General features: G+C 38.6%; 1 protein-coding gene and 2 non-coding genes across 3 annotated transcripts; all 3 read right to left on the bottom strand.

The window, feature by feature from the left end:
• Positions 1–20,638: 20,638 nt before the first annotated feature.
• LOC107641934 (DNA replication licensing factor MCM5-like) lies at positions 20,639–47,723 on the bottom strand. The gene is made up of 8 exons (XM_088487114.1): positions 47,692–47,723; positions 47,509–47,611; positions 47,262–47,368; positions 22,441–22,570; positions 22,259–22,360; positions 21,681–22,059; positions 21,157–21,437; positions 20,639–20,759 (listed from the first exon to the last, which is right to left on the bottom strand). Exons 1-6 carry the CDS (start codon positions 47,721–47,723, stop codon positions 21,964–21,966), a joined length of 570 nt encoding a protein of 189 aa, XP_088343240.1. The 3' UTR covers positions 20,639–20,759; positions 21,157–21,437; positions 21,681–21,963.
• Positions 25,092–25,199, bottom strand: LOC148564961 (small nucleolar RNA R71). The gene has a single exon (XR_015884595.1). It is a non-coding gene; the product is annotated as a small nucleolar RNA R71 (small nucleolar RNA).
• Positions 37,190–37,296, bottom strand: LOC148564962 (small nucleolar RNA R71). The gene has a single exon (XR_015885513.1). It is a non-coding gene; the product is annotated as a small nucleolar RNA R71 (small nucleolar RNA).
• Positions 47,724–72,089: the final 24,366 nt, after the last annotated feature.

Consider the following 72,089-nt stretch of genomic DNA (forward strand, 5'->3'; position numbering starts at 1 on the left):
GTTGGGCAGTCATTAACAAGCACTGAAAACAAAGGTACTAGGAAGAAAGTACCAAAAGGCTGGAGGGACAAGAAAGTCCCACTGAAGGCCTCTCACCTGGCATGAGAGTTGTCTTCTCCAAGAAGCCAGTCATACCGCATACAGTGAGTCGTGTCTTGTCTCTAGAGCATGGGGAGCTCATTCATGAGAAGACAGAAAGAAAGTTCATTGTAAAGGGTGAAATTCTGAGCCCATATCAATCTCCGTAAGGAGCTAACCGTCAAGCTAGTGACGTTAAAGGAGCACTTGTTGGGAGGCAACCTAACCCTAATTAATTATTTTTATTTTTTTTAATTCCTTAATTTTGTTTTTCTTTAACTTATTTATTTAGGTTCATGATCATGTGCAGCAGTCAGAACAGAGACAAAAAGGTTCAGCAATGAAAACAAAACACTCTAGATGGAGTGTCTTGCTAGCATTGAACGCCAGCCAGGAAGCACTGGTTGGGTGTTCAACGCCCATAATGGCAGAATTGTTGGCGTTGAACGCTAGCTATGGGCATAGTGCTAGGCGTTCAACGTCCATGCAGAGGGCAGGAATCTGAATTCCCTAGCTTCTCAGGTCCAGTGGGTCCCATAGCATCTTCACCTACCCCACTTATTTTCACACTTCCCCATACACTCTTTCCTATAAACCCTAGCCCAATCACATCCATATCACTTTCCCAAAACCATCATAACTCCCAGCAACCTCCACCCACTTCAACATCAAATTTTCCTCCCATTTACCCCACCCATGACCGAACCCAACCCTAGCCCACTCCTATAAATACCCCTCTTACTAACCCTTCATACACACACCTCTCATACACATCAAAGCCCTTGGCCAAATTGCTCTCTCCCTCCATCTTCTTCTATTTTCTTCTTCTTCTTCTCCATTCTTCTTTTTTCTTTATTTTTGCTTGAAGACAAGCAAAGCTTTTAATTTTGGTGTTGGAAAAGCATTGCTTTTTGCTTTCCATTCCCACTTATAGAACCCAAGGTTGGAGAACCCTCTAGAAAGAGGAAAGGAAAGGTAGTAGCCGCCACCTCCAAATCTTGGAAGATGGAAAGATTCATCACCAAAGCCTACCAAGACAACTTCTATGAAGTAGTGGCAGAGAAAAAGGTGATCTCTGAGGTCCCTTTTAAGCTCAAGAAGAATGAGTATCCGGAAATCCAAAGAGAGGTCCAGAGAAGAGATTGGGAAGTGCTAACCAATCCCATCCAAAAGGATGGAATCTTAATGGTGCAAGAGTTCTATGCTAATGCATGGGTCACGAAAAACCATGACATTAGTGTGAACCTAAATCTCAAGAATTGGAGCACCATGGTCCGAAGAAGAATCTTAGATTTTAGCTCAGAAAGTGTGAGGTTGGCGTTCAACTTGCCCTTGATGCAAGGAGACCCACATCTTTACACTAGAAGAGTCAACTTTGATCAGAGACTGGATCAAGTGCTCTCAGAAATCTGTGTGGAAGGAGCACAGTGGAAAAGGGATTCCCAAGGCAAGCCCATTCAACTAAGAAGGCTTGACCTCAAGCCCATGGCTAGAGGATGGTTGGAATTCCTCCAATGCTCTATCATTCCTACTAGCAACTGGTCAGAAGTAACTATTGAAAGAGCCATTATGATCCACTTCATTATGATTGGAAGTGAGGTGGAAGTACATGAGGTGATCCCTCAAGAAATGTACAAGATAGCTGAGAAGCCTTCCACCAAAGCAAGGTTGACATTCCCACACCTCATCTGTCATCTATGCAATTCAGCTGGATTTATCATAGAGGGAGATATCTCCATTGAGGAGGACAATCCTATCACTAAGAAGAGGATGGAGCAAACTAGAGAGCATGCGCAAGAGCCTGTACAGCCGCCTCAACATGAGATCCCTGAGATACCTCAAGGGATGCATTTCCCTCCTCAAAGCTATTGGGACCAATTGCATAATTCTCTTGGAAAATTAAACAATAATATGGAGCAATTGAGGTTGAAGCATCAAAAGCATTCCACCATCCTCAATAAAATAAGGGAAGACCAAAGGGCTATGAGGAAAGAACAACAAATACAAAGGAGTGACATTGAAGAGATTAAGTACTACATTGGGTCCTCGAGGAGGAGTACTAGCCGCCACCATTAAAGGTGGCTTCGTTTCCTTAATCTCCTTTTTCTTATGTTATTTTTCTATTTTTTGTTATGTTGTATTATTTGTTCTCTTGTTCTTATTGCATGATCATTTCCATCTATGTCTTTAAGCTATAAAATGTTTCATATATCTCCTACCATTACTTAAAAAAAAAATTTATTTGAAAAGAATTTAGAGATACATGAATTTCAAGTTATATAATAAGAATAGTTCAATTATTTTGATGTGGTGGCATTGCTTTAGTTTTCTGAAGGTATGAATAAACAGTGCATATTTGAAATTGAAATTAAGAATGTTGGTTCTTGAAAGAATGATGAAAAAGGAAAAGTATTATTGGTAATCTAAAAAATCCAAAAATTGATTCTTGAAGCAAGAAAAAGCAGCAAAAAGAAAAAGAAAAAACATGTTGCAAAAGAAAAAAATAATATATATATATGCGAAAAAAATAAAAAGCAGAAAAAGCCAATAGCTCTTTAAACCAAAAGGCAAGAGCAAAAAGCTAACAACCCTTTAAACCAAAAGGCAAGGGTAAAAGGATCCAAGGCTTTGAGCATCAATGGTTAGGAGGGCCTATATGGAATAAAATCTTGGCCTAAGCAGCTCAACTAAGCTGTCCTTAACCATATGCTTGTGGTGTAAGGGTTTCAAGTGAAAAACTTGAGACTGAGCAGTTAAAGTCGTGGTCCAAAGCAAAAAGAGTGTGCTTAAGAACTCTGGACACCTCTATCTGGGGATTCTAGCAAAGCTGAATCACAATCCGAAAGGGTTCACCCAGTAAAAGTGTCTGTGGCATTTATGTATCCGGTGGTAATACTGGAAAACAAAGTGCTTAGTGTTACGGCCAAGACTCTAAAAGCTGTGATCAAGAGTAAAAAAAAACTGAACAAGGAGAGACAATAATATCATCTGGATTTTAAGTTCCTAAAGAGACCAACACTTCTGAGTTTCAATAGATAGTGAGATGCCAAAACTATTCAGAAGCAAAAAGCTACTAAGTCCCTCTTATCTAATTGAAACTGAGTTTCATTGGAAACTCTGAGATTTATTATATCTTACTCTTCTTTTTATCCTACTTTGTTTTTAGTTTCTTGAGGACAAGCAACAGTTTAAGTTTGGTGTTCTGATGAGCGGATATTTTATACGCTTTTTGCCATCATTTTCATATAGTTTTTAGTATGTTTTGTCTAAGTTTTATTAAGTTTTTATAGGTTTTAGTGAAAAAATCATATTTTTGGATTCTACTTTGAGTTTGTGTGTTTTTATGCAATTTCAGGTAATTTCTGGCTGAAATTGAGCAGCTGGAGCAAAAGTCTGATTCAGAGACAGAGAAAGCACTACAGATGCTGTCCAGATCTGACCTCATTGCATTCGAAAGAGATTTTCTGGAGCTACAGAAGTCTAAATGGAGCATTCTCAACGACTATGAAAAGCTAACATCTAGAGATTTCCATTAATATATAATAGTTTATACTTTGCTTCAGAATTGAAGGCCCAAAACTGGCATCCAATACCAGCCTCCTGCCGTATTACGGCGTCCAATGCCCAAAGGAGAAGAGACCAGCGTCCAACGCCCATAAAGGAACCCCTAGCCAGCGTTCAACACCCTAGAGGCCTCCTAGCACATGGATCTCATCAAAGGTCAGTCCAAAAACTCACCAAGTGGGCCCCAGAAGTGGATTTTGGCACTAAAAGACTGTTTTACCCTTCTTATGTAATCCTTAGTCATTAGTCTAGTATTTATTTGAGAATTTTTACCTTATTTGGAGAAGATAGACAATTTACACATTTTTCATATTGTATTCTCTATCAGTATGAGTTTCTAAACCTCTTAGGTTGAGGGGAGGAGCCTTGCTGAGTTTTATGGATTAATAAAAGTATTACTGTTTCTTTTCAATCCGTGTTTGATTCTCAATTCTAAGATGTATCTTCGTTCTTCATCATTATGAATGCGTTGAACTGGAACAAGGTTATCTCATTCTACATGGGTACAGAGTGCAACTTTCATCGAACAATGATGAACCACTAGCTTGATTATACATCTCTTAGACAGCTAATCCACGACTTTGTTGGAGACTTCTCGAGACATCAGTTCAGCGAGGTATGGGGAGATTAGGGTCTTTGTGGTAGAGGCTAGAACCCAAAGGCACAGCATTTTCTGATTCGGAAGATTCGACCTTGTCTGTGGTGTTTTGAGTAGGATCTTTAATGAGAATAGACTGCAGGAGCTTCACCCTCAATCAGAATGGATCCACACTAACCCTGGGGTTCAGAGGTGGAGGAGAATTGGCGACCTCTCAACCGGTGTTGATCACATACAGCCATCCATAGAAAAATCATTCACAGTTGAACAAGACAGTAAAACCAGTGTTATCCTAAAGAGCAAAGCATCTCCAAGCCTTAACCATCTTCTTATCACTGGTTATAATCAAACATTGTAATTCCATCTTATTCCAATTTTATGTGCTTCAAACAACATATCTACCTCTTCTATCTGCCTGACTAAGATCTACAAGATAACTGAAAGAGCAAAACCGTCAGCTTAAAATTTTCACAAAATAGTTCCATTGCAAGTATAGTTCCAAGCCAATGAATAATGCTCAAATCAAAGTTTAGTTTTTCAAAATACAAAACATATAAACCGAGAGTAATGAAACCTCGGGTCGTTCTCCCTAGGGATGCAAATCGATTGTGTCATGCTTTCGGTTGTGAGGAAAAAGGGGTTTTCAATCAAAGAACTAAAGATTAAACGAACTAAGAAATAAAAGAAATAAAAATGGTCAAAATTGGGATTAATGCAATTAAAACGGAAAAAAGATCAAAACTAGTGAAAATGCAAAGATATGTATAAAAAGAGCCTTGACTTGGGAATGAGGATCCAAGGAATCCTATCATCGCCATAACCACAACTATGTTAATTATAATGAGTCAATCTCGCTTAGTTAACTCCTAACATCGAGGAGGAAGTTTAGCAAGCATAATTGACCTTGATCCATAAGTCCTAGCTAACTTACCAAATTAATTTGTAAAAAGCTAGCTTCAATGGAAACAAGAGTCAACTAACTACCCAAAAATTATCACTAAATGTCAAACATTATGACTCTAGTATCTTAGGAACTCAAATCCCAAGTCAAGGTGTGAAAATCTATTCAAAATTACCGAGTGGCATTTTCACAAACACTTGGTGGGCACAAAAACAAAACATGGGAAATTGCAAAGGAAAATAGAAAACTGTAACCAACTATTCACAATTCCAACTATAAACAAGTAATCAAGCATATATAAAGCATAAAACATGAATATCATCAATCAAAACTTCAAGAAACTCAAAATTACAAATATAAACAAAGTGACTAGAACCAAAAGGAAATGAAAGTAAAGATGAAGTAATTAAAGAGGAAATTAAGAGTACTTACAATTAAAGAAGCAAAATCTAATATCAAACTTGCTATAAAATGCTTCAATCAAAACCCTAGGAGAGCATTTGCTATCTATACTACTCCTACTCCTAAGGATGATTTCTAACTAAGAAAAACTAAAACTAAAACCTAATGTAAGCTTGTAATAATGCCTCCTTCATATGTGTTGATATCCCTTCATATAGCACACCCATTCAGCATCAAACCTTCCCAAATTGGGTTAAAAGCCCCGAAAAATCGTGGATCACGTGTTTTATTAGTGAAACCACGTTCAGGGACCTGTGCGTCCGCACACATATGTGTGCGTACGCACACTTTGCTGAATGTTCACCTGTGCATATGCACAGAGGGTTGTGCGCACGCACACATACTAATTCCTTCTTGTGCGTATGCACGCTTGCTTGTGTGCACGCCCACTTGACTGTATGTGCTTTTCCTTGTTTTCTTCATGTGTTCTCCCTTGTACATGATTTCTTCCACTTTTGGTTATCCATTCTTGTCTCTATGACCTGAAATCACTCAACAAACATGTCACGGCATCAAATGGAATAAAAGTGGAATTAAAATCACTAATTTAAGCACAAAAATGCATCTTTTCACATTTAGGATCAATTTAGGGAGAAAACACAAAAGTATGCTATTTAAGTGAATAAGTGTGAGTTTATGTGATGAAATCTACTCAATTCAAGTCAAAATATCTCATCAAATATGGACTCATCAATAACCATAGCTTGCTTCAAACCACAATCCTCGTGGGATCGACCCTGACTCACTCAGGTATTACTTGGACGACCAAGTGCACTTGCTGGTTTAGTTGTAAGAAGTGTAGGAATTCGTGCCACCACTGCCCCTGCGGCTGTGCAGAACACACACCCTATGCAAACTAGAAGCAAGAGTAGTATCACCAAACCATGAGTGTTCACTGCCACCCTATCCCTAGATACAGCTTTGGCCACCAATCTCCCGAAGTTCATTGTCTAGGCCCTTACCATCCCTCACTGGAGAGAGGCCATGTGATAAACCACTATTTTATGGTTTATCTTGTTCTCAATTGAGTGGTTTTTATCAAGCCTTTGCACGCTTATTCATACAATTTGCATGATCTTACAACTCCTTCCTAATTTTGTTCTATGATTGAAAACCTGCTTCCCAAACCTTTAAATTGTATATTTTTAATCCCTCTTTATACCATTCGATCCATGATCTGTGTGTTAACTATTTTCAGGCTTTATACGACAAGAATGGCTTAGAGGATAGAGAGCAACCTTGCAAAAATGGAAGGAGCACAATAAATAAAGGAGATAACCAGCGAGGAGCGACGCGTGCGCGTACCTGACGCGTACGCGTGAGACGCAAAGTTGACCAGCGACGCGTACGCCTGACTGACGCGTACACGTGACATACGCTACCTGCAGAAAATGCTAGAGGCAATTTTGGGCCGAGTTTGGACCCAGTTTTCGGCCCAGAAACACAGACTAGAGCCAGGGGACAAGCAGAGACTCTAGACACATTCTCATTCGCATAGTTTTTAGTTTTAGATTGGAATCTTAGAGAGAAATCACTATTCCTCTAGGTTTCCTTTACATTCATTGATTTCTAGTTTTGATGCTTTTGCTTTGGATATTGAGAAGAGTCACTACCTCCGTTGAAGTCGCTATTATTCTAGTATGCTTTCTTATTCCTTTACTCTTTTAATTCCTATTTTATTTAATTTATCATGTCTTCTTCTTATATTTCTGTGAAAGTTATATTCGTGTCAATGGAGTAGACTCCCCATTTGACTTGGGGGTTGATTAAAAGGAGACCCTTGAGTTGGAATGCTCAAGTGATTAGTTAAATTGGAAGTTGTTGGCTAATTTTCTATTTACTAACGCTAATCCTTCCATAAGGAGAGGATTAGGACTTGCGAATAAGAGTTAGCTCAATCACTTGACTTTCTTTTATTTAGTAAGGGTTAACTAAGTGAAAACAATAACCTCTTGATACTACACTTGAGAGAATTCCAACAAGGATAGAACTTCTAATTAATCATTCCCCCGGTCAAGGCTTTTTATTTTAAATATATAAATCTCTTTTAATTTACATTGCTTTAATTCACGATCATTTAATTTTCTGTTCTTCAACTCTTAAAATTTCTCGGAAGACCCCTGACTAATAAAATAGCACCATTTTGTCAACTCGTTGGGAGACGACCTGGGATTTCTACTCCCAGTATTTTCATTCTAAGTTCGTGACAACTCTTTCTAAATTGATAAGCGGATTTTTGTTGGTTAAGAACTGTACTTGCAACGCTATTCTTACTATAAATTCTTAATCGGCTAATTTCCACCTCCATCACCATGCATAAGGAATACTTAGCCCTGGTGAAAAATCACACATGGAGGTTAGTTGATCCACCTCCAAACTCAGCACCAATAGGTTGCAAATGGGTGTTTTGAGTCAAGAAAAACCCTGACGACACAATTCAGAAGTACAAGGCAAGGCTTGTGGCAAATGATTTTCACCAGAAATAGGGGGTTGACTATGACCAGATCTTCAGTCCAGTAGTTAGACCTACAACCGTTCGGGTCATGCTCAGCATAACACTTGCAAAAGGCTGGAAAGTCCACCAGTTTGACTTCAACAATGCATTCCTCAATGGTGACTTGATGAGATATTTTGGTGAAAAATAAATTTCTCCCAAAACACACAAATCTAACCGGCAAGTGCACCGGGTCGTATCAAGTAATAAAAACTCACGGGAGTGAGGTCGATCACACAGGGATTGAAGGATTGAGCAATTTTAGCTTAGTGGTTGATTTAGTCAAGCGAATCAAGTGTTGGTTGGGTGATTTGTGATTTGCAGAATGTAAATTGCATGAAATCAAAGAGAGCGGGAAAGTAAATTGCTGAAACTTAAAGAACAAGAAATTAAATAGCAGAAACTTAAAGTGCAAGAAATGTAAATTGCAGAATCTTAAAGCGCAAGAAATGTAAATGGCTTGAAAAGTAAAGGGGATTGGGATGAGGATTTGCAGAATTTAAACAAGGAAAAACTAAATTGCATCAAATAGAAGAGAAAAAGGGGAATTGGGATTGAACCGGAAACAAAGCAGTAAAGTAAATGAACATAAGAGGCAGTAAACAGAGAATTGAAATGAGAATTTAGATCTCAGGACCCAGAGACTAGAAAACCAAGTCTAGATCTCAATGCCTTCCTAGATCCAACAAGAACAATAGCAAGGAAATTGTAAATTGCAAAGAAAAGAGATGAAGAACAATAAACCGGAAATGAAATTCAGTAAATAAAGCAGAGAGATCCAAGATTGAGATTGAAACAGAATTTCTTCAATTCTCAAATCCAAGATCCAAGACAAAGGTAAAATGAAATTGAAAGCAATGAAAGCAAGAAATTAAAGTTCACTCAAGTTCAAAAGCTCTCCGAAAACTATATTGAAAATTCTAAAAGGAAAGCTCTAAAGGAAAACTCTCCAGAAAAGCTCCTCCAATAAATTGAATTCTATCCTATTTATACACTTTCCAAAATGATCTTCAAGCCTTGAGTTGGGCCTTTGTCCTTGGTGGAATTGGGTTGAAAGAGGCCTTGGTTGATTGCTCTTTGAAGATTGAAGAAGAACCGAAGTGAACCAATTGAACCGGAAATGGAGTTAGCCAACGTTGGTCTTCAACGTTAGGGTCAAAGTTAGGGGTCTAACTTTGACCCTAACTTTTCATATCAGCAAACCACATCCTTCTGGTATGGACGTTGGCGCCAACGTTAGGGGTCTAACTTTGACCCTAACGTTGGCCTTGCTTGGTGTGATTGGCGCCAACGTTAGCCTCCACGTTAGGGGGCTAACGTTGGCGCAAACGTTGCCTACTCCCCCATTGTGATTTAAGTGCCAACGTTAGCCTCCAAGTTAGGGGGCTAACGTTGGCGCAAACGTTGGTAGCCCAGGGAGAAACTCTCAAGTTCCAACGTTAGCCTCCAAGTTAGGGGGCTAACGTTGGAGCTAATGTTGGCTACTTCCAAAGAGTGATTCACATGCCCAACGTTAGCCTCCAAGTTAGGGGGCTAACGTTGGGGCTAACTTCATGCAACCCGGTTCAATTTTCAATTATTCCATTGTCCTCTCTTCACTCCTTGCCATTCCTCTTTGCTTCCACCTTTCTCCAAGCCTTCTTCACCTATCATTGATCAACCAAACTAATCAAAGTTTTGCTCAAAATCATGAGGTATTCAATCTTCCACAATATGCAACAATTATAGCTTAAAACCTCATGAAATGGCATGAATTCACATATGGTTGGTTCAATCAAGGGAAACATGAAATTCTACTCAATTAGCTTGCTTGTAGCTCAAGAAAGTGCATAATTCTAATGAAAACTAAAGAAAAAGACTGGCTAAAGTGGGCTAGGATGACTTGTCATCACAACACCAAACTTAAAGCTTGCTTGTCCCCAAGCAAGAAATGAATTTATGCTCCAAGGTTCTTTTAATTAAGATGGATTGAGGAACATTTGTAAAGTGCAGTGAGTGAAGTGATCAAGTATCAGTGGGGTGAACTCTAAATCATATGCCCATGCAAGGGCTTCAGTGCTCACTAGTCCTTACATATTGGGAGTCGTAAGTCTTAGGATTTTCATCCAAATGGTATCATGGAGATCTCTATATATGTAATCACCTTGAAGCAGCTTATAGTTTCTGTGCTTTGGCTTCGACTCTAAGTATCATGTCTCAAGGCGGCTCTTTAGATAAGCTTTCAATCAATACTCCTAAACCAGTTGGTTTTAAGGTATTAGGTGTTGAAGCACCCCTGAGGATTTACTTGCTCAAGCCTCTTTCCTTGACACACTTCAACCACAAGCATTTTACCAGGCTAACAACTCTTTGAGTCATTGTTTCTTCTTTCTTTTCTGCCTAGTAATTGATGCTCAGAGCCTTGGGCCATGTTCTTTTTGTTTTTGTATTTTCTTTTCTTTTTTTTTTCTTTTTTTTTTTTTTGTTTTGTTTGCTGCTTCTTGGATCAATAGATTCTTGAGAATCTCCACAATACTTCTTTGAACTTCTTGTCCCGCCTATGAGCTCCCATGCAAGTTTTCACAAGCATGCAACCTCAGTACAAAATCATATAACCAGAACCACCACTTCTCCTAATCTTTTGCTTGCCTCAAAATTGTTTAATTCCTCAATCCTTCTTTTCAAAGAACTTTCATGTGATGCATTCTTGAAAATTGAGTGCAAACAAGTTTTGAAGATAATAATGTTGTGAATGATCAAGCATCTTGCTTATTGAATTATAAAGAAAGACTATGCTATGCAGGCAGGGGTAAATAGAAAAGAAACTATACTATGCAAACAGGCAGGGTAGATCAGGATACAATCCACTTTCAATCACAGCAATATTTGATGTAAAACAATCACTTAACAATACAACCTGTTGGAGTTCACTTGCTTTCTTTCTTCTCATCATCATCATTGCTGTCCTTTAGATTCATCTTTTGTTTCTTTGGTTGATGATGCTCAGTCCTTCCAACAGCTTGTATGGACCTCTGCAATGATATTGAAAGTTGCTTGTTTCCCAAGCACTTGAAAAATGGTTAGCTTGCATGATTTATTCGTGGCCTTTGTACTTACTCTGGTGTGGGAACACCAAACTTAGCACCTTGCCAATGCATCGGATTAACCATGTGTGAAACTCTTTTTCTTTTTCAACATTGATAAAACTGAAAACTAGGAAACAGCAGAATAGTTAACTAGTTCATCCATCATGCTTGAAGCCAGCATTATGCAGAAAATGAGAATGTGTTTTATGATAGGATTTTGGTGGAACACCAAACTTAGAATCCTTCATTCTCCCTTAGATTGTTTTGGTGTGCAACACCAAACTTAGCTTCTTGCAATAAAGATAACACTGATTAACCATTTTATTAAAATAGTTGTGAACAGAAAACTCCCTCAGGTTGGGTTGCCTCCCAACAAGCGCTCTTTTATTGTCACTAGCTTGACATCCTTCATCCTCTGATCATGGAGGTCGAAGTTTCTGTTGCATCAGGTTTCCTCCTCTCACCATAGGCTTCTCTTTGTTTTCCATAACTGCTTTCCCTTTCAACCCAGCAGCTTTTTCGTTGTTCTTCGAGTTATCTTCAGTGGCTCTTAGGGATACATTTCCCTCTCTCTCTCCCAGTTTAGCAGGGTTTTGAACCATTTGTTCCATGTACCCTTCAATTCTTTTGAGATATGCCTCTTGGTTTTTCCTTATGTCTTCCTGCTCTATTAATGTCATTTCTTGAATTTTCATAAACCTTTCCATCATCATTTCTAGAACATAGAGTTTTTGGAAGTTTAGGATTGGTTGTGACTGTGTTAATTGTGGTGATTGATGTAAGTCATTTTGGGCAGGTGGTGGGGTAGGATAGAGTTGGAGGTGTGTATATTGGGGTGGTGTGTAGTGATTTTTGTTGGTATGGTGGTGTTTTTGCAGGTTTGGGAAGTTGGGGTTATTATAGTTGAGGTCCCTTTGTTCCTGATGCTGAAATTCCCTCATTCTTAAATAAGAATGTGGTTTCCATGGTGGAAATTGTGTATTCACTGTGGCTGAATGTAGAGAATCAATTTGTCTGGCTATTGATTCCAATTGCTGCTGTGTTTGCTGGTGTAGCTGCTTGTTTTGATTCATGATTGCTCTCACTCCTTCAAGATTCATTACTCCCTTTTCTGAAATTGCATTCCGTGGCGTCTCAAATGAGTGTTGGTTATTGGCTCTTTCGTCACTGAACTCTGCAGTTCCTTGGATGGTTGCTGTTGCCTTGAGTAGGCCATCTGAGAAGTAATCTACTGCTTTTCTTGTTTCGGAGGTTAATCCTTCATAGAATGCTCGAAAATCCACCTTGTCATTTGATTTCTTGTATCTCTCCCATGCTTTGAACAGTGGTTCTTCCTCTCTTTGTATGAATGGATGTACTCCTTCTTTCATCTTGATGTGTTGTTGGGGTGAGGAAAATTTGGCTAGAAACTTGGCAACCAATTCATCCCAACTAGTTATACTTCCTTGAGGAAAGGTTTCAAGCCATTGTGCCGCTTCATCCTTCAGTGAGAAGGGAAATAACAAGAGCTTAATAGTATCATGGTCTACACCATTGATATTGACAGCCCCACAAGTTTTCAGAAAAATGGATAGGTGCTGTTTAGAGTCCTCCAAGGGATTTCCACCATAGGAACAATTGTTCTCTATTAGTGTAATGAGTTGTGGCTTCATGTTGTGATGTTCTTCTTTCTCAGAAACTCCTCCTTCCCTGGGACATATAAATCAATCAACAAAAAACACAGTGATTCTCTTGAAAATTAGATGTAGCCGGTTGGGACAAAAATTCAAACAGTTAGTGGGTTAGTCAAAAATTAAAGAAAAAGTGCTTGATCTAGATTACCACCTCACTTAATCATTGTCAATCTAATCAATCCCCGGCAACGGCGCCAAAAACTTGATGAGATATTTTGGTGAAAAATAAATTTCTCCCAAAACACACAAATCTAACCGGCAAGTGCACCGGGTCGTATCAAGTAATAAAAACTCACGGGAGTGAGGTCGATCCCACATGGATTGAAGGATTGAGCAATTTTAGCTTAGTGGTTGATTTAGTCAAGCGAATCAAGTGTTGGTTGGGTGATTTGTGATTTGCAGAATGTAAATTGCATGAAATCAAAGAGAGCGGGAAAGTAAATTGCTGAAACTTAAAGAACAAGAAATTAAATAGCAGAAACTTAAAGTGCAAGAAATGTAAATTGCAGAATCTTAAAGCGCAAGAAATGTAAATGGCTTGAAAAGTAAAGGGGATTGGGATGAGGATTTGCAGAATTTAAACAAGGAAAAACTAAATTGCATCAAATAGAAGAGAAAAAGGGGAATTGGGATTGAACCGGAAACAAAGCAGTAAAGTAAATGAACATAAGAGGCAGTAAACAGAGAATTGAAATGAGAATTTAGATCTCAGGACCCAGAGACTAGAAAACCAAGTCTAGATCTCAATGCCTTCCTAGATCCAACAAGAACAATAGCAAGGAAATTGTAAATTGCAAAGAAAAGAGATGAAGAACAATAAACCGGAAATGAAATTCAGTAAATAAAGCAGAGAGATCCAAGATTGAGATTGAAACAGAATTTCTTCAATTCTCAAATCCAAGATCCAAGACAAAGGTAAAATGAAATTGAAAGCAATGAAAGCAAGAAATTAAAGTTCACTCAAGTTCAAAAGCTCTCCGAAAACTATATTGAAAATTCTAAAAGGAAAACTCTAAAGGAAAACTCTCCAGAAAAGCTCCTCCAATAAATTGAATTCTATCCTATTTATACACTTTCCAAAATGATCTTCAAGCCTTGAGTTGGGCCTTTGTCCTTGGTGGAATTGGGTTGAAAGAGGCCTTGGTTGATTGCTCTTTGAAGATTGAAGAAGAACCGAAGTGAACCAATTGAACCGGAAATGGAGTTAGCCAACGTTGGTCTTCAACGTTAGGGTCAAAGTTAGGGGTCTAACTTTGACCCTAACTTTTCATATCAGCAAACCACATCCTTCTGGTATGGACGTTGGCGCCAACGTTAGGGGTCTAACTTTGACCCTAACGTTGGCCTTGCTTGGTGTGATTGGCGCCAACGTTAGCCTCCACGTTAGGGGGCTAACGTTGGCGCAAACGTTGCCTACTCCCCCATTGTGATTTAAGTGCCAACGTTAGCCTCCAAGTTAGGGGGCTAACGTTGGCGCAAACGTTGGTAGCCCAGGGAGAAACTCTCAAGTTCCAACGTTAGCCTCCAAGTTAGGGGGCTAACGTTGGAGCTAACGTTGGCTACTTCCAAAGAGTGATTCACATGCCCAACGTTAGCCTCCAAGTTAGGGGGCTAACGTTGGGGCTAACTTCATGCAACCCGGTTCAATTTTCAATTATTCCATTGTCCTCTCTTCACTCCTTGCCATTCCTCTTTGCTTCAACCTTTCTCCAAGCCTTCTTCACCTATCATTGATCAACCAAACTAATCAAAGTTTTGCTCAAAATCATGAGGTATTCAATCTTCCACAATATGCAACAATTATAGCTTAAAACCTCATGAAATGGCATGAATTCACATATGGTTGGTTCAATCAAGGAAAACATGAAATTCTACTCAATTAGCTTGCTTGTAGCTCAAGAAAGTGCATAATTCTAATGAAAACTAAAGAAAAAGACTGGCTAAAGTGGGCTAGGATGACTTGTCATCAGTGACCTCTATGAAGATGTACATATGCAACAACCAGAAGGCTTCACTTTCCAAAACCCTAATCAAGTATGCAAGCTACAAAGATTACTTTACGGCCTCAAACAGGCTCCATGAGCCTGGTTCACAAAACTCAGCTCTGTTCTAAACAAGGTTGGCTTTTCAAGCACCAAATCACACTACAAGATTTTTACTTATTTGTGGCATTTTTTTTCTTATTTGTGAAGGTTTAAAACTCCCACCAAATAGTTTGTGGGGGTTTCTAAGATCCCAAAAATTGAGGTGCCACGAGGTCTTTTGTGGGGATTTTTAAAAACTTCCACAATCTATTCAGTGGGGAGGGGGTTTGTGTGTATTTAGTGGGAGTTTTATAATGAACTCTTGTGGCAGTTTAAAACCCCCATGAATTGATTTTTTAATTTAACACAAATTAACTATTTTGTGAGATTTTCGAACCTCCACAAATTCTGTAATTATTTATTTTTAATTTCAAATCATTCATTAATCTCATCTCATTTACATATTCTAAAATTAAAAGTTTATTTTTTAATATCAAAATTTAAAATTAAATCTTTTATAACACAATTCCTCAATATAAGACATAATAAATAAAAAGCTTAATATATTATCTTTAGTAAAATGTTGTACAAATTTTCATTCAAACATATCTCTTGCCAAGTTAGTAGCTACATTATCTTCAATAGCATTGCTATCTAATAAATTCGTAGCTAATTGGATGTACTCATTATTGGCACTACAAGAAAACATGTCTATTGCCACGCTTTTTAAGCTACCACCACGCTTTTGAAAGGGTGACCTATCAAAGGGTGGCGGTTGCTCTATCGCCACGCTTTTTGCAGCCTATTGCCACGCTTTTTGTTTGCCACGCTTTTTTACAAACCGCCACTTGTAAAAACGTGGCTGTAGGTGGAAAATACAGCCACGCTTTTTAAAGCGTGGCAATAGGTAGAGATATGGCCACGCTTTTGAAGCGTGGCGATAGGGAGAGATACGGCCACGCTTTTGAAGCGTGGCGATAGGGAGATATACGGCCACGCTTTAAAAGCGTGGCGAAAGGCTTGTTAAATTAAAAAAAAATTTCTTTTTCTTACTTGATCTTAATTACTACACAATATAAATTTTCAATCCTTTTTTATTACCAAACCTATAAATATAGTATGCAATTTTTGTTGCAAGACAATTTTTATTAGTGACATAATTTTTGCTTTAATTATTTTATACATTAATAAACTAATATTCAAATACAAAATAAATTTCGAGTTCAAATTCCAAAACTAAAAACGGTAGAAAAATACAGAAATAATACAACTTAAACACTAAGTCCTTTGTTGTTCTTTCTTCCTCTAGCCCTCTCAAACTTCCTTCCCTTAGATCGTACATAAGGCTTGGTATGGCTGTGAGGAACACTAGGACCAGGATCAAAATGTTTCACAGCTTCCCTGAAATAGCAAAATCAACAAGGGAACAAAAAACATGTTTAAGTTACAAAAGATAAAGTAAGACATAAGACAAGAAGAAGCAAAAGTGTAATACTCCAGAATCCCCAATTTTCGGCTGAATTAGGACATAGCAAAGCCGAACTTACAATCTGACTGGGCAGAACAAGTCCTTTTACATCAACACATCATTTCTGATTATAGTAATCCATTGACTCCTCAGCAATTGGAAAGAACTGCAGCACATTTAACTTACCAAATATAAATAAAACTGAGCAGAAAGATGGAGTAAATGTAAAGCAGGTTCATTAAATTTAGAAGAAAATGATTAGATACTACTCACCTTCAAGAATAATAGAAGACTAGAAATCATCAACCTTGTTCATTCCAGCCTTACAGTGGACAACCACAACATTCTCAATATCTAACTTCAACCACGAGTATGCACTATGACAGAAAGAGATAACCAGTTGAAGTGGTGGGCAATTATGATCATCAAATAGAAAGCTAGCCACCTGAAGAGGGAATTTGATATTGCAGATGAAAGCAGCAGTTGGTTTGTAAAACAAATCTAAGTGCTGAAAAAACCTAAAACCCAAGTGAAACAGAAAGCTGACACATGTAGTCTAGGTGTTGGAAATTAATCAAGACATCTGCATGAACACTCTATTTCCTCAAAACATTTATGATCACATTAAAAGAGATAATGTTGTTAAGTAGAGTAATATTATATGGTCTAGTAATCAATAATTATTCCACGATTTCCCAGGCTGAGAAACCACGTTAACAATATGGGCTATGATATGTAACACCTAAAAAAATAATAATTAAAATTCTAACAACATGCATGGATTGGCTTCTCTAAAATGATACTCACACCTTCAATCTAAAGGTGCTTCAAAGGGGATAAGCAACAGTTTTCCCAACAGTTCCAGGTGCAGCACCACATGCCAGGCGAGTTGTCACACTCAACTCAGAATCTTGCACTAGACCAAATGGATTGGATTTAACTAACCAATCTTTCAAAGACTCATAAACAGCAAAGTTTAGACCTACAATGGAACCTGGAAAACAGGAAAAACAATTAAAAATAAGAAAGCATTAATTCTAATAATAGCACTACAGCCACTACAGCAGGAGAGGAGGGGGGTGGAGAACTTTAGGGAGTTAATTATATCAGTTGCATGAATTGCCCAAGCACAATATTAAGATTTGTCATATTTGCCATTATGATCATGACTGTAATCATCAACTTTGTAAAGAAGTAATCATCAACAAAAAGCATACTATAAATATTAAGAGCAGTAGAGCACAAAGAACACGAAGAAAACCAATGTTATATCTTCTCTCTATGTGATTTGCAAACCAAGCAATTGGTAAACAGAAAAATGAAGGTAAAGATGTACCTGTACAGTTATCCTGCCTCGAACCATATCCATTGGATAAGTTGCGGACATGGCAATTATTCCAGCACATGCTCCAGCTCCAAGATGTAAAACAGGAGTCAGCTGAGATCCTCTGCCAAAATCCTAAGAAAAACAGTTAGACAAACAGGGTTTTATAACTGAACCCACCCCCAGCCCCTTTCCTTTCTTTGATTGAGAAAAGTGCTACTTATTAATTTTTATCGTTAAGTTTTTATAGGTACATCTGTAAAAATATCAGTTAATGAGAAAGCAGTAACTGGAGACCAAAACCTGCAATCCCTCTTGCCCAACACCAAAAAACCAGATGGGGAAAGAAAACAATAAATACGGACATACCATTTCCAGTTTTTTGCTGATACAGCTGCAGTATAGATCTGAGAGAAAACAATAGTCAGTGAAACAGGACAGGGACACTTAAAAATATGTCAGATGCAATGAACAAAAAACTGAAACTTGTTAAATGAAACTGCTCCCTATATTCTGTAGTTCAAATCAGCACCGAGAGCGGCATCAGTAATTCCAGCAACAGTGACCATGGTTACAGCAAAATAGAGAATTTAAACTCAATGGAATCGAAAACAGAAATGAATTCGATGGAATTGGAAACAAAGACAGCTTACGATAAAAGAACGAAACAGCAGCAATAGGAGAGGCAGCCCCCTTCTCTCCAGTCCGTGATTTCGGCGACCAGAGGCACGGCGGTTGTTCCCCAGTGACAATCAACGGCGGCGGCTGAAGCTTCTTCGACGGTGACTAAAACCAACACGCAGGGACAATAAGGTTTTTGGAATCTTAAACGAAGGTAAACCAAACTCAAAAACCCTTACCGATGGTGAATCTCAGTGGCGGCAGCGGAGCTTCTCAGCGGCAGAGGCGCGGCGGTGGCTGAGCACGGGTCTCCCCTTTCTCTCCTCGGCTCCCGAGCTCTCTCTCTCTCTCTCTTTCACTCTTCATGAACGGCAACGGCGCGGGCTGGAGGTGACAGCGCGAACGGCGGCAACGGGACTGGAAGCTTCTGCGACGCAACGACGGCGAGCCCAGTGACGGTGTCATCCCTTCCTTTTCTCCCCGTCGCTCCCCTTCTCCTCCTCTTGTGCGTGACGACAACACGGCTGCGATGGCAAGGACGACACTGAGCGCGGCGCGGTAGCGAGCGGGACACGATCCTGAGCAGCGCGGCGACGGCTCCTCTCCGGCGCTCTCTTCCTCCCTGATTTTCCCCTTCCCCGTTTCCCTTTTTCTTGCCTTCGTTTCTTTCTTTCTTTCTGTCTTTCTCTTTTTTTTCTGAAGGATGGAACTGAGTTTGGGTTAGGGAGTGGGGGTGGTTAGGTTAGATGAGTGGCGGTGGTTAGGTTAGATTAGGAGGGGGTTATAGTTTAATTTGATTAAAATTAGGGTTTTATTTGGGAATTTAAAGTTAAGATAAAATTTATATAAGTAATATAATAATTCTATAAAATTAAGAGTAATAAGATAATTGAAAATTTGTTTTAATCCAACACTAATATTTATTAAAAATAATATTTAATTATCAATTTACATATTATTCTCAAATAAATAATTCTAATTCGATAACTATAGATAATATAATTAATTTTCTTTATTCATGAAAATTAAAGTATTAATTTCTAAAATCACAATTATTTAAATCAAATCATATAAATTCTTATTATTTTACGATTTCTAAACTTTATAATTTAAATATGTAAATTACCCAATAGTTGTAAAATTAGATAAAATTTCTAATTTAATTATCAAAAATTGATTTAATTAGCTTTAATAAAATAATTTCTGAAATTAAAATCTTTAATACATAAATAAATTGAAATTAGTTCACAAAAAATTTTTATGAAAGAGCTCTACGGCCACGCTTTTGAAGCGTGGCAGAAAAGAACCTTTTGGCCACGCTTTTAAAGCGTGCCAAAAGAGTACTAGGATATGGCCACGCTTTGTAAGCGTGGCCGTAATGAAACCCTATCGCCACGCTTTCAAAACGTCCTTGTTTCTCTCTATGGCCACGCTTTTGAAGAGTGGCCGTTTCTATAATCAATTGCCACCCTTACAAAAGCGTGGCCGTTGATACTTTTCGCCACGCTTTTGAAGCGTGGCAATAAAAAAAGTGGCCAAATCTCTAATCTATTGCCACCCTCATAAAAGCGTGGCCATTGACCACTTTTGGCCACGCTTTTGAAGCGTGGCAAGAAAAAAGCGTGGCCATAGGCCTTTTTTCTTGTAGTGTGGGATCAAATAATTGTTCATGTTCTCGTTCTTGATACGGCTCATTTTCATACAAAACTGTAGATAATCTCTAACTGAGTTAGGAAGGAATTTACAAACTATTCAGTGCAAATTTTGGAGGCAAAAAATACAGTTGTACAAAGTTTTTAAATCACCAATGTCAAAATTTTCAAGAGAAACCTGAAGAAATGACACCTTCAACTGTGGATAGCGAGTCCAAAACTATGCATGGCGGATAATCATTCACTGCCTTGTATGGATGTAGACAACAATCGATGCTTGAAGTTCGCGACCCACCTTGAAGTGAGCATTAAAAAATCTTCTTTCCTGTTGTTAAAATCCCAATATAAATAAATGATTAAAAATTACCCTCAATAATAATAAATAACAAAAAACTAAGCAGCAATTTCTTTACAATATTCTTATTATTACCTCTCTATAATCATATGAATTTAATAAGTTCTTCAATTTTTGTTCTTCCGAATCAAATAAAACAATGTGGCTCAGCAGACATATTTTTGCATATTCGGATAAAAATGAAACAGAATCCATCAGAAAATGGTCAGGCTCATTAAGAACTCCTCTCTCTTTGCTGCAGAACACAATAAAATTAAAAAGAATTGTTATCTTATTTCAGTCCCAATGAAGATTACAACAAGCCACTCCAGGATTGTGAATTCCAAACCTTGGTGTGCAGTCCAGGAATTGCATTGGCAGGTCGCGATGCAGTACGGAGTAGTACGGGGTGGCATGGCAAGGAGTTAGGAATAGGATGTTTTTCACTTTCCCATGACTAGCTTCTCTGGCAAGGTGGTTTATAACATCCTCAGGTCCCTTCTGTTTTGAAAGTAAAGAATATATAATTTATTTTTCATAGATGTTCACAAAAGATCATTAAGATAAACCCCTCAATTGTAAGAATGAAGAATAGTGACAATACTTGATGAACCAAACTCATATACAGAGACATTGGAATATTGGTAGCAAGCAAAAATATGACAGCAAGTACCATCTTCAGAGAACAATTGGTACGCTTCTTTAAATATTCTTTTGCTTTATAACCGGGCAAACTAGGATCTTCTATCATAGCCAAAAAATAACCAGATAAGATCACAGCTATGGGAAGAACGCGCAACACAAACCTGTACTTCATAGTAATTATTATCATAAACTAATTAAAACCAGCAGACCACGTATAGACTTATATATGCATGAATAATTTTGATTGAAGCACCTGAACTCCTTGTGGCCTAGTACACCGTATAAACCCAGAACCCAAGCAAGAAGACAAGCGTATCTCCACTGTTTTGAATAAATGATACCATCTATGCAAAATGGTAAGAAAGAGAAGATCATCACTGGAAATCCCTGAGTGAAGTACCAGTGCCACTTGTGAGTTCCATAATAGTCTCCACCCAAAGAAACAAATTGAATTTTAGAAAATTAACTGGTACTAGAATCCATGTTCCATACATGATACGATCTAATAAGCAGGTAAGTCTGAGCACCAGCATCCTGATAGAAAATAATAAAAAATAATTTGCCCTAAATCAAACATCTGTGATTGATATTTGAAAGCTAAAATGTTAGATTAATGTGACTGCAGCCAATGCAACAAAATAAGTTCCCTGGAATATATTACATATATTACTGGAATAAGATCATGTCACAACTCACAACTGAACTCTTATTATGTATGAAAAATTAAAATTTGGAGTAAGCAAGCGTAATTTATAGCAAAAACAAAAGGAAGATTACCAGATTGAATTTAGCAGAATCAAGAAATAAAGAAGCTTTGGAAGGATCAGAAGAGTGGAGAAAATAGGATGCTAAGATGTTGGCCAAGGTACAATCTTTGTCATGAGCTACAGCTTCTAGAATCACATGTCAAAAACCAATCTGCCATAGCTTAGTACCTTCACAACATTCAAAAACCAAATTCCAGGCAAACACCATGCATCAAAATTGAAATTTTATCAAACACATATCAACAACAAAGAACCTGATGGAAGCTATAGAAAAAACACATATCAAACACATATCAACAATGAAGAACTTTCCATGCAATTGCTTGGTCATAGGACACTGGCCTGTTCATGTTGGAGGCACATATTCCTCCTAGAAGATATGCAAAACCCTGAAAAAACAAACAAAAAGAAAAATGAAATTTTGAACTCTGTATATTGCATAAGATATCAACTCAAATCAAAACTAGAATGGCAAAGAGAATCAGAAAGATGCAAATCATCAAATTTGAAGTTTTGAATTACATGGTGACCTCAAAATTTGATTTGTAAGTTATGAGACTATCTCTTAACAATTAAGTGGTTACGTACAATGGATTCGTTCATTCCCATTCTGCTGAGGTCATCAATAAGCCTTCTTTCAGATATGTGGTTTCCAATCCCAATTCTTCTCTTTATCTGAGTTTCTGCTTGCTGCTCATTTTTGCAGACATAACCTGTCAGGATATGAAGCTAGATTAAGGGAAAGAAAAAGGATTAAACACAAGCCAAACCTTTATTTCATTTTCCATTTCTGGTGTGAGACTAATTTGTTGGTGTATTCCAGACCGAGCAATATCCATTATAGACACGGTGAAAAGCCTTATTGCTTCTTTCACATGCTCCTCAATAGCAGCATGAGTTCTGATGTAGGAGAAATTGAGTTAGAATGTCTAAGATGCAGGAACTATATCAAAAGAATAAACTGAAGGAGAAATACAAAGAAGAATTAGATTTAGCTAATAAATTTAGTTTCTTATACGGCATAACATATTGAGGGGATTAGTGGAATCATGTAATTTGGATTATCTTTCAACTCAAATACAAGAATTTAATTAAAAATTTCATAAGATTATAAAAACTAATATAGTAATTAAACATTTTATTTATTGTAAGAACATAAAAGAAAAGAGAGCTAGTAGAGAGTGCAGTGGGCCCAAATGATGTAACAGTGATAAACCACTATTTTATGGTTTATGTTGTGCTCAATTGAGTGGTTTCATCAAGTCTTTGCACACTTATTCATACGAATTGCATGGTTTTACAATTCCTTCCTAGTTTTATTTTATGGTTGAAAACTTGCTTCCTAAACCTTTAATTTGTGTATTTTAATTCCCCTTATACCATTCGATGTCGTGATCTGTGTGTTCAGTGTTCTCAGGCTTTATAGGGCAGGAATGGCTTAGAGGATGGAGAGGAAGCTTGCAGAAATGGAAGGAGCACAAGAAATAAAGGAGACAACCAGCGAGCATTGACGCGCATGCATGGCTCACGCGTGCGCGTGATCTGGAGATTTTTACAGTGACGCGTGTGCGTACCTGACGCGTGCGCATGGATTGGAGTTCTGCAAGACTACGCGTGCGCGTGCCCAACGCATTATGACCAACGACGTGTGCGCGTGCTTGACGCGTACGCGTGACATGCGCGATCTGCAGAAATCACAGAAAATGCTGGGGGTAATTTTGGGCCTAGTTTGGACCCAGTTTTCGGCCCAGAAACACAGACTAGAGTCAGGGAACGAGCAGAGACTCAACAGAGATTTTCATTAGCGTAGTTTTAGTTTTAGATTGGAGATCTTAGAGAAAAATTACTCTTCCTCTAGGTTTTCTTTTACATTCACATATTTTTAGTTTTATGCTTTTGTTGTGGATATTGAGAAGAGTCATTACCTTCGTTGAAGTTATTATTCTAGTTTGTTTTCTTATTCCCTTACTCTTCCATATCCTTAATCTTTGCTCAGAGTTACAATTGGATTATTTTTAGAATTTATTAATGCAAAGGATTACTTTTACTTTTAATTAATTCCTAGTTATTGTTTATCATGTCTTCCTTTTATTCCCTTTTTAATTCTGTACAAGTTATATTCATGTCAATGGAGTAGACTCCCAACTTGACTTAAGGGTTGATTAAATGGAGACCCTTGAGTTAGAATGCTCAAGTGATTAGTTAAATTGGAAGTTGTTAGCTAATTCTCTATTTACTATTGCTAGACCTTCCCAAAGGAGAGGACTAGGATTTGCGAATAAGAGTTAGCTCAATCACTTGACTTTTCTTTATTTAGTAAGGGTTAACTAAGTGAAAATAACAACCTCTTTATACTACACTTGAGAGAATTCCAACAAGGATAGAACTTCTAATTAATCATTCCCCCAGTCAAAGCTTTTTATTCTGAATATATAAATCTCTTTTAATTTTCATTGCGTTAATTTACAATTATTTATTTCCTGTTATTCAACTCTAAAAAAATTCTCAGAAAACTCCTGATTAATAAGATAGCACCCTTTTGTCAACTCGTTGGGAGACAACCTGGGATTCATACTCCCAGTATTTTTATTCTAATTTTGTGACACCCTTTCTAAATTGATAAGCGAATTTTAGCTGGTTAAGAACTGTACTTACAACGCTATTCTTATATTATAAATTCTTAATTGGCCAATTTCCGCCCGTATCAATTTTTGGCGCCGTTGCCGGGGAGTTGCAATTGTGTGCAAAATTATTAGTTAGTGTACATATTTTTAATTTTTGCGCATTTTATTTTATTTTATTACCATGAGCTGTATGTTTCTTTCATTGAATGACGCGTTCGTTGCCTGATCCGAGCTTAGCCGCATTTGATCCTAAAATTGAAAGGACTCTTTCAAGTATTAGGCGAGCTCGGCGTAGGTTAGCCTCTGAGGGTGGTGAAGTGGTTGTTATCAATTCACTAGTCTCATTTGAAGGCGAATCTAAAGTGCCATCTGAAGAAGAAACAAGCTCATTTTCTACTAATTCAGTTGATTTACGTGCAGGTAATATGGTGGAGCCCAAGAGGATTACTCTTCAGGAAGCTGTAGCCCCATACTTTACTCTGCAACCGTATCAAGTGCGTCACCCAAATCTGGCTGCAGATTTTGAACTGAAGACTGCAGTAATCAACTTGCTGCCCAAGTTTCATGGCTTACCTGCTCAAGAGCCTATCAAGCACCTAAGGGATTTTTAGACAACCTGTTCTACTGTTAGGCGACATGGTGCAGATGAAACTTCTATTCTGCTAACCGCCTTCCCATTTTCTCTTGAGGGAAAGGCGAGGGAGTGGTACTACACCCAGTCTGAAGTGACCGTTACTAATTGGGATACGCTCAGGAGAGAATTCTTGAAAAAATACTTTCCAGCTGAGGTTACAGATAGACTAAGGAAAGAGATCTCTTGCATTATTCAAGGCAAATCAGAGACTCTTTATGAGTATTGGGAGCACTTCAAGAATCTTCTGGACACATGCCCCCATCACATGATTGACAAGTTGGTCTTGATCAGCTACTTCACTCAAGGCATGAAGGTTCGGGATAAGACCACATTGGATGGTGCAAGTAATGGTTCCTTGAAAAAGTACAAGACCGCAGATGAAACGTGGCAACTGATCAGCATCCTAGCTGAGTCCACTCAGAATCACAGGCACAGGAACAACCACCCCAAGGCTATTGCAAAGGTCTCCTCTAGCAGTGAAACTACTGCTTTCACACAAGTTGTATGTGAGATGACCAACCTACTGAAGCAGATACAGCTGAATCAACAACAACCTCAACCTCCCTCACCCCAACAAAGTCAACAGTTGGTTTCTCAAAGAGTATGCAGAATATGTGCTGATTACGCTCATTACACTGATGAGTGTCCGCAGCTCCAACAAGAAGACAACACCGTGGCAGCTACTCATAATTTCTATGACCGCTCGAATCAGGATACAATCAACAAGACGGAAATTACAACCAAGGTGGAAACCACAATCAAGGTTGGCAAGACAACTCCAACCAGGGGTGGAGAGATAATTCCAACCATGGATAGAGGGACAACTACAATAGAGGAGGTAGAGACAATAATGGAAATCAGAGGTGCAACAACAACAGACAGCAGAATCAAAACCATCCTTACAGAGCACCTCACCAAAGGCAGTCCCAAGCGCCTCAGAACAACCAACAGCAGGTCCCTCAAATCACTTACCCATCTTCCTCCCCCAATGATGAGTTGCTTCACTCTCTTGCACAAAGACAAACGACCATGGAAAACACACTTACTGGTCTGACTTCTGCTATACAAGCTCTCGTCTCTCAGATGGGATCGTCGAGTACCTCCAACACTCAACCTTCAAGCTCTAGTACAATTCCTTCTCAACCTATACCCAACCCCAAGGATGGCATCAATGCCATCACTTTGAGGTCCAGAACCACAATACAAGAGAGGAATCATGAAGAGCCAAGCTCAAAGGAAAACATACAAGTTGAAGGCATTGTGGAGGCAGAGGATGCTGAAGAAGAGGATGTGGTACAAGACTTGGTTGAAGAAGAAGCAGCTCAGCCAAGGAATGGTGCACCAAGGGACGCAGAAGCTGCAAGTGGCGCCATTCCTATCCCATTTCCACACCTTGCTAGGAAGTCCAGAAAGCAGATGGAACTAGACCCTAAAATGGTAGAAATATTCAAAAAGGTTGAGGTAACCATTCTACTTTTTGATGCCATTCAGCAGGTACCTAAATATGCTAAATTTCTAAAGGACTTATGCATGCATAAAGATAAATTACAGAATTTAGAAACTATTCCTCTAGGTAGTTCCATTTCTGCATTGGTAGGTGATATACCTGAAAAATGTAGTGACACAGGTCCATGCATGGTTACTATTACTATAGATGGTGTGAAATTTCCTGACTGTATGTGTGATTTAGGAGCGTGTGTTAGTATAATGCCATTGTCTGTATATGATGATTTGAGGCTCCCTCCCTTAAAAAGGTTGGCAGCTAGTTTTGTTTTAGCAGATAAAAGCATTATCTCTGTGGTTGGAATTGCTGAGGATGTGCTAGTGAGCATTAAGGGGCTCACATTTGCTATTGACTTCTATATTTTGGAAATGCCCCCTAATGACTCAGGAAGACCATCATCCATCTTGCTTGGAAGGTCATTCCTGAAGACTTCAAAATTCAAGCTGGATGCCTTCTCAGGGACTTATTCTTTTGAGATAGATGGCAGAGCAGGGAGCTTCGTTCTGGATGAAGCAATGAAGCATCCCCCTGAAGATCATTCCATCTTCCAGTGCGACATCATTGATGAGACAGTAGCTGCAGTTCACCAGGAGGAAGTAGAAGAAAGGCACATGGAGCAAGATGCAAGTGTGGGGACACCCCCGGGACAAGATGAAGACACGTTACAACCATCACTGGATCCAGATGATCAAGTGCCTAGCCATGAACCGAAATTAGAATTAAAGCCCCTTCAACCCCACCTCAAGTACGCTTACCCTGAGGATAATCAGAAGCTCCCAGTTATCATTGCAAGGGAACTCACTTTCCAGCAGGAGGAGCAACTGCTCAGTGTGCTAAGAAGATACAAGAAAGCAATTGGGTGGAGCTTGGCGGATATAGTAGGCATCAGCCCTCAAGTCTATGAGCACAGAATATTTTTAGAAGAGGGAGTGATGAGAGGACTTTTGCGTGGTCTAGAAATTCACAGATAAATCCTCGTTGCAAGTATAGTTTCTAAACCAACAAGAGTCCTTTCATACAAAAGTTTTGGTTGTCACAAGTAACAAACCCCTAAATAAATTGATAACCGAAGTATTTAAACCTCGGGTCATCTCTCAAGGAATTGTAGGGAGGTGTTCTTATTATTGGTTATGAGTCTTGTAAATTGGGGGTTTTGGAGTTTGGGCAATGGACATAGATATAATTAAAGCAATAAAAATAAATAAGAGATTTTATGTAATTAAATTAAAAACCTTGACCCGGAAAAGATTAATCGGAAGTTTTATCCTCGTTGGATTTCTCAAGATTAACAGTACTAGGTTGTTGTTTCTACTTGGTTATCCTTTACTAAATAAAGAAAAATTAAATTGGGAGCCAACTTCTGTTCACAAGTCCTAATCCTCTCCCTTGGGAAGGATTAGCGTAGTAACTAGAGTGCTAGCCAACAACTTCCAATTACCAATTAATTCTTGAGTATTCCAACTCAAGGGTCTCCAAATATTAATCAACTCCAAAATCAAGTTCGGAGTCTACTCAGTTAATATGAATGCCATTTTCATAAATTATAAAATAAGTAAAAAGGGAACATGGTAATTAAAATTCAATTAGAAACAATTAAACAAATAATAGATTCAAATGGAAAAATATTATGGAATAAATGCAGAATATAAGAATCTTAAAAGAACATTGAACCTGGAAATTAAGAAGAAGAAATCCTAATTCTAAAACATAAGAGAGAGGAGAGAGCTTCTCTCTCTTAAAACTACATCTAAACCTAAAATTATGAATTATCAGAACGTCCTGAGTCTCTGCATGTTCCCTGACTTAAATCTGTATTTCTGGGCCGAAAACTGGGTCAAAACGTGGCCCGAAGTCGCCCCCAGCATTTTCTGAATTTTCTGTAGATCGCGCATGCCACGCGTACGCGTCGTCCACGCGTTCGCGTCACTGGCCGAATTCCCTTTCCACGCGTGCGCGTCAGGCGCACGCTCACGTCGTTGTGCTGATCTGCTTCCACGCGTACGCGTCAAGCACGCGTACGCGTCGCTGTGATTTTCTTTATTTTGCGAGCACACGTGAGCCATGCGTGCGCATCACTTTTCGCTGGTTGTCTCCTTTATTTCTTGTGCTCCTTCCATTTTTGCTAGCTTCCTCTCTATTCTCTAAGCCATTCCTGCCCTATGAGGCCTGAAACATTTAACACACGGATCACAGCATCGAATGGTATAAAGAAAAAATTAAAATACACAATTTAAAGCTTTAGGAAGCAAGTTTTCAATCATAGAATAAATCCAGGAAGGAATTGTAAAACCATGCAAGTCATATGAATAAGTGGGTGAAAAGTTGATAAAAACCACTGAAATTAGCACAAGATAAACCATAAAATAGTGGTTTATCAGGGAGCAAGACCTGTCCGTCAACCCCAAAGAAGACTGAATCCCACCATCTTAGAAGTTATCAAGAAAGAAGTGACCAGGCTACTTGAAGCAGATATCATTTACCCCATCTCAGATAGTGAATGGGTCAGTCCAGTACAAGTGGTGCCCAAGAAGTCTGGAGTCACAACAGTAAAGAATGAGCAAGAAGAGCTCCTGACAACTAGAGTACAGAATTCATGGAGAGTTTGCATTGATTACAGGCGTCTCAACCAAGCTACTCGCAAGGATCATTATCCCTTGCCATTTATTGACCAGATGCTTGATCGCCTGTCAGGTAAATCACATTACTGCTTTTTAGATGGTTATACAGGCTATTTTCAAATTCATATAGCTCCTGAAGATAAGGAGAAGACTACTTTTACATGTCCCTTTGGAACGTATGCATACAAAAGGATGCCTTTTGGCTTATGTAATGCACCGGCTACTTTCCAAAGATGCATGATGAGTATCTTCTCAGATCTTATTGAGAACTGTATGGAAGTTTTCATGGATGATTTTAGCATTGATGGTGATTCATTTAGCCTTTGCTTGGATAGTTTAGCTAGAGTATTAGACAGGTGTGTTAGTTTAAACCTTGTTTTAAATTTTGAAAAATGTTACTTTATGGTAAAACAAGGTATTGTACTAGAAAATATTGTTTCTAATACTAGTATTTCTGTAGATCCAGCAAAGGTAGATGTCATTTCTAGTTTGCCTTACCCCTCCTCCGTGAGGGAAGTCCGTTCATTCCTTGGCCATGCAAGTTTCTACAGGAGATTTATCAAGGACTTCAGTAAGGTAGCATTGCCTTTATCCAGACTGTTACAGAAAGACGTTGAGTTCGAATTGAGTAAGGACTGCATGAATGCATTTGATAAGCTGAAGATCGCCTTAACTCAAGCTCCTATTGTGAGAGGACCGGACTGGAGCCAGCCATTTGAGATTATGTGTGATGCTTCCAACCATGTAATAGGAGCGGCGCTGGCTCAGTGTGAAGGTAAGGATCCTTTCGTAATTGCTTATGCTTCTAAGACCTTATACGCTGCTCAGTCTAATTACACCACCACTGAAAAAGAGCTTCTAGCTATTGTTTTTGCTCTGGATAAATTTCGAGCCTATTTACTTGGTAATAAGTGATAGCATGAAAACTTGTCTCTCAACAATTTTCCTTCGGCAAGTATTCCGAATTGTCGTCAAGTAAAAACTCACAATAGAGTGAGGTCGAATCCCACAGGGATTGATTGGTCAAGCAACTTTAATTAGAGGAATGTTCTAGTTGAGCGAAGCAGAATTTGGTTTGAGAGTTGCAGGAAATTAAATGGTGGGAAAGTAAATAGCAGAAAATGTAAATGCTGGAAGTAAAGAGCTAAAAGTAAATGACGAAAAGTAAATTGCAGAATTGTAAATGGGAATGGGGAAGATGCTCATGAAAGTAAATTGCAGAAATTAAAGAGAATAGGTAAGATCAGAAATGGGGATTCATTGGGCTTAGGAGATGTTACATTCTCCGCATCAAGTTCATTTTCATCTCTTCCTCAATCAATGCATTCATTGATCTCTTTGGCAATCTTAAGTGATCGAATTCCAATTCCTTGGTAATTCAATCTCTCAAATCTTGATCAATAGCTAATTCCTTGGTCAATTGCTCATGAGAAGAGATGAAGTATGGTCACTGATTATACCACATGCATTCCCAAATCAAGTGTTGGTAGGATTATAATCACCATACCCAACCAAACCCAATTTGGTCCAACATGAGAAAGCATTTCTAGCATGATCTCTTCATTCCTCTTCCAAAGTTCAGAAGAGATCCAAGTATGAATAGCTTCTTTTCCAAGATAACTACCCAATTGGATGAAGATTGAAAGCTTTCTAGTAAAATCAAGAGAAAAGATAGAAGAAGAGTAATGAAAATTAGTATTGATCCATCAAATTAAAACAGAGCTCCCTAACCCAATGAAAGGGGTTTAGTTGTTCATAGCTCTTGAAATGGAAAACAGAGGTGGAGAATACATCATGAAAACTAGAACTAGAAGTGCAGAGTAAATTATACAGAGAGTAGTTCTCAATTTCCAATCCCCCAAAAAGCTATTTCCTGATTCAAAACTACCCCTATATATACTACTCTTCTGATCTTCTAGTTGATTCCTCAAGTCTTGGATATGGGCCTTTGGATCTTGAGTTTGAAGCAGTTATCTTCTGCAGTGGGCTTAGCTTTACTTGCAGAGAGAAAGTGTGAAGTAGGAAGGGTCTTTAGCTCAGGACGTTAGTGGTGTTAATGTTAAGTGAGAGTGTGGGTTCGAGAACGTTAGTGACAATCACCTTTTTCACTAACGTTCCTCACCCAGGGATGATCCACGTTAACTTCAACGTTAGTGGCACCAACGTGACCACTAACGTTGCCTCTTGGTCCTTCGCACACGTTATTGGGACTCATCTTTTCCAATAACGTTGAGAGTCCTCCCTCCCTACGTTAGAGTTCACGTTAACTTAGTTAACGTGGCACTTAACGTAGGCTTGCCGATTCTTCAAGAACGTTAGTGACACTTACCTTTGTCACTAACGTTCCAAGGTGTCCCTACTTCCCATGTTAGAGTCCACGTTAACTAAGTTAACGTGGCTTCTAACGTGGTAATGATAGCCATCTCCAGCGTTAGTGACAAAGGTGAGGGTCACTAACGTTGGCTTATCATCTTCTTTATCCTCATTAGCTTCCACGTTAACTAAGTTAACGTGGGAGCTAACGTTGCTCATAGTGACTTGTGGTGGTACATCCCAACGTTAGTAACAAAGGTAAGTGTCACTAACGTTGGCGATCACTTGCTTTCTCCATGTTAGCTTCCACATTAACTAAGTTAACGTGGCAACTAACGTGGCTCATTGTAGCTTAGCCAACGTTAGTGACAAAGGTGAGTGTCACTAACGTTGGCTTCTCTTTTGCTTCCCAACGTTAGAGTCCACGTTAACTGAGTTAACGTAGCTCTTAACGTGGCTACTTATGAGCTTGGTCCAACGTTAGTGACAAAGGTGAGTGTCACTAACGTTGGCCTTATTTCTTTCTTCCACATTAGAGTTCACGCTAACTTAGTTAACGTGACTCTTAACGTGGGCTATGATGGCTTTCGAGGACGTTATTGGCGATTACTTTTCTCATTAATGTTGCAAGCTAGCTCCCATTCCACGTTGGTGGTCACGTTAGTTAGACTAACGTGGCTGCTAACGTGGCTCTTTCTTGCTTCCTTTGTCCTGAAATCAAGCAATAAAGTGCATCAAAGTTCTAATCCACATCATGAGACATGCATCATCCAATTTGTCATCTAATTCATGCAAAATTCTCATGAAATCATGTAAAGTGCTCAATGTATGCTTAAATCAAGATGTAAGTGAAATTCTACCCAAAACTTGCTTATTTCCTAAGAAAATGCATGAAACTACCCTAAAACAGTAAAGAAAAGGTCAGTGAAACTGGCCAAAATGCCCTGGCATCACAACACCAAACTTAAAGCTTGCTTGTCCCTAAGCAAGTACTGGAACAAGAGAATGATGAATAAAATGCCAAGAGAAATGAGTCATTATTGTGGAAGTCATGTCCTTGTTTTTATGGTGGTTTCATGCATAGCAACTTAGGTTCATTCCTTCACTGGCTTTCAGACCTTTATCATGTCCTGAAATACTCACTTAATTGTACCCTATGAGACTCTTATTCATTGATCCTTTTATTGTTTTCTGGGCTTATTTGTGTTCTTAGGCTAAGTGCTCTGTGAGGGGGCGACTCTTTAAGATAAGCTTTCAGCCAGCACTCCCGAACCAGTTGGTTCAAGGTGCTAGGTGTTAAGACACCCCTAAGGACTTACTCCCTCAAGTCTCTTTCCCCCATACATACACACCACAGGCACATGGTTTGTTTATTTTCTTTCTTGAGACCTTGGTGTCCAGCACCTCTTTGGGTTACTAAATATTCTGTAGCAAGGTTGCTCTTGATAGTGGACTTTTAGCTGATAATCTCGGGTTAGTTAACCCAAGTTACCAAGTGATGAAGCACTCCTACGAACTTATTCATCCAAGCAGATCCTTGGTACAGGAGCACCACAGACACATCTCTCAAGTTTTAAACCCTTGGTGCCTAGCCTTATTCTTTATTAACTTTTCTTTCTTTTTCAACTCTTATTGTTCTTTTCGCCTTTTTCTTATTAGGATCTTGTTATTTAGCTAGTCTCATGGGGTGTGTTTCAAGCATATGATTCAGGACAGATAGTTGTCTTCCCACCCTTGTTGGTGAACTAACTTAGCTAACTTATGACCACATCACACACTAAGGAACTTACTCCACAATATGAACTCCACTCTGGCCTTTGATAACACACATTCTCTTTTTATTTGATTCAAAAGGAGACAAGCAACACAATAAGCAGGATGGAATTGAAGCAGGTATCGTGGACAGTACACATATGACAAAAGCAATAAAGCAACCATTAAACTCTAATCATCTAAACTAATGAGCAACTATAAATCAAGTTCCTTCTGACTTCCAATTTTTAGCATTTTAAGTACATGGAATTAAGTAACAATACAACCTTCTGGTGATGGTTTCTTGCTGTCCCCTTGTTGTCCTCATCCATAGTTTTTGCTCCTTCACTTCCTTGGATGATGGTGCACCATTTCCTCAGAAGGTTCCTGCAAAGTCATTGGAAGTTGCTTGTTTCCAAAGCACTTGAGACATAGTTAGCTTGCATGTATGCTTGGGAATTTTCTGAACTTAATTTAGTGTGTGAACACCAAACTTAGTTCTTTGCCTAGTACAACAAATTGCATACTTGCAGAGATCTTCATATGTTGTTATTAACAAAACAACCATTAACTTCAGACTAAACTACTGCCAAGTGGTCCCCCTGAGTGGTTGGAGCTAGCAATTTGTCATTGGAGTGTAGTGTGATTATAACTAATATCTTTGGTGGAACACCAAACTTAAAACTACACTTTCACTCTTAGGTTTTGTCTTGGTGTGGAACACCAAACTTAGCTCCTCGCAACACAGGGGAAACAACTTGTGATTTTTATTGAAATGATAATGAAAAAGAAACTACCTCAGGTTGGGTTGCCTCCCAACAAAGCGCTCTTTTAGCGTCGCTAGCTCGACGATTCCTTCATTACTTGAGATGATACTTCACTTTGGGGTTTTCCCCCATGTTGCCCATATAGTGTCTGAGCCTTTGTCCGTTCACAGTGAAAGTCCTCTCCGATCTTTCATCCATGATTTCTATGAGCCCATATGGTGAGACCTTTGTAACCAAAAAGGGTCCTGACCACCTTGATTTGAGTTTTCCTGGGAACAGTCTCAATTTGGAGTTGTAGAGGAGTACTTGCTGCCCCTTTTCGAAACTCCTGGGTGCAAGGTGCAGGTCATGTCTTCTTTTCGCCTTTTCTTTATAGATCTTGGCATTTTCATAGGCTTGCGATCTAAATTCCTCCATTTCTTGCAGCTGCAAGATCCTCTTTGCACCAGCAGCAATGCTGTCAAAATTTAGTATCTTGAGAGCCCAGAGAGCTTTGTGTTCCAGCTCCAGTGGTAAATGACAAGCTTTCCCATACACTAGTTGATATGGGGACATTCCAAGTGGAGTTTTGAATGCTGTTTTGTATGCCCAAAGAGCATCATCCAGCTTCTTCGACCAATCCTTTCTTGATATACCCACAGTCTTTTCCAGAATCCTTTTTAGCTCTCTGTTGGATTTTTCAGTTTGCCCACTTGTTTGGGGATAGTAAGGAGTGGCCACCTTATGTTTTACCCCGTATCGTAGGAGAAAAGCTTCTAGTTGTCTGTTACAAAAATGGTGAGTGCCCGTGGGACTCTAAATCGGCTAAAGATATTCTTCCTAAGGAAGTTCATGACCACCTTGTTATCATTCATTGGAGTTGCAATAGCCTCTACCCACTTGGAAACGTAATCCACTACTACCAAGATGTACTTGTTTGAATATGAGGTTAGGAATGGTCCCATGAAATTGATTCCCCACACATGAAACAGTTCCAGTTCCAAGATGAAATTTTGTGGCATCTCATTTCTTTTGGACAAGTTCCCAGATCTTTGGCACTCATTGCAGCTCTTTACTAGTTCTTTAGCATCCTTGAAAAGGGTGGGCCAAAAGAATCCGCTTTGTAACACCTTTGCTGCAGTTCTGTCCCCTCCAAAATGGCCTCCATTGCATGAGCCATGGCAATTCCACAGGACTTCCCATCCCTCTTCTTCTGAAACACATCTTCTCAGGATTCCATTTGAACATTTCTTGAAGAGATATGGCTCATCCCAGACAAAATATTTTGCATCATTTATGAGCTTCCTTTTTTGATGTTTATTGATCTCTGGAGGTAAGGCCCCAGTTGCCTTGAAGTTGGCAATGTCTGCGAACCATGGTGCTTTGTGAACTGTCATCAACTGCTCATCAGGGAAGAGCTCATTTACACTATTATCATGTGTTCTACCTTCATCATGAGGGATTCTGGATAGGTGATCCGCTACTTTGTTTTCTACTCCCTTCTTGTCTCTGATTTCAATATTGAATTCCTGTAACAATAAAATCCAGCTTATTAGTCTTGGTTTTGATTCTTGCTTGGCAAACAAATATTTAAGTGCTGTGTGATCTGTGAAAACAATCACTTTAGCACCAATGAGATATGATCTAAACTTGTCAAATGCAAAAACTATTGCTAGCAATCCTTTTCAGTAGTGGTATAATTTCTTTGAGTTACATTGAGGACTTTGCTAACATAGTATATCACATGGACTAAGTTATCTCTCCTCTGCCCTAACACGGCCCCAACTGCAAAGTCAGATGCATCACACATCAATTCAAAGGGTAAGTTCCAATCAGGTGGGGAAATGATAGGGGCAGAGGACAATCTTTTTTTCAAATTCTCGAATGTTTGCATGCATGTTTCATCGAAGATAAATGGTGTATCAGATACAAGGAGATTGCTCAAGGGCTTGGCTATCTTTGAAAAATCTTTAATAAATCTTCTGTAAAAGCCAGCATTCCCTAAAAAGCTTCTAATTGCCTTGACATCACTAGGTGGAGGAAGTTTTTCAATAAGTTCCACTTTAGCTCTATCCACCTCAATGCCTTGGTTAGAAACCTTAGCCCAATGAATCCCCATTTCTGATCTTACCCATTCTCTTTAATTTCTGTAATTTACTTTCATGAGCATCTTCCCCATTCCCATTTACAATTCTGCAATTTACTTTCCGTCACTTACTTTCAGCTCTTTACTTCCAGCATTTACATTTTCTGCTATTTACTTTCCCGCCATTTAATTTCCTGCAACTCTCAAACCAAATTCTGCTTCGCTCAACTAGAACATTCCTCTAATTAAAGTTGCTTGACCAATCAATCCCTGTGGGATTCGACCTCACTCTATTGTGAGTTTTTACTTGACGACAATTTGGTATACTTGCCGAAGGAAAATTGTTGAGAGACAAGTTTCCGTGCTATCAAGTTTATGGCACCGTTGCCGGGGATTGATTTTGTATCAACAATGACTAAATTGGAGGATAACTAGATTGAGCATTTTTCTTTTGTTTGATTTAAATTTCTATTTGAGTTGATTACTTTTAGTTTTAGTTATTTTCCTCCCTTCCCCCTACTCCTTTTTCTTAGTTATTTACCATTCAGTTCACTAACCCACTAACTGTTTGATATATTGCATCACTCACACTAACAGCAATTTTAACAAGAGTACTTTCTGCATCTATTTCCTTGCTTGTGCCTTGTTGGTTGTATGACAGGGAGAAGAAGCGGGGCTTCAACTTCCTTTGATTCTGAACCTGAGAGGACCTTCCTTAGATTAAGGAGGGAAGCAAGAGGAAAGAGAGTAGTTGGTGCTGAGGAAGAAGAGGAGTACTTTGAACCAGACATGGATGAAAACATGGAGAACCATCATGAAGAAGAGGCTCACAACCATGGCAGAGAAGGTCCAGCGCATCAGGCTGGACAAGAGAGAAGAGTTCTGGGTTCTTACATCAACCCAAACTCAGGAAACTGTGGAAGCAGCATCCAAAGGCCAACCATACATGCCAACAACTTTGAACTAAAGCCACAGCTCATCACCCTTGTTCAGAACAATTGTTCATTCGGAGGAAGTGTCCAAGAAGACCCAAATCAACATCTAACCACCTTCCTGAGGATATGTGATGCTGTGAAGTCTAATAGTGTTCATCCTGACACTTATAGACTACTTCTGTTCCATTTCTCATTTAAGGACAAGGCATCTAAATGGCTAGAATCCTTCCCAAAGGAGAGTTTAGCAACCTGGAAAGATGTGGTGAACAAATTCTTGGCAAGATTCTATCCTCCTCAACGGATCAACAGGATGAGAGCTGAGGTGCAAACATTCAGGCAGCAGGATGGTGAGACTCTATATGAAGCATGGGAGAGGTTTAAGGACTTGACAAGAAGGTGTCCACCAGATATGTTCAATGAATGGGTGCAACTACACATTTTCTATGAAGGCCTCTCTTATGAATCAAAGAAGGCAGTAGACCATTCATCCGGGGGATCTCTGAACAAGAAGAAGACCATTGAAGAAGCCATAGATGTCATTGAGACTGTAGCGGAGAATGACTACTTCTATGCTTCTGAAAGAGGCAACACTAGAGGAGTGATGGAGCTAAACAATGTGGATGCACTGCTGGCCCAAAACAAGCTTATTACCAAGCAGTTGGCTGACCTCACCAAGAAGATGGAGAGGAACCAAGTGGCAGCAATCACCACCTCATCAGCAACCCAAGAGGGAGTGAATGCTGAGGCAGAGGAGGAGAAATAACAAGCCAACTACATTGGAAACTCACCCAGGCAGACCCATGATCCTTACTCCAAAATGTACAACCCTGGTTGGAGGAATCACCCAAACTTTGGGTGGGGAAATCAACAAGATCAAAGCCAAGATCAGAGACGTTACAACCCCAACAACCATGCAGCTCACCAACATTCCACACAGAGATCATATCAGAACCACCCTAACAACACCTCTCCACATCCATACCAAAACCAAAATGACCCAACTCACCCATCCACTCTCAACTCACCATCATCTGAAGAAAGACTCTCCAAAATTGAGACTCTGCTTGAAGGCATATGCAAAGAGATTCAAGATAGTAAGGCATTCCGAGAAGAAGTGCAGTCCAATATGCAGAATCAAGATGCTGCCATCAAGAAACTTGAGACACAAATTGATTACCTATTCAAGAGAATTTCTAGCCACAACCCTCGCAGCGATACAAACTCAAACCAAAGGGAGGAGTGTCAGGCTATAACCCTCAGAAGTGGAAAAGAATTGAAGGAGACTCCCATGCAACCCCAAGAGAAAGATTCAGTTGGAAAGAAGGAGGAACAAGATGAAGTTCAAATCCCACCTCCAACTCACGTCAAAAGGAAGGCGAGCTGAAGCCATATGTTTCGAAAGTACCATATCCTCAACAACTGAAGAAGAAGGGGGATGACATCCAGTTCTCCAAATTTTTAGAAATCTTCAAGAAATTACAGATTAACATACCCTTTGCTGAAGCAATAGAGCAAATGCCGCTCTATGCCAAGTTCTTGAAGGAATTGATGACTAAGAAGAGAAGTTGGAAGAGCAACGAGACTGTGATACTAATTGAAGAATGTAGTGCTATCATTCAGCATAAACTACCCCAGAAATTGAAGGATCTTGGGAGCTTCCAGATCCCTTGTATTATAGGGGAGATCACAGTGGAGAAAGCTCTATGTGACTTAGGAGCCAGCATAAATCTGATGTTAGTAGCTATGATGAGGAAAATGAAGATCGAGGAGGCTAAGCCAACAAAAATGGCCCTACAACTGGCAGACCGATCGTTCAAGTTCCCTCATGGTGTAGTGGAAGATTTGCTGGTGAAAGTGGGGGATTTCATCTTCCCAGCAGACTTTGTGGTGTTGGACATGCAAGAGGAAGCCAAGGCCTCCATCATCCTGGGAAGACCGTTCTTAGCTACTACTGGAGCTATCATTGATGTCCAAAAAGGTGATCTCACCTTGAGATTAGACAATGAAAAGATGACATTCAATGTGTTCAAGGCAATGAGTTATCCACCAGAACAATGGGGAGAATGTATGAGGTTGGACTCACTGGAAGATGCAATGCAGGAGAGTTTTGAAGAAGAAGAACCCGAAGGGTTAATAGAGGAAGGATCAAAGTCTAGTGAAGAGGTTGCAACAGTAGAGATTCATATACGAGGTGCACCAAAGGAAGAGAATGAAAAGTTAGAAGCACCCAAACTTGAACTTAAAGCACTGCCACCCACTCTCAAATATGCATACTTAGGAGAGAATGAAAGCTACCCAGTGATCATAAACTCATCCCTCAGCCAAGATCAAGAGGATGAATTACTCGAAGTGTTACGAAAGCATAAGGATGCCATTGGATGGACCCTCGCTGACTTGAAAGGAATCAATTCGGCCATATGCATGCATAAGATACTGTTGGAAGATGATTCCAAACCATCCATTCAATCCCAAAGGAGGCTGAACCCAATCATGAAGGAAGTGGTGCAGAAAGAAGTTATGAAGTTATGGCAGGGAGGGGTAATCTATCCGATCTCAGACAGCCCCTGGGTCAGCCCCGTGCATGTCGTGCCCAAAAAGGGAGAGATCACTGTAGTCCACAATGAGAAGAACAAACTAATTCCTACAAGGACTGTCACAGGATGGCGGATGTGCATAGACTACCGGAAACTCAATGAGGCTACACGAAAAAATCATTTCTCCCTCCCATTCATGGATCAGATGTTGGAAAGACTCGCAGGACACACATATTATTGTTTTCTCGACGGTTATTCAGGATATAACCAAATAGTGGTTGATCCCAAAGACCAAGAGAAAACCTCATTCACTTGCCCATATGGAGTGTTTGCCTACAGGCGCATGCCATTTGGGCTATGTAATGCACCGACAACTTTCCAACGATGCATGCTTTCTATCTTCTCAGATATGATAGAGAAATTCATTGAAGTTTTTATGGATGATTTCTCAGTATTTGGAGATTCCTTTCCTAGCTGCCTGAATCACTTAGCCTTGGTATTGAAAAGGTGCCAAGAGACCAATTTGGTCTTGAACTGGGAGAAATGTCACTTTATGGTAACAGGAGGAATAGTCCTTGGCCAATTGCTCCTGAGAAGAGATGAAGTATGGTCACTGATTATACCACATGCATTCCCAAATCAAGTGTTGGTAGGATTATAGTCATCATACCCAACCAAACCCAATTTGGTCCAACAGGAGAAAGCATTTCTAGCATGATCTCTTCATTCCTCTTCCAAAGTTCAGAAGAGATCCAAGTATGAATAGCTTCTTTTCCAAGATAACTACCCAATTGGATGAAGATTGAAAGCTTTCTAGTAAAATCAAGAGAAAAGATAGAAGAAGAGTAATGAAAATTAGTATTGATCCATCAAATTACAACAGAGCTCCCTAACCCAATGAAAGGGGTTTAGTTGTTCATAGCTCTTGAAATGGAAAATAGAGGTGGAGAATACATCATGAAAACTAGAATTAGAAGTGCAGAGTAAATTATACAGAGAGTAGTTCTCAATTTCTAATCCCCCAAAAAGCTGTTTCCTGATTCAAAACTACCCCTATATATACTACTCTTCTGATCTTCTAGTTGATTCCTCAAGTCTTGGAAATGGGCCTTTGGATCTTGAGTTTGAAGCAGTTATCTTCTGCAGTGGTCTTAGCTTTACTTGCAGAGAGAAAGTGTGAAGTAGGAAGGGTCTTTAGCTCAAGAAGTTAGTGGCGTTAACGTTAAGTGAGAGTGTGGGTTCGAGAACGTTAGTGACAATCACCTTTTTCACTAACGTTCCTCACCCAGGGATGATCCACGTTAACTTCAACGTTAGTGGCAGCAACGTGACCACTAACGTTGCCTCTTGGTCCTTCGCACACGTTATTGGGACTCACCCTTTCCAATAACGTTGAGAGTCCTCCCTCCCTACATTAGAGTTCACGTTAACTTAGTTAACGTGGCTCTTAACGTAGGCTTGCCAATTCTTCGAGAACGTTAGTGACACTTACCTTTGACACTAACGTTCCAAGGTGCCCCTACTTCCCACGTTAGAGTCCACGTTAGCTAAGTTAACGTGGCTTCTAACGTGGTAATGATAGCCATCTCCAACGTTAGTGACAAAGGTGAGTGTCACTAACGTTGGCTTATCATCTCCTTTATCCACATTAGCTTCCACGTTAACTAAGTTAACGTGGGAGCTAACGTTGCTCATAGTGACTTGTGGTGGTACATCCCAACATTAGTGACAAAGGTAAGTGTCACTAACGTTGGTGATCACTTGCTTTCTCCATGTTAGCTTCCACGTTAACTAAGTTAACGTGGCAACTAACGTGGCTCATTGTAGCTTGGCCAATGTTAGTGACAAAGGTGAGTGTCACTAACGTTGTTTTCTCTTTTGCTTCCCAACGTTAGAGTCAACGTTAACTGAGTTAACGTGGCTCTTAACGTGGCCACTTATGAACTTGGTCCAACGTTAGTGACAAAAGTGAGTGTCACTAACGTTGGCCTTATTTCTTTCTTCCACGTTAGAGTTCACGTTAACTTAGTTAACGTGACTCTTAACGTGGGCTATGATGGCTTTCGAGGACGTTATTGGCGATTACTTTTCTCATTAACGTTGCAAGCTAGCTCCCATTCCATGTTGGTGGTCACGTTAGTTAGACTAACGTGGCTGCTAACGTGGCTCTTTCTTGCTTCCTTTGTCCTGAAATCAAGCAATAAAGTGCATCAAAGTTCTAATCCACATCATGAGACATGCATCATCCAATTTGTCATGTAATTCATACAAAATTCTCATTAAATCATGTAAAGTGCTCAATGTATGCTTAAATCAAGATGTAAGTGAAATTCTACCCAAAACTTGCTTATTTCCTAAGAAAATGCATGAAACTACCCTAAAACAGTAAAGAAAAGGTCATTGAAACTGGCCAAAATGCCCTATCAATGATGCTTTTCCATTTGATAGCTTGCACGCAGTATCTGAAGTAGTTCCTTGGTATGCACCTGTAGCAAATTATCTAGTTAGCCATACTTTCCCTCCTAATTTTACTAAGCATCAAAGGGACAAGCTGAAAAGCGAGTCTAAATATTATATATGGGATGACCCATATTTATGGAGGTGTGGTGCTGACCAGGTAATTAGAAGGTGTGTACCCCAATCAGAATTTCAGTCCATTTTAGAGGCCTGCCACTCTTCTGAGAGTGGAGGACATTTGGCCTTCAAAAAATAGCTAAAAAAATTTTAGACTGTGAATTTTGGTGGCCTACTCTTTTTAAAGATGCTACTACCTTCTATAAATCTTGTCCTCCATGCCAAAGGTTTGGTAATATATCCAAGAGGGATGAAATGCCCCAACAGATTATACTTTTCTGTGAAATTTTTTATGTTTGGGGCATTGACTTCATGGGTCCATTTCCAAACTCTAGTGGTTACCTTTATATACTGTTAGCTGTAGATTATGTTTCTAAATGGATGGAAGAAATTCCTACCCACACTGATGATGCTAACACTGTTATCTCCTTTGTTAGAAACCATATTATCTGTTGCTTTGGATCACCACGAGCAATCGTGAGTGATCAAGGCACTCACTTTTGTAACAGGAGACTAGCAGGACTACTGAAGAAGCATGGGATCGTTCACAAAGTGGCAACAGCTTACCATCCCCAGACCAATGGGCAAGCAGAAGTGTCTAACAGAAAAATAAAACCCATTCTGGAAAAGATAGTAAAGCCTCATAGGAAAGACTGGAGCACCAGACTTACTGATGCACTCTGGGCGTATCGGACAGCGTATAAGACACCCATTGGGATGAGTCCCTTTCGCTTAGTGTACAGAAAGGCTTGCCACCTTCCAGTAGAGGTGGAACGCAAGGCTTTCTGGGCTGTGCAGGAATGCAACATGGGATTTGAGAAAGCTGGTGCTAAAAGGAAGCTGCAACTGGCAGAACTGGAGACCCTTCGACTCGAAGCATATGACAACTCCAGATTATACAAAGAGAAGGAGAAGGTTGTGCATGACAAGCATATCAAAAGAAGAAAGTTCAGACCTGGAGATCTGGTTCTCTTTTACAACTCCAGGCTGAGACTTATGCCAGGAAAGCTGAGGTCAATATGGGAAGGTCCCTATAGAGTGGAGAAAGAAGAGCCATATGGAGTCTTCCACCTGAGTCATCCTTCAAGTTCCAATTTCAACAAGTTGGATGGACATCGCTTAAAGCTTTATCATGGTGAGAAGATAAAGGAACACAAAGAGCTAGAGGTCTTCCTATTGGAAGATCCACCAACAGAAGCAGAATGAGCCTGAAGACCATCCAACTTAAGGACGTTAAAGCAAAGTGCTGGGTGGGAGACAACCCACCATGGTATGATCGTTCTTTTCTCTCTTTTTAATTTCATTTAGTGACTCTTCTCATAATTTCTGCATATAGTCTGCATTTGCATCTGCATATTGTAAAAAAAAGGGAGAAAGTGGCAGAAAGTTGCGTAGGAGCAATGCAGAAAGTGTGCCAATCGCACAAACATCACCACGCGCACGCGTCCCCCATGCGTGCACATCATTTGATCATTTGGAACCTCACGCGTACGCGTCAGAGACGCGCACGCGTGACCTAGGAAAATCGACGTAAAAAGTGTCAGGACGAAAGTTGTGATGGCCTGGTGCGGGAACTGTGCCCAAGGCACTAAGTCACTCACGCATACGCGTCCGTGACGCGTGCGCGTCATTTTCAAATTCTGCACACTCACCCATACGCGTCAATGGCGCGCACGCGTCGTATACCATTTTGGCACACACACCAAGACAAACAGAGAATTGTGCGCGCGCAATGCTACCTTCGCGCAAGTAGCACAAACACGGTCCCGCGTATGCGTGACCGACGCCTACGCGTCGCCTACCCATTTGCGCGACCCACGCGTACGCGTGGAGTACGCGTGCGCATCACTCGCGTAACACCACCAGATCCCTGCGCCACCACTTTTCTTATCTTTTCTTTTCCAATCCTAATTTCTTTCTTCTTTCTTCTTTCTTCTTTCTTTCTCTTCTTTCTTCTTTATTCTACATCCTTTTTCTCCTTCTTCTTTTTTTACTCTTTTCTTCTTCTTTCCCCCTTCCATCACATTTTGTTCACTTCACCTCCTCCATTACATCTCTTTGTCACCTTCTTCTCAAGGTTCTTTCTTTCTATTTTCTTTTTTCTCTTCGTATTATTTATTTATTTTTGTATTATTTTACTTGGCGTTAGAAATCTAATTGGGTGATTGTTTTCTCCCATCATTTCTTGTCGATTATTAAGGAATTGTTTGACAATTATCACTAATTATTTTTGGGTTGGTTGCATGTTCAAATTTAATACTTTCAATAACATATTTGCCATTCATACTAAGTGTTTGTGAAAAAGCCCGTATGGCATTATGCATTTTTAATTATTCTATCCTTCTACTCTAATGCCTATTTTTTACAAAACCCTTTCAATATTTTATTAATTGAATATAATTGTCAATACAAATATGACTGTTAGTTTGTTACAAGTGATAATACATTTTAGCTATTGATGCTTAATCTATGCTACTCATGCATTTGTCGGCATGCTAATAAACATCTTGCATCTACTTGCCATACCATGCACTAGCTATATTTCTATTGATGAACTGATCACATGTAGTCGCGACCATTTGTTAACGACATCCATCTTTACCTTGGCATTGATTGTCACTTGTACTGTCCTCCTCCTTGCTTTAACCCTCGGCTTTACACGTTCCTTTCCTTTTCCCTTTTCAGGATGGCCACCAAGAAGGGTAAAGAGAAAGCTGCTCCCAAACCACTGGCAAGGAGAGGAACAAAAAGAGCGCTAGCTGCAGAACCATCCTCAACATCAGTCAAGCCATCCACAAAGCGAGTCAAGAGGATCATCAAGGTCGATGAAAAAGAGAAAGCCTTTCCAGCAAGGGACACGGCGCGGTTCACTAACCGCTACTGTGAGCAGATGTTCCCCATCCTAGCTGAGCGGAACTACAATAATGAGCACCTACTCATCCTCCCTACCCACATTATTGAGTTGGTAGAGCCCCGCATTGAGCGCAAACAATGGAGATTCTTACGAAGACAGCCACGGCAGGTTAATCTTTCATGGGTAGTTGAATTCTACTCCAATTTTCACATGCCAACCTTGTAATCTGTCTATGTCCGTCAGAAGCAAGTCCCTATCTCTGAAGGTGCCATTCAGCAAGCCTTGGATATCCCCCCCTGCCCCAGAAGGATTGGACGCATACCAAGAAGCCTCTGTCAAGCGCCAAACATATCAATTTGACTAGGACGACGTCCTCAGAATTATCGCACAACCTGACAGCAGATGGATCTATGGATACCATTGATCCCGACCTAAGGGCATATTGGCTTCAGCACTTACCTTGGAGGCTCGAGTGTGGGCACAGATTATGTCCCACTACGTCTTTCTGAGCACTCGCGAGTCCTCCTTCTCTGCAGATATGGCTGTTCTCCTCTGGTGTATCCTTACAGACCAGCCTCTCAACTTACCAAGACACCTCCGGCACGCCATGGGACACGGGCAGATTGCGGGCAACCTACACTATTTTATGGTTTATCTTGTGCTCAATTGAGTGGTTTCATCAAGTCTTTGCACACTTATTCATACGAATTGCATGGTTTTACAATTCCTTTCTAGTTTTGTTTTATGATTGAAAACTTGCTTTCTAAGCATTTAATTTGTGTATTTTAATTCCCCTTAATACCATTCGATGTCGTGATCTGTGTTCAGTGTTATCAGGCTTTATAGGGCAGAAATGGCTTAGAGGATGGGGAGGAAGCTTGCAGAAATAGAAGGAGCACAAGAAATAAAGGAGACAACCAGCGAGCATTGACACGCACGCATGGCTCACGCGTGCGCTCAATCTGGAGATTTTCATAGTGACGCGTGCACGTACCTGACGCGTGCGCGTGCCTGAGGCGTGCGCATGCCCGACGCGTACGTGTGACACGCGAAGATGACCAGCAACACGTGCACGTGCTTGACGCGTACGCGTGACATGCGCGATCTGCAGAAATCATAGAAAATGCTGGGGGCAATTTTGGGCCGAGTTTGGACCCAATTTCCGGCCCAGAAACACAGACTAGAGCTAAAGAACGAGCAGAGACTCAACAGAGATTTTTATTAGCGTAGTTTTAGTTTTAGATTGGAGATCTTAGAGAAAAATTACTCTTCCTCTAGGTTTTCTTTTACATTCACATATTTTTAGTTTTATGCTTTTGCTGTGGATATTGAGAAAAGTCATTACCTCCGTTGAAGTTATTATTCTAGTTTGTTTTCTTATTCCCTTACTCTTCCATATCCTTAATCTTTGTTCAGAGTTATAATTGGATTGTTTTTAGAATTTAGTAATGCAAATGATTACTTTTACTTTTAATTAATTCTCAGTTATTGTTTATCATGTCTTCCTTTTATTCCCTTTTTAATTCTGTGCAAGTTATATTCATGTCAATGGAGTAGACTCCCAACTTGACTTGGGGGTTGATTAAATGGAGACCCTTGAGTTAGAATGCTCAAGTGATTAGTTAAATTGGAAGTTGTTGGCTAATTCTCTATTTACTAACGCTAGACCTTCCCAAGGGAAAGGACTAGGATTTACGAATAAGAGTTAGCTCAATCACTTGACTTTCCTTTATTTAGTAAGGGTTAATTAAGTGAAAATAACAACCTCTTTATACTACAGTTGAGAGAATTCCAACAAGGATAGAACTTCCAATTAATCATTCCCCCAGTCAAGGATTTTTATTCTGAATATATAAATCTCTTTTAATTTTCATTGCGTTAATTTACAATTATTTATTTCCTATTATTCAACTCTCAAAAAATTCTTGGAAAACTCCTGATTAATAAGATAGCACCTTTTTTTCAACTCATTGGGAGATGAACTGGTATTCATACTCCCAGTATTTTTATTCTAATTTTGTGACACCCTTTCTAAATTGATAAGCGAATTTTAGCTGGTTAAGAACTGTACTTACAATGCTATTTTATATTATAAATTCTTAATTGGCCAATTTCCGCCCGCATCAAACAGCTAGCAAGGTAAGTGGGGAGGGGGTGTACTGATAATATACACACATACTAGAAAGAAATCATCGTGACTTTCATTCAGCTCCTCTATTTCTATCCCCTATTTTCCTCATATCTCTCCCATTTTATCTTCTCTATTTTCCTATTTCTACTCTATTCTACTACCACTATTCTATATTACTATGATTGGTACAAATTTCTTATAAAGGATTAACTAATGTTTTAATTAAACCGAAGCAGATGTTGCGAACGGGCAAGTAAAGTCTATGAAAAATAATAGCAATACGTACAGTTTCATTTTGGCAAATGTCTCATTCAACCTAAAAATATCTTCTAGCTGCCTTACTATAATTGGTGTAGTAGCTTCTCCAGTTTCATTGGCTTGCTGCCTCATATCCTGTATTTTATTGCAAAAAGAATTAAATCAAAATTGACATAGTATGGACAAGGCAATATATAAGAATTAACATTATTGTAACTACTGATAACTGGTAAAAACTAAAAGAGATATCAAATTTCTTTCTACTAATTGGTCACATATTCAACCTTACCTGCCTGATTTTCACAACTTTTCTGTAGTAATGTTGCAACAGATTCTGATAGACGAGGGTGGCATTCAGTCCGACAATAGTGTAAATACCTATTTAAATCAAATTTACGTTTATCTGCTAGATAATTGAACGAACTGCATGAAAACATCAATTCAGAGATATAAATTACCTCTTCAGCCAATTATCTTCTTTAGAAACCATGTACAATGCATAAAAAGACTATATTAATTAGAATGAACCAAAGGATCCACCTCAAAACTCTTTAATAAGTCTAAAAGTATACATATTTCTCATCAAAATTTTAATTATAAAATCAGTAAATCCAAAAGTTAAACTATATATTAAAAAACAAATCATATATCAGAACTTCATAACTAGAATCAGTCTAACCTTGAAATAGACCACCTAGAATTCCAACCTTCAGGATAAACTGCGTGCGTATGCGAATTCACTTAGAAAACATATAGCATGTAGATGCAAAAGTCTAGAATTAAAGCATAATAATCACTAATGATATATAAGTCTAAATTAAAGCACAGTGTCCATTAATTTGCAATACAATAGTACTAATAGACAGTCAAGAATAGTAAGAACAAAATTGGTAACCAAAACAACAATAAAGTACAATCAAACCCAAACCATAATCAAGTCAAGACATAATACATAAACAGTTAAACATTACTGAGCATTAGCAAGCAGTAAGCAGCACAAATTCTTTGAACACAATAAGCAATGAAGCATAATAAATCAATGAGAGAGAAACCAATATCTCTGAAAAATATCTTCCTAAGAATATATTACTTATATAATCGATTATTAAAATATTTTAAGAGATTATAATAATTTTCACAATTATGTTGAATGTTTCTTTTCGGTTAAAATCTAAAATTAAAAAAAATACAAAACAAGAGAGTATAACAAGAGGGAATACCAGTGAGACAGCAGTAATAGAACTGAGAAGGCAACACAGAGAAAAAATTTATTGTTAACAAAGAATAAATATCAGAAAATTAATAGGGAAGAAGAAGAAAAAGAAGTACCAACAGTAGTTCAAAGGAGAAATTGGAGTGAGAGAAAGCGATGTTGTACCATGGCAACTACGGTGGCATCAACGGTAGAAACTGTAGTGACAACGGTGGCAGAAACTGTAGTGGCAACAGTGGCAGCAACGACAGTATAGAGAGAACATATCTGAAAACACGTTGATAGAAGAGGTGGCTCGATCTAGAAGCTTTCTACCGCAACGGACACGGCAGTGGTAATTGATAAACCCCATTTTTAGGGTTTATCTTGTGTTAAATTTAGAGCATTTTATCAACCTTTCTCACATTTATTCAATGAAATAGCATGGTTTTGTGATTCTTCCTTAATTTGTGCTTAAATTTGAAAACATGCTTTTTAGACCTTAAATTAGCTAATTTTGATTCACCTTTGATTCCACTAGATGCCTTGATGCGTTTGCTAGTGATTTCAGGTTGAAAAGGTTAGGAATGCATCAAAGGAGTGAAGAAGAAAGCATGCAAAGTGGAGAACACATGGAAAAAGCCAAAGATTTGGATGCACCCAAGCGCACGCATGGATCGCAAAAACCTCAGGGACGCGCACGCGTGCTGTATGTGTACGCGTCGGTGCTGGAACGTGATTTTTAAGTGAAAACGTGCCCAGCAAATTCTCAGAGGTTGTGGGCCCAATCTAAACCAACTTTGGTGCCAAAGCACTTAAAAGGACCAAGGATTGAAGGGGGATTCACATCATCATTCACATTAGGAATCATTAAGATTAGTTTTAGTTAGTTTTAGAGAGAGAAGCTCTCACTTCTCTCTAGAATTTGGATTAGGTTTAGGATAATAAGTTTAGATCTAGGTTTAAATTCATGCTCTCATCTACTTCTACCTTTCAATTTGTTGTTTTTACATCTTGTTCTTCTATTCTCTTGTTGTAATTTCTTCTATGTTGCTTCCATACTTTGTTGTTGATCTACTCTTGTTCCTTCTATTTTCTTTTAATTCAATTTGAGGTAATTCATGTCAATAATGTTCCTTTTGATTGTTGTTGTTAATTCTTTGCAATAATTGTTGTTAGATTTCATTCTTGTTGTCAATTTACTATGCTTTCCTTTTGTGCCTTTCAAGTGTTTGTCAAAATGCTTGAGAGGATGTTAGAGTAGAATTTTATGCTCTTGGCTTGGAAAGGTAACTTAGGAATTCTTGAGTTACTAATGTCCAAGTGATTGATAGTTGGTAGCCATTGACTCTAGCTCTCATTAATTCAATTAGTGAATAGCTAGGACTTATGGACTTGGATTGATATAGCTCACTTGACTTTCCTTTGCTTGTTAGAGGATGACTTAGTGGGATTGATCCTTGTAATTATCATATTGTGGTTAGTGATAAGGATAGAGATCCTTGACCACCAAACCTTGCCAAGACCTTTTTGTCATTTGATTTCCTTTATTATATACTTTTCTTGTTCCCTATTCAAAACCCCAAAATATACATGCCCATAGCCAATAACAAGAACACTACCCTGTAATTCCTTTGAGAGACGACCCGAGGTTTAAATACTTCGGTTTATAATTTTAGGGGTTTGTACTTGTGACAAACAATCTTTTGTATGAAAGGATTATTTGTTGGTTTAGAAACTATATTGCAACTAGATTTCATTTGAGAATTCTAAACCGTCAAAAATCTACTCATCAAAATGGCGCCGTTGCCGGGGAGTTGCAATGGTGTTATGTTATTGGTTATTGTACATATGTGAATAGTGTGAATACCTTGATTTTTGGATTGTTTGTTAGTTTTTGCTAGCTTTAGGACTTTGTTTCATTATTTCTTACTAGCTTTTGTTTCTTATTTTCTCTTCTTATTATGAATTCTCACTTTGGCTATGAGCTTGGTTCTAATTGTGTTGTAGGAAATGTGAACTTCAATGAACACATGTATCAAGGATAGAGCCAAAAAAGATGGGAGGAGCCTCAAGGAATTGATCACTCTTATTGGCAACAACCTCCGGATCCTTATAGGTATAATCACCATCCTAATGCATGTCAATTCAATGGCTATGGTAAATCTTTTTGTGACAATCAATTACTACCATCATATGCCTATGAATTTTATCCTCAACATGAACCTCAACCATACTCACAAGCCTTTCCATACCAAGCACCTTCCTATGATCCATATTCATCATATGACCAATCACCCATACCATATCCTTATGACCATTATGAGCAAGAACCTTAAGAACCACCACAACCCTATCATGATTATTACCATGAACCACCTCAATACTCACCATCTTCATACCCTTCTCAAGAAGAACCACCTTCCTACTATGAACCTTTTCTCCAAGATGATGAACCCTCGTATCCACCCCAAGCCCCAATAGATGATTCTCTCACCTTGCTACTTCAAGGACAAGCGGATATGCAAAGGAACACCCTAGAGTTTGTGACTAACTTGACAAAGGTAGTGCACACTTTAGCCTACCAATGCTTGAACACTCAAGGTACTTCCGTGACCACGTGTGAAAGACCAAAAGAAGAGCAAAGCATGAAGAAGAGATTGGAAAATCCGGTGGAGAAGGAGGAGTTGTGTTTTGTGTTGGAACAATTAGAGGAACCTATGATTATTGAAGATAAGAAAGACGTGGTTGGAAATTTAGGAGATGTGGAACCACCATGGGAGTCTCAACCTCCTCCGAAACATATCAAAATTGAGGAATATGAAGAGGTTGATCAAGAGATGGAGTCAATCATCAACGAATTATTATCAAAAGTTGAACCCTCTCCCATTAGGTGTGAAATTGATGTTATTGAAGACAACTCCACACCAAGTGATATTGGTATCCTTGTTGAAGAAGTTGTCAGGTAAGAAGAAATTGAAAGAAGTTGTCAAGAGGTGGAAATAACCAAGGAAGAGCCTAAGGGAGTACACCTCGCATTGTCTAAGTGTGGGGAGGCTTCCCTTCGTAAATCACCATCCAACACAACATTCAAGTGGGTCAAATTCTTTCTCTTAAGCTTCACTTTCTCACTTGAATATGGCTTGACTGAAATGGATGGGCAACTTAGAGCTCTTTGTGCAATCAATGGTAAGAGGGAGTTGTGTAGTGGTCGAAATTTCGGTATTAGACTCATTAAGGTCAAACTTTCAAGGCATAGGGACCGTGATTGGACAAACACTACTTTGTGTGGGCCTAGAAGGATGATTTGCCGCACTAAAGAGAATTCTACGTGTCAACCACCCGGATGGAAGAACCATGATAATCAACTTGAAGACGGGTGTGAAGATAAGATATGGGACCCCGGATCGCCCAAGGAGAATCAACTTCGGGAGTCCCAAGCTTGTGAAGAACTCTATCAAGACTTGGTGCAACTCATGAGAAATCTTGGGGCACAATGGAGAACCAAGCATTAGTGGGAGTTCCAAGAGGAATTCAAGCACAAGCCACCTTGAGAGGAGCTCTCCATAAGTCCAACTTAAGGACAATAAACAAAAGTGCTAGGTGGGAGACACCCCACCATGGTAAAATCTTTCCTTTTTCTCTTTTGTACATATTGGTAGTTAGTTTAATTTCATGTTTTGACTGATTTGTTGAAGTTTATTTGGTAGTTTAGTATGTTAAATAAGGTTTTATGTTGTTTTGGTAGCTGTTCAGAAGTTTGGAATGCTTGGATTGGTGCAAAAATATAGAAAAATTTTGAAAAACAGGACACCAACCCACGCGTACGCACACCTCACGCGAACGCGTGCCCCAAGCATTTTCGCCCAACCACGCGCACGCGCCATCCACGCGTACGCTTGGATACCGGATTTTTTCCTCCCAGCCAAGAACCCAAGAGTTGCGCCTGCACTGTTTTAACGTCATGCCTGAGGCACAACCATCAACCCATGCGTAAGCATGATGGACGCGTGCGCGTCAACTCTCTGGTTTGCCATGCACGCGCACGCGTGAAATACGCGTACGCGTCGCTTCCACTGCACCATTCCCACGCGCATGCGTGCTGTCGTACGCGTGGACACCCTTCCTTCACTACACTTCTTTTCTTCTCCTCTTTCCATTTCTTTCCCTCTCCTTTCTCCTTCCCTTCTCCTACCATCATCCAACACTTCCAAACACCATATATAACCATTCATTTTAGATAGTTAATCGTTTAGTTAGTTTAGTTTTCATTTAAATTTTATTTTTCAATATAAGTGTTGGATTATTGATTTGGTTTGCTATATATTGCTGCTTATTCCTAATTGCATGCTATCTTAGAATAATTTTTTTTAGATATTAATTGTTGGGTTCCTTTATTGAGGTTATAATTTGTTACTTGGTTTTGAATTTTTCATGCTTAATTTTGTGAATACCAAGTACACTAGATTTGCCTTCAAGCACTCTAAATCTTTTTGAATTGCATGTTGTAGCTAGCCACCACGTGGTTTGAATCCTATTCTTTGATTAGGCAATATCTTGACGGATGTTGTGCATTTATCTTAATACATTTTGCTTCTTGATCATATGCATCCATATGTTATATATTTGCTTAAATGCTTTCGTGCTTCTTTATCGCTTGTTTGGTTGTCTTAGCCTACAAGTTTAGAGTATTTCAAGCACACTAGAATGAGTGAAGTGCATGCTTCTTGTGTGTAGATTGTGGCAAGGCTTTTTATGCAAGTGTGCGTGTGTTCTAAACCGTGCAATTTAGGACCCACACACTTATTTTTCATTAATGTCACATTAATTCATACACTTCTTTCTAGTGATTTACCTCATTCCAACAATGTGTTCTTTCTTGCTTTTGCAATTATATTTCTTACTATTCTGCCTTCCATTTTTAGGATAAGTCATTACAAGCTAAAACGGAAGTGGGAGAAAGAACACGCAGCACCAGTTGACCTACCAGCTGAAGGTAGCAACCCGAAGAGTCGCCGTACCCCTTTGCTCATATTTGAGTGCACCGAGGATGGTGCAAACTTTTAAGTGTGGAGAGGTCGTCTGACCGAATCGGCATTTTTTGGTGACAAATTGGGTGACAAATTTCTACTCCCAACACTTTTGCATTTCATTTTAGGTTTTTAGGATTTTTAGTTGCATTCTCTTATTTTTGCATAGATATATATAATAAACTTAGTCAAAATAATGAGATTTTTTTCAAGAAATTTATCTATAGGGCACCACCCCAATTGATTGAAAATTTTTGTGAAACTTGCTTGAATCATACATATTTTGTGAAGCATGTTTTGAGCCAAGAACACAAGCATGTGAGATTTGATCTTAATGATGTGGTTACATCTTATAACCACTTATTTTCCTTCTTGTGTGGAATTGTTCTCCTTCTATGATTGTGATCCTTGATTTGTTTAAGTCTATATATCCATTATTCCTTGTATTCATACACTTATATGATTGAGGCCATTGTTTCATTAGCTCACTTACCCAAATAGCCTACCTTCTACCTTCCATTGTTAGCCAATTTTGAGCCTATACTTAACCCAATTGTTCTTTATTTTAGCACATTACAAGCCTAAAGTGAAAAACAATAAATGTCCCTTGTTTGGATCTTTGATTAGATTAGGCTAGTGAGAGTGTTCATTATTCAAGTTGGGGAGATTTGGGAACATTGGTGGGGATAAAAGGGTGCTTTGTATTTTTTATATTTGGGAATTAGGTACATGCTCATGTATTAATCAAATGTTAGACCTTATGCATTGATGCTCTTGGAAAGAAATAAAAAAATGAGAAAAACAAAAGAAAAAGAAAAAAATATGGAAAAGAAAAGAAAAAAATATAGAAAAAGAAAGAAAAAAAAGAAGAAAAGAAAGAAATAAAAAGGGGACAAAATGCCCCAAAGTAAAGTTCAATAAGAGTCAATTTATAAGTGTTGTGAAATGAAAAGGAAATGCATGAGTATGTGAAAAAAGTGAAGAATGGGTAGTTAGGTTAGAACTTAATTGTATAGGTTATCATAGGTTAGGTGGGAAAGTCTAGGCTAATCAAAGATTCAAATTCTAGTCCACTTAACCATATATGACCCTACCTTGACCCCAGCCCCATTACAACCTTTGAGAAAGTCCTCATGATAATTGTATGCATGCATTGAGTCATTGTTGATTGTTAGATGAAGAACAAATCTTGGAAAACATGATTAGGGGGAAATTGAGTGAATCAACCCCTAAACACTTGAGTGACTAGAGCGGATACACATCCGGTGAGGGTTCGATTGCTCAATTATATGTTTTCACCCTAATCATCCTTATTCATGCAAGTTTGTAAACCTTTTGATAACTCAATACAATTGTGGGTTGGATTTGATTCCTATTGCTTTAGCCCTTATGCTTACATATGTTCTCTTAGAAGTTGATTTATTTTGACCAAGCATATGCATTCATAATAGGTAGTTGCGTTTAGGTAGTTTGCATATAGTCTAGTTCCATTGAATAAATGTCATACCCCTTACTTCATTCTTGGTATAGCATGAGGACATGCTATGGTTTAAGTGTGGGGAGGTTGATAAACCCCATTTTTAGGGTTTATCTTGTATTGAATTTAGAGTATTTTATCAACCTTTTCTCACATTTATTCAATAAAATAGCATGATTTTGTGATTCTTCCTTAATTTATGCTTAAATGTGAAAACATATTTTTTAGACCTTAAATTAGCTAATTTTGATTCACCTTTGATTCCACTAGATGCCTTGATGTGTTTGCTAGTGATTTCAGGTTGAAAAGGCTAGGAATGGATCAAAGGAGTGAAGAGAAAAGCATGCAAAGTGGAGAACATATGAAAAAAGCCAAAGATTTAGATGCACCCATCCACACGCACGCACACTGGACGCGTACGCGTCGGTGCTGGCACGTGATTTTTAAGTAAAAACGTGCCCAGCAAATTCTCAGAGGCTGTGGGGCCCAATCTAAACCAACTTTGGCGCCAAAGCACTTAAAAGGACCAAGGATTGAAGGGGGATTCACATCATCATTCACATTAGGAATCATTAGGATTAGTTTTAGTTAGTTTTAGAGAGAGAATGATACGTGGTCAAGAGGGCATTTTTGTCATCTTAGAGCTAAGGGACGGAATGATAATCTTGTCATATTCAAGGATCTAAATTCTAGAAGAATTGTGTCATGCCAGTTTTAGACATCAAGAAGTCCAAGAGTTCGCCTCAAAAACAGTGGTGCTGAAAGGGCAACAATTCATAAGGCCCATTGGGCTAAAGCAAGACAACAAGAAATTTTTATTAATTTTTGAATTTTAGTCAATTATTTTTAATTTGTTTTGCTGTTAGAGTTTGTTAGAAGATTTGATTTACTTTTGATTTGCTTAGTAGTATTTTTAGGGATTTTAAATTTAAATCAAATCTGATCTAATCTAATAAGATCAAATCTGATTTAAATTAGTTATCATATCTTTAGGATTTTAAAATTTAAATCAAATCTGATCTAATCCAATAAGATCAAATCTGATATAAATTAGTTATCTTCTCTTTTAGTTAATTTGTTAGGAGCCTATTTAAACACCTCTGGTGAGACCATTTGAGATAACTTTTGATGAATAAAAATTTTCTTAGTTGCTTTTAAGCACGTTTTATTGTATGAGAAGTGAGGTGAGTGATTTGCTTCGCTTGTTGCATGGAGAAGATTGAGTGATTCAATTTTCATCCCTCTGATCTAGGTTGTCAAGGACAAGTTCTTTGAAGGTCTAGTAGGGAATCCTTTCTGGTGACCTAGGTTGCTAAGAACAGGTATCTTAGAGGTCTAGTAGGAAAACTTTTATCTATCTTTTTTTATTTTCTTATCATCTGGTATCAGTTACAGGTCATAGGTAAATTCTTATTTATCTACACGTTCCATGGGTCTTGTTTTGTCTCTTTTTTTTCTCTTTAATTTCTGTAAATTCACGTTAGAATCAAACGAAAAAAATGAAAAAAAATTCTTTTTTTTAATTTTGTTTTTGTAATTATTCTATCTTTAAGTCAGTGTCTGGAAAAAAAATAATAAAAAAAAAAGATTGAGTATTACGATAGTGATGATGAAAGAAGCTCATATGCAAAAAAGAGTTCTCAGTTTCAAATCCATGCATTCAAAGGGAGGAATGGTCCTGAAGCATATTTCAGATGGGAGAGAAAGGTAGAATCGATTTTTGCAAATTGCAACCTTTCAGAAGAAAAGAAGGTTCAACTGGTACAAGCCAATTTTTCCAATGCTGCCCGTATATAGTGGACTGAATTAGGAAGATCTAGAAGACGGTACGGAAAGCACTCAATTATCAGCTAGGAGAAGATGAAAAAAATCATGAGGAGACAGTTTGTGCCATCATCATACCACAATACATTTTTTGGCAAATTTTTTACGTTACAACAAGGCTCACAATCAGTGATGGAGTACCACAAAGAGTTTCTATATTTGATGGACATGGCTAATATTAAAAGGAGTCCTGAGGTTCTTAAGAACCGATTTTTGTTTGGATTACATGAAGAACTTGCAGATGAAGTCCAACGTTACCGTTACGACCATGGACAATTTGGTCAAATTGGCCATTGACTGGGAGCAAGTGCAACAAATGATAGATCGCCATAACAAGAGAAATTCTTCTACGCCTATCTTTCATTCTTCTTCAAAGTCAGAGATGGAAAAATTTGTTGAGTATGCTATAGAGGGTGATGTGTCCTTGGAAGATTCAACAGTGCGGAATTTCTCAATTGGGTCCTTGGGATGTGAGCAATTTGAAGAATATGAGAGAAAAGAAATTGAGAAAGAGATTGAGTGCTTGAGTGAAAAGAATCCATGTTTGATTGAAAGCGAGAGTTTTGAGAGAAAAGATGAGAATAGTGAGCGAGAGGAGTCAATGAGCGAAAAAGAAATTGAGTTCAATAAACACACTTGTGAGAGAGATCTAGAAAGTTCTAGCTTAGACAAAAGTGCATTAGTCTCATTGAAATCCATAGAGTCCTTAGTTTCTCATACATCTAACCATGAAATTCCTAGTGTTTTTATATCAAGTTTTCCAGGCTTTGTAGATTCGTTGGTCAATTATGGAGGCATTAATAGGGATGAAAAGGAAGAAAGACAAATTGCACACCTTGGACAAGATGGTAAAAGTATGGTTGGAAAGATTGAACTTGCACACATGAGGGACATAACCACAATTCAGTGGATAGAAAAGAGTCAACAAACCATGGTATTTGATGAGCGGATAATTTATACCCTTTTTGGCATTATTTTTATATAGTTTTTAGTATATTTTAGTTACTTTTTATTATATTTCTATTAGTTTTTATTCAAAAATCACATTTCTGGACTTTACTATGAGTTTGTGTGTTTTTCTATAATTTCAGGTATTTTCTGGCTGAAATTGAGGGATCTGAGCAAAAATCTGATTCAGATGCTGAAAAAGGACTGCAGATGCTGTTGGATTCTGACCCTTCTACACTCGAAATATATTTTCTCGAGCTACAGAAGTCCAATTGGCACGCTCTTAATTGCGTGACATCCTGGGCTTTCCAGCAATATATAATAGTCCATACTTTGCCCCAGATTTGATGGCCCAAACTAGCGTCCAAAGTCAGCCTAAAACTTTCTAGCGTAAAACGCCAGAATTGGCACCTTTTCGGCGTTAAACGCCCATTCTGGCACTCAGGGTAGCGTTTAATGCCAACTTTGGGCATATGAACGTGAAAGCTTGAAAGCTCAGCCCAGGCACGCACCAAGTGGGTCCTGGAAGTGGATTTCTGCACTATCTGCACTTAGTTACTCATTTTCTGTAAACCTAAGTTACTAGTCTAGTATAAAAACTACTTTTAGAGATTCATTTTATAACTCATGACATTTTTTACACTTCATATTGTATCTTCTATGGCATGAGTCTCTAAACCCCATAGGTGGGGGTGAGGAGCTCTGCTGTGTTTCAATGGATTAATGCAATTACTACTGTTTTCTATTCAATCACACTTGATTCTATTCTAAGATACTCGCTCGTACTTCAATATAGAGAATATGATGATCCGTGACACTCATCATTATCCTCAACCTATGGACGCGTACCTAACAACCACTCCCGTTCTATTTGAGCTCAACGTAGTCATTGGGCGACAGCTTGAGTGCATATCTCTTGGGTTTCTAATCCACGGACCGAGTCCAGAGGTTAGAACCTTTGTGGTATAGGCTAGAACCAAATGGGCAGCATTTCTGGGATCTGGAAAGTCTAAACCTTGTCTGTGGTATTCCGAGTAGGATCTGGAAAGGGATGACTGTGACGACCTTAAAACCTGCGAATGTTGGGTGCAGTGACAGTGTGAAAAAGGACAAGGGTCCTATTTCGACGCTAGTGGGAACCGACAGATGATTAGCCGTACGGTAGCTGTACATGGTATTTTTCATCCGAGACGAGAAATCTGACAGTTGATTAGCCGTGCAGAGATCGTACCTGGTATTTTTCATCCGAGAGGATCATAAAGCTTGCCATTGAAGGAAGCCATGCGTGTTTGGAGAAGAAGACAGTAGAAAAGTAGAGATTCAGATGACAGAGCATCTCCGGAACCTCATCCTGTTTCTCATTACTGAATCACAAGTACCTTTTATTTTATTTTATTTATTTTTCATAAATATAATCACTCTTATTATTAATCTCCTTACTAAGATTTACAAAATAACCATAGCTTGCTTCAAGCTGACAATCTCCGTGGGATCGACCCTTACTCACATAAGGTACTACTTGGACGACCCAGTGCACTTGCTGGTTAGTTGTGCGGAGTTGTGAAAAGTGTAATCACAATTTCGTGCACCAAGTTTTTTGGCGCCGTTGCCGGGGGTTGTTCGAGTTTGGACAACTGACGGTTTATTTTGTTGATTAGATTAGGAAAAATTTATCTTTTTGGTTTAGAGTTATTAAAATTGAGTCTTCTATTATTATTTTTGGTTAAATTTTTAGAATCCTTATTTCCTTTTTCTAAATTATTTTCGAAAATTTTTAAAACAAATAACTTCATAATTTAGTCTTCTGTTTGAGTTTAGATTCATGTTTTAAGTTTGGTGTAATTTGTGTCCTTATTTCCTTAAAAATTTTTCAAAATTTGTTCTTGGTGTTCATCTTGATCTTCAAAGTGTTCTTGGTGTTCATCTTGACATTCAAAGTTTTCTTGTTTGTTTTCTTTGTTTTAATATAAAAATCCTAAGGTTGGTGTCTTTTTATTGTTTTTCCCTTTCCTCATTAAATTTAAAATATCTTTTCTCTTTATTTTAATTGAATTTTTTATTTTTACTTTTAAAAATTCAGATTTTTATTCTAAATGTTTTTATTTCTATCTTATCTTAGTTTTAAAATTTCAAAATTCAAATCTTTTTCAAAAAAATCATATCTTTTTCAAAATCTCATTTTATTTTATTTCAAATTTCAATTTTCAATTTTCAAAATTTGAAAATCTTTTATAAAATTTTTCAAAATAATTTTCCTTTTAGACATAATTTTCGAATTACTTATCCTATTTTATTATCTTGATTGAAAAATTTTAAGTTTGGTGTTTCCTTGTTGAGAAAGTTTCAATCTTCAAATTTTAAAATCATATCCAAAATTTTTCAAATCTTTTTAATTAATTAGTCATTTTAATATTCAAATTTTTATTTTTATTTTTATTTTTTTTAGTTTTCGAAACTTATATTTTATTTTTCTATTATCTTATTTTATCATATTTCCTTTTTAATTCGGTTATCCTTAATTAAATAAAATAAAAACAAAAATATTTTATTTTCTCCATCATGGACCTAAGTGAAAATGAACAGTCCAGAAGGACTCTGGAGTCATATGTTAACCCCACTAATGCTTCCTATGGGAGTAGTATCTGTATACCTCCCATCAAAGCAAGCAGTTTTGAGCTAAATCCTCAGCTCATTATCATGGTGCAGCAAAATTACCAGTATTTCAGTCTTCCACAAGAAAAACCTACTGAGTTTCTGGCACAGTTCCTATAAATTGCTGACACAATATGTGATAAGGAAGTGGATCAGGATGTCTACTGATTATTACTGTTTCCATTTGCTGTAAAAGACCAAGCTAAGAGGTGGTTAAACAACCAACCCACAGCAAGCATCAGAACATGGAAACAGTTATCAGACAAATTCCTGAATCAATATTTCCCTCCAAAAAGGATGACACAGCTAAGGCTGGACATCCAAGGCTTTAAACAAGAGGATAATAAATCCCTTTATAATGCCTGGGAGAGGTACAGAGGGATGCTAAGGAAATGCCCCTCTGAAATGTTTTCAGAATAGGTGCAGTTGGATATCTTTTACTATGGTTTTACAGAAAAGGACCAAATATCTCTAGACCACTCAGCTGGTGGACCTATACATATGAGAAACACAATTGAAGAGGCTCAAGAGCTCATTAATGCAGTTGCTAGAAAATAATATCTATACTTAAGTAGTGGGTCCTCTATGAAAGAAGAAGCTAATGCAGTATCCACTAAACTTAGTCCTCAAGAACAAGTTGCTGAACTCAATCAGCAATTGCTTATTATAACAAAACAGTTAGCAGAATTTAAAGAGATGTTGGAAGACCCCAAAGATGCTAATGAGAATATGGAAAAACACTTGAATCAGATAAGACAGCAGCTATCTAAACAGATAACAGAAGAATGCCAAGCTATTTATTTAAGGAGTGGGAAGACATTGAATGTCTCAATTCAAAGCAGCAGAAAGCCAAGAAAGGAACAAATGACAGAGGATGACCAACCCACTACCCAAAATCCCTCTGAGGTGATGCCAGGGCATCTTAGCCTAGTTTTACTAGTCTTTTTCCTTTGTTTTTAATAGGTTTTATACACTTTCTTGAGTTACAAGTAAGCCATTTGGGTAGAAATTCATGTGTACTTGGATTCAATCAACCATGAGTAAATTGATGCATTTTCATGAGGTTTTGTGCTATAATTGCTTATATGTCAAGAATAAGAAGAAGTCTCATGATTTTAGCATAGCTTTGATGCATTTGTTGATTGATGATAGGTGACCAAAAGGCTTGGAGGAAGGTTGAAGAAAGGGGATGGCAGGAATGGAAATAAAGGCAGTATTGAGAAGATCACATTTGAGTTCACGTTTGCCTCAAACATGAACTCAAACGTGGATAACAGCACAGCCACCCTGGAGGAGCTCAACGTTTGCTTGTCTTCTTTTCTACATACTTTGCTTGAGTTGTGGGTGTTGAGAATTGAGGAAATTCTGTCTCAATCTCACCTTGAAACCTCTCTCTGTTTTCGTTTCACTGCACCATTTGAGAAATTGAGACTTGAATTTACTTCTTCTACTGTTTGATCTTTAATTCTCTTGCAATTGATCTTTGAATTGGATCAAGGAAAGCAGTGAGATCTAAACTTGGTTTTCTAGTCTCTTGACCCCTGAGATCCTTCATTTTTCTTTCTGTTTATCTGCTGAGGCTTCTTCAAGCCAATTTACCTTTCTGTTTGAGATTTATTTCGACTCAATTCATCTTTTACTTTCCTGCTTGTTGCAATTTACTTTTCCCTGTTTAAATTCTACAATCCCAGCTCCTTGAACCCTTTAAGATTCCAGCAATTTACATTTCTTGCAATCTAAGTTTCTGTCATTTACCTTACTTGTTCTTTAAGATTCAGCACTTTTACTTATTTATTTCTTTAATTTACTGCAATTCTTCCCTCTCCCTTTACAATTCATGCAATTTAGCTTCTGTCAATTACAAATCACTCAAATCAACTCTTGTTCACTTGACTAAATCAACCACTAAACTAAAGTTGCTCAATCCTTCAATCCCTGTGGGATTGACCTCACTCCTGTGAGTTATTATTACTTGATGCGACCTGGTACACTTGCCGGTGAGTTTTTGTTTTGGATCGCTTTCCACACATCATGTTTTTGGTGCCGTTTCTGGGGATTGATTAGGTTGACAATGATTAAGTGAGGTGGTGATCTAGATTAAGCATTTTTTTTTCTTTGTTTTCAGCTAACACATTAACTGTTTGAATTTTTGCCTAAGCTAACCAAAACTTCACTCTAGCAATAGATTGAAGTGTTACTGGTTTTCTAGTTTTGTGTGTTTCTTGTGTTTTGTTTGTATGTCAGGTACAAGGAGAGCTATACCTACCTTTTGTGAACAAGACGAAAGAACTCTCAGATGGATAAGAAGAGAAGCTAGAGGGAAGGCTGTTGTTGGAGAGGAAGATTCTGAGGAGGAATATCACGAGATAGAAGGGGATCCCTCTAATTCCAATCATCCAAAAGGAGGGGTCAACAACAATCCACCACAGAGGAGAGTATTGGCCTCTTATACATTTGCCAATCCTAGATATTGTGGGAGTAACATTCTTACCCCAAATGTCAATGCAAATAACTTTGAATTGAAGCCACAACTCATCACATTGGTCCAAAACAACTGCTCTTTTGTTGGAGGGGCACTTGAAGATCTAAACCAACATTTATCCACCTTCTTGAGCATATGTGATACTGTCAAATCTAATGGTGTGCATCCTGACATCTACAAGCTGCTGCTATTCCCATTCTCCCTCAGAGACAAAGCCACTCAATGGCTAGAGACATTCCCAAGGGAGAGCATCAACACTTGGGAAGATTTGGTAAGCAAGTTTCTTGCCAAATTTTACCCACCTCAGAGGATTATTAGATTGAAGACTGAAGTGCAAACATTCACACAATTGGATGCTGAAACTATATATGAGGCATGGGAGAGATATAAGGCTCTGCTCAGGAAATGCAAACTAGACATGTTCACTGAGTGGGATAAGCTGCAAAATTTCTATGAAGGACTCACTCTGAAGGCTCAAGAAGTACTGGATCACTCAGCTGGAGGCTCTTTGCAACTGATGAAGACCGTAAAGGAAGCCCAAAACCTCATTGACATGGTGACAAATAACCAATATTTCTTTTCTCATCAGAAACAATGCCAACCATCATAAAGGAAAGGAGTGCTAGAGTTGGAGGGAGTAGACACAATCCTAGCTCAACACAAAGTGATGCAGCAGCAAATTCAGCAACAATTTGAGCAAATGGCTAAGAGGATTGATAGCTTACAAGTTGCATCAGTGAATGTCACAAGCCAACCATCAACTCCTTGGTGGCGAATGAAGAAAATCAAAAGGATCAACAACAAGAGCAAAGTTCAATATGTGTATAACCAAGGTTCTGGATCAAGTGAAGTTTATGGTGACACTTATAACCCATCCTGGAAGAACCATCCAAACCTTAGGTGGGGAGATAGCCACAACCAGAACCAGCAACCATGGCAAAGGAATCCAAATCAAAACACTTCAAGAAACAACCAAAACTACAACCAGCAAAGCACTAACCAAAACTCCTACAGAAAACCCCAAAACAACTACCCCACTTCCAACCATTATCCATCCAATAATCAAACCACCCACCAAAACACTTATCATCAACCCTTAACACCCCATAACCAACCAATCTTACAAGACTCTCAGAGGATCACCAATTTGAAGATGTTAATGGAGAAAATGATGAAGCACCAAGAAATGACAACAAAGAACCAGGAAGCTTCCATGAAGAATATGGAGAGGTAGATTGGACAGCTTTCCAAGCAAATTGCAGTTGAAAGGCCATCAAGCTCATTACCAAGTAACGCCATTCCTAATCCAAAAGAAGAGTGCAAAGCTATACAGCTAAGGAGTGGAAGGACATTGGTGGACAACAAAGAAGCAACCAAGAAGCTTATGGAAAGCGACAAAGAACCAACAGAAAAAGAGGAAGCTAGCAACAAGGACATGACAACAAGCAAAAATGTCCCAGAGAAGCTCAAAGAAAAAGACAACCAGCCACACAATTCAAGGGAAGAAAAGGAGGAACAAACCCAAGGACAGTAGTAAGCAGAGAAGAGCTGTACACCTCCACTGCCATATCCCCAAAGATTCAACAAAAAAGCAAAGGATCAACACTTTTATAAGTTCCTTGAGACTTTCAAGAAATTGGAGATAAACATTCCCTTGGCTGAGGCATTGGAGCAGATGCCTCTATATGCGAAATTCCTGAAAGATCTCATCAATAAGAAGAGAAGTTGGCACGATAAAGAAACTATATTGCTCACTGAAGAATGCAGGGCATTAATTCAAAAAGGGCTTCCACCCAAACTTGAAGACCCTGGAAGTTTCTTTCTGCCTTGTACCATTGGAAGATTGATCATCAACAAGGCAATGTGTGATTTAGGGGCAAGTATCAACCTAATTCCCTCTTCTTTGGTGAAAAAGCTTTGTATAGAGGAAGTGAAGCCAATACAAATGTCTCTAGAACTGGTGGATAAGTCAGTGATATGTCCCAGGGGTGTGATTGAAAACCTTCTAGTTAAGGTGGACAAATTCATATTCTCTGTAGACTTTGTGGTCTTAGACTCAGATGAGGATGAAGGTGATTCTATTATACTGGGGAGACCATTCTTGGCCACTGCTAAGGCCATTATAGACGTGGAGCAGGGAGAGCTGACCCTCAGAATGCATGATAAAAAGAAAAACTGCATAGAAATTGACAAAGAAGACTTGCAGTGGAAGGAATGAACTAGCAAGGAAATCACTGATTATTTTCCAAGGCAAGAAACAAACAACACAGTAAGATAAAAGGAGAATGAGACTGTGCAAGGCGAAGAGGGAAATCAAGAAGAAATTGAAGTGTTAACCACTGAGAAGAAAAGCCCCAAGGTGAAGCCTACTATCAAGGAAGAAGGATTAACAAAAAGAAGAAAGAAAAGCAAGGAAAAGACTCAAAAGGGGTAGAAGAACAAGAAGATCCCAACTGAGGGGTTCTCCAAGGGTGATGAAGTACAGTTGATCTATCAACAGTTAGGAACAAGCCAACAAGCCAATGACTACTACACTGTTTGTAAAATACTCTCACTTGAGCATGCTGAATTGAGCATCAAGGAACAAAAAGGAAGCTCACAGTGAGGGGGGACAAGCTGAGACACTACAATCATCAACCACCCTAATGGGGGCCAATGTTAAGCTAGCGACAATAAACGAGCGCTCCATGGGAGGTAACCCATGATTTAGTTTTCTTGTCTTTAATGTTTCAATATGAATAATAATTGTTGCACTAACGTGAATTCAATTCTTTCTAGACAAAATTGGCAATAGTTCATGGCATTGGAGGGCATATGATCGAATTCTAAGTTTGGTGTACCCATAAGCACACTATGACATATGTTCCTTGGGCTATGTAACCAATCATTTAGCCTGGTGTGGTACATATTGCAAGAACAAGCCATGAAAGTCAAGAATCTTTTGAGTTTTGAATCTCATGAAAGTATAACAATATTTATAGTTGTTAGAAAAAAAAATTTTTGAAATAAAATAAAGTATTTCTCATGAAGATTTAACCGAAAGTGACATTGAAATTTCAAAGGCAACAGTTGGAGGAAGCATCATTTTAGACTATACGACCAAACATTAAGTTTGGTGTCCTCCAAGAATATACAAAAGGAATTCACGGTTAGATAAGCATAAGGAATTATAGTCAATCTATAGTTCTAGATATGAAAGGATCTCTTATAAACGTTTGATAATGCTTGTCCTTTTTGTCTTGTTGTGATGGTTAGGTAGTCAGAGAACTATTCAATGGAGGGGACAAGACAAAGAAAGGCAAGTTAGCATAAGGACAAAAGTGGATCACATGGCTTGAAGGGAGAATCTGTACAACCCTGGAAAAGTACTTTGAGACCGAAGAGATATGCTTCATGAAGAGGCAAATTTTGTCTTCATTCAACTTTGCATGCACACCATTGATTTATAAATTGTCCCAATGAATCCTAACCATCCATCTTTCATAAAAGTGACTATAAAAAAACCTCACTTGAGCCATGCACATGAACGAAGAAGTTGCACACATCTTGCACTCCAGATAGTCAAACCTTGTGTTCTTCACTACTAAGGCTTAGAAACCGTACCTTGTGCAACAAAATACCTTTGTTCACGTGCACTCAAAACACCACCTTAACTTCAAACACTTTTCTTCCAAGAGTGCATCACATTATCCAAATCTTCCCCATCAACTCCTAACCTCAATGCTACCAACCACTCAAGGGAGCATGGCTTCTTCTTCAAAGGCCAAACGAAGAAGAGGAAAGGAACCCATGGTTGAAGAAAGCGAACCTGAATATGATCGATGGAAGTTCAAATCATGGTACCATCAATTGTAACTGGAATAGATGAATGATAAAAAGATATATCTAGAAGTCCCAATTCTATTGCCGGATGAAGAATTCCAGGAAATGAAAGCCAAGATTATAAAGAGGAGATGGGAAGAGCTCACCTCACCAATCATTAGGATCAATGCAAACATCATAAGGGAATTTTATGCTAATACCCCAAGGCTTGATATGAATAAAGCTTCAACTTACAAGAGAAATGTACGGGGAACGGAAGTGGATTTTAGTTCAAATGTTATCATGAAAGTCTTAGGACTAAAAACAGTCCATTTTGATAAGCCAGGGTACCACCAAAGAATAAGTGAAGACCCAGACTATAATGAAATTGCAAGTGATATCTGTGTGGTGAACATAGATTGGGTAGGAGATGCTAACAACAAGTACAAATACTTGAGAAAAGGAGATCTCACCCATGAAGCAAAAGGGTGGTATGAGCTATTAAAGAGATCGATCTTAGGCACAGTGAACAACTCAGAGGTCAACAAAAAAAGAGCTATCATGTTACATTGTATAATGGTGGGAGGAGAAGTGAAGGTTCACGAGATCATTGCAAGTGATATTCAAAGGATTACAGTGAAGAATTCGGCTGGAGCTTGGCTACACTACCCAAGTACCATTATGCGGCTGTGCATGAAGGCCAAAGTGCCAATGGAGGATGCAAACCTAACATGGTTGAATCCAGGCCTACCTGTAACCTTCGAGAGGATGATGATTGTCACAGAGGTACAACAGAGTCGAAGGCCACAAAAAGGGAGAAGAAGAGAAGAACCACAAGAAGAACCACAAGGAGAATAGGAGGAATAGCAACAATTCCAACCACAGAACAATATGGACATGGTTCGGATACAAGAGGCAATTGAGAGGTTGTCACAACAATACATGGGGATTCAAGAGAAGCAGGAAGAATTCCATTCACAGTACACGAGATCTCAACAAAGACAATAGGAGCTTCAGTTGAGGATGATAAGTCAACAAAGGGATTATGAGTCAAGATCCTTAGTGATGCAACAGGAATAAGCTTTCCAATTTTATGAATCATTTAACCAGTTGACCCAACTACAAGCTGAGAACATGAGAGCTCTCAAGGAATTCACAACCCTTCAGGATGCAAGGTATGGAGTTCAGGCTGACTATAACATAAATGGTCAAGTAAAGTTGAGCTACATTGCGGATCATCTACACAATATGGAACCAGCATTTCCAACTTATGATGAATACTTTAAGGGGAAGAGTGAAAGAGAAGTAGACAAAGCAATACTCCTTGAAGACAGAGTAGAAGAGACAATGAAGAAAGCTGGATTCTGGCAAAAGCTAAAAGACAAAAGCGAGGGAGAAACCAGTAAACAAGCAAGTGAGAAGAAAAAGAAAGACAAATGAAAGGTGGAATTGCTCCTTATTTATCACATTCAATAAAGAAAAAGCATGCTTGTTTAGTTGGTAGTCATTTTATTTTAATAGTTTTTGCATCCTGTCTGTTTAATTTTGCAATAAGTAGGCTAGCCTAAGTGTGTTCTTATGTTTATTCACTTTCACTTGATTAAATGCATGCTTTGTCCCCTGTACCTTTTCAATTCAATAAAAGAAATGTTTGAAATATGAAGTGAGATAGTTCTCTGTTAGCTGGAAGTACAATAATAGTAAGTGGTGGTACGTGTGTTTAATTGTGTGGTAGCTCACTCATAGTGAATAAAAGGGATAGATTGTTCTCTTCCTAAGCAAAAATCAACTTACTGTCTATGAATCTCAAGCAAATAAAAGTCCTTGGTTGAAAAGAAAAACAAAAGAAAGAAAGAATAAAGCTAGACACCAATAGCTTGAACCCTAGGACACATGCCTGTGGTGTTTTTGTACTAGGATATGCTTGGACAAGTAAGTTCTGAGGAGTATTTCAAAACTTGGCCACTTAGATCAACTGATTTGGGATTGCCAACTGAAAATCCACAATAAAGAGCAACCTAGCCACAAAATATTTAGTTATCCAAAGAGATGCTGGGCATCAATGATCCTAAGAAGTGAGTTGTTGCATATCTTCATAAAACCCCATGAAGCTACCAATAATACTTTGCTGACATGAACATTCCCTTCCATTTCATTCTTTCTTCTTAATAATTCAATACTTGCTTGGGGACAAGCAAGATTTAAGTTTGGTGTTGTGATGCCAGGGCATCTTAGCCTAGTTTTACTAGTCTTTTTCCTTTATTTTTAATAGGTTTTATACACTTTCTTGAGTTACAAGTAAGCCATTTGGGTAGAAATTCATGTGTACTTGGATTCAATCAACCATGAGTAAATTGATGTATTTTTATGAGGTTTTGTGCTATAATTTCTTATATGTCAAGGATAAGAAGAAGTCTCATGATTTTAGCATAGTTTTGGTGCATTTATTGATTGATGATAGGTGACCAAAAGGCTTGGAGGAAGGTTGAAGAAAGGGGATGGCATGAATGGAAATAAAGGCAGCATTGAGAAGATCATGTTTGAGTTCACGTTTGCCTCAAACGTGGATAACAACACAGCCACCCTGGAGGAGCTCAACGTTGGCACCAACGTTTGCCTCAAACGTGAGGTCAAACATTGGCTAAGAAATACCCTGGGAGAAGCTCAACATTTGCGCCAACGTTTGCCTCAAATATGAGGTCAAACGTTGTCTTAAGAATACCCTAGAGGAGGAGCCACGTTTGCGCCAACGTTTACCTCAAACGTGAGGTCAAACATTGGCTGAAGATTGCCTTGGGAAGGATCACATTTGAGCTCACGTTTGACCTCAAACGTGAGTGACAGCAACCACCCGTTCTGCATAACGCCATCACACGAAGACGTTTGAGTCAACGTTTGCCTCAAACGTTGACTCAAACGTGAATGATCCCAAAGTCCATAATGCAAACAGATTTCTTCTCAAGACCAAGAGCAATCAACAGAGGCTATCTTCAACCCAATTCTATCAGGGCCCAAATTCAAGGCTTAATGATCATTAGAAGAGAGTGTATAAATAGCTTAGGATTTAAGTTTTGAGGGAGCTTTTCTTTTCAGATATTTTTTATTGGACTTCAGTGGAGAGCTCAATTTTATTTTTCATTGTTGTTCTTGAGATTTAGAGTTTTTGGGGGAGAATTGGGAAAGAGAATTAAAATCTCTTCCTTTGGGTTTTCTTGTCTTCTTTTCTACATACTTTGCTTGAGTTGTGGGTGTTGAGAATTGAGGAAATTCTGTCTCAATCTCACCTTGAAACCTCTCTCTGTTTTCGTTTCACTGCACCATTTGAGAAATTGAGACTTGAATTTACTTCTTCTACTGTTTGATCTTTAATTCTCTTGCAATTGATCTTTGAATTGGATCAAGGAAAGCAGTGAGATCTAAACTTGGTTTTCTAGTCTCTTGACCCCTGAGATCCTTCATTTTTCTTTCTGTTTATCTGCTGAGGCTTCTTCAAGCCAATTTACCTTTCTGTTTGAGATTTATTTCGACTCAATTCATCTTTTACTTTCCTGCTTGTTGCAATTTACTTTTTCCTGTTTAAATTCTGCAATCCCAGCTCCTTGAACCCTTTAAGATTCCAGCAATTTACATTTCTTGCAATATAAGTTTCTGTTATTTACTTTACTTGTTCTTTAAGATTCAGCACTTTTACTTATTTAATTCTTTAATTTACTAAAATTCTTCCCTCTCCCTTTACAATTCATGCAATTTAGCTTCTGTCAATTACAAATCACTCAAATCAACTCTTGTTCACTTGAATAAATCAACCACTAAACTAAAGTTTCTCAATCCTTTAATCCCTGTGGGATCGACCTCACTCTTGTGAGTTATTATTACTTGATGTGACCCGGTACACTTGCCGGTGAGTTTTTGTATTGGATCGCTTTCCACACATCATGAGGACAGTAAGAGCCCAGAGAGGAATGATTCTGGTATTCAAACACCAGAAAAGGGTAAGAAAGTGGTGTTAAATGCCCAAGGGATGGCCAGTTCTAGCGTCCAAACGCCAGAAAAGGGTGGCAATCTAGCACTAAACGCCCATGCAGCCCCCAATTCTGGTGTTCAAACGCCACTAAGGGATCAGACACCTTCAAGTGCTGATAACAACCCCCTTAAGCAAGCTTCTCCAACCACTTCTGTAGGAAATAAACCTGCAGCAACTAAGGTTGAAGAATATAAAGCCAAGATTCCTTATCCTCAGAAACTCCGCCAAGCAGAATAGGATAAACAATTTTCCTGCTTTGCAGACTATCTCAAGACTCTTGAAATAAAGATTCTGTTTGCAAACGCACTTGAGCAAATACCCTCTTATGCTAAGTTCATGAAAGAGATCTTAAGTCATAAGAAGGATTGGAGAGAAACTGAAAAAGTTTACCTCACTAAAGAATGTAGTGCAGTCATTCTGAAAAGCTTACCAAAGAAGCTTAAAGATCCCGGAAGCTTTATGATACCATGCACATTAGAAGGTGCTTGTACTAAGACAGCTCTATGTGATCTTGGGGCAAGTATCAACCTAATACCTGCAACCACTATCAAAAAGCTTGGTTTGACTGATGAGGTTAAACCAACCCGGATATGTCTCCAACTTGCTAATGGCTCCATTAAAATCCCATCAGGCATAATTGAGGACATGGTTGTCAAGGTTGGGCTATTCGCCTTTCCCACTGACTTTGTAGTGCTGGAAATGGAGGAGCACAAGAGTGCAACTCTCATTCTAGGAAGACCATTCCTAGCAAATGGACGAACCCTCATTGACGTCCAAAAAGGGGAGATAAATCTGAGAGTGATGCATGGAAACTTGTCTCTCAACAAATTTCTCTCGGCAAGTATACCGAATTATCGTCAAGTAAAAACTCACAATAGAGTGAGGTCGAATCCCACAGGGATTGATTGGTCAAGCAAATTTAATTAGAGTAATGTTCTAGTTGAGCTAAGCAGAAATTGAGTTGAGTAATTGCAGAAATTTAAATGGCGGGAAAGTAAATAACAGAAGATGTAAATACTGGAAATAAAGAGCAGAATGTAAATGGGGGAAAGTAAATTGCAGAATCTTAAATGGGGAATTGGAAGGATGAGCATAAAAGTAAATGGCAGAAAATAAAGAGAATGGGTAAGATCAGAAATGGGGGATTCATTTGCTCAGGAGATGTTGTATTCTCCGGATCAAGTTCATTCTCATCTCTTCCTCAATCAATGCATTCATTGATATCCTTGGCAATCTTAAGTGATTGGATTCCAATTCCTTGGTAATTCAATCTCTCAAATCTTGATAATAGCCAATTTCTTGGTCTAATTGCTCATGAGAAGAGATGAAGTATGGTCACTGATTATACCACATGTATTCCCAAATCAAAGTGTTGGTAGGATTATATGTCACTATATCCATCCAAACCCCAATTTGGTCCAACATG

This window comes from Arachis ipaensis, chromosome B5 (assembly GCF_059453495.1).
Source record: "Arachis ipaensis isolate K30076 ecotype BB chromosome B5, ASM5945349v1, whole genome shotgun sequence".
Lineage (NCBI taxonomy): Eukaryota > Viridiplantae > Streptophyta > Magnoliopsida > Fabales > Fabaceae > Arachis > Arachis ipaensis.

What these genes read in the sequence shown, in the direction of transcription:
- LOC107641934 (XM_088487114.1), bottom strand. Translation starts at nt 47,723, where the DNA reads ATGGTTTCTAAAGAAGATAATTGGCTGAAGAG. An exon ending in ACATTTGCCAAAATGAAACT is followed by an intron (nt 22,571 to 47,261) that starts GTACGTATTGCT and finishes CTCCTACATCAG; the next exon opens with AACTCATGCTGCTATTGAGG. An exon ending in TGGGAATGAACGAATCCATT is followed by an intron (nt 22,060 to 22,258) that starts GTACGTAACCAC and finishes TTGTTTTTTCAG; the next exon opens with GGTTTTGCATATCTTCTAGG.